The 60,948-nt window shown below is 33.6% G+C and overlaps 4 protein-coding genes across 4 annotated transcripts; 2 read left to right on the plus strand and 2 right to left on the minus strand.

The window, feature by feature from the left end:
- Positions 1–11,187: 11,187 nt before the first annotated feature.
- LOC131602927 (uncharacterized) lies at positions 11,188–19,719 on the plus strand. Its single transcript, XM_058875153.1, has 11 exons — positions 11,188–11,314; positions 12,305–12,454; positions 12,669–12,841; positions 15,147–15,565; positions 16,505–16,583; positions 16,931–17,274; positions 17,463–17,896; positions 17,994–18,159; positions 18,245–18,406; positions 18,488–18,576; positions 19,309–19,719. The coding sequence occupies exons 2-11, from the start codon at positions 12,342–12,344 to the stop codon at positions 19,457–19,459; spliced, it is 2,130 nt and encodes a 709-aa protein (XP_058731136.1). The 5' UTR covers positions 11,188–11,314; positions 12,305–12,341; the 3' UTR covers positions 19,460–19,719.
- A 12,772-nt stretch (positions 19,720–32,491) lies between these two features.
- On the minus strand, positions 32,492–33,757 carry LOC131605657 (uncharacterized). The gene has a single exon (XM_058877990.1). It carries the CDS (start codon positions 33,755–33,757, stop codon positions 32,492–32,494), a length of 1,266 nt encoding a protein of 421 aa, XP_058733973.1.
- Positions 33,758–35,632: 1,875 nt separating this feature from the next.
- On the minus strand, positions 35,633–38,462 carry LOC131602928 (uncharacterized). The gene is made up of 8 exons (XM_058875154.1): positions 38,052–38,462; positions 37,758–37,893; positions 37,411–37,480; positions 37,234–37,327; positions 36,753–36,966; positions 36,398–36,539; positions 36,115–36,285; positions 35,633–36,032 (listed from the first exon to the last, which is right to left on the minus strand). The coding sequence occupies exons 1-8, from the start codon at positions 38,320–38,322 to the stop codon at positions 35,841–35,843; spliced, it is 1,290 nt and encodes a 429-aa protein (XP_058731137.1). The 5' UTR covers positions 38,323–38,462; the 3' UTR covers positions 35,633–35,840.
- A 4,777-nt stretch (positions 38,463–43,239) lies between these two features.
- Positions 43,240–47,923, plus strand: LOC131602929 (polynucleotide 5'-hydroxyl-kinase NOL9). The gene is made up of 8 exons (XM_058875155.1): positions 43,240–43,629; positions 43,824–43,857; positions 44,670–44,839; positions 44,978–45,161; positions 45,275–45,455; positions 45,833–45,932; positions 47,435–47,562; positions 47,658–47,923. The coding sequence occupies exons 1-8, from the start codon at positions 43,368–43,370 to the stop codon at positions 47,709–47,711; spliced, it is 1,113 nt and encodes a 370-aa protein (XP_058731138.1). The 5' UTR covers positions 43,240–43,367; the 3' UTR covers positions 47,712–47,923.
- The last annotated feature ends 13,025 nt before the right edge of the window (positions 47,924–60,948 follow it).

The raw sequence follows: 60,948 nt of genomic DNA on the forward strand, positions 1-60,948 counted from the left end.
GGATTCTTAAAATAACTGCTCCATATTAGTTAATCGATTCCTAGGATGGTTTGCCATGATCGACAGATCTTGAACTTATCCTCCTTTGATCAACATGATCCTGAGGTAATTTGCCCCTAATACGATCAATGATCAATTTTCTCAATCGTTTGAACTTCCTTGATAATGAGTGCTTACTTGCAAATAAAATTATTCATTCAAAAATGATAATTATAATGCAATGCTCGTGCAATTTTTTAAATCAAAATCACTATTGGAATGATGTTGTTGATGTATAACAAATGGATCACTGTTTAAAACACAATATTGATTTAGACATTCAAAGTGAAAGATAATGCAAAGGTATGATACCAAAACAAGTAATCAACAAATCTCTTCAGAGTCAGTTTAAACAACCTTGATGTAGTATGGGTTCAAAATAAACCTAGCTTCAATTAGGTCTTTTGAGGTCTGTAACATGATTTGGCTCACGGTTTTCGAAACAAAGGATATAAGATTAAAAATTTAATTTTAACCCCCTAATGGACGCTACAGGCCGTAGTTGTGCCCAAGAAACCCCTTTTCACAATTTTGATGATATGTAATCCAAATCATACATGCATTCATAATTAAGGAAGTATAACATTCATAACATTTAAGCAAACAACATGTTTCGTGAATTCAACCCACCCGGTCATGCAATAGTCCTAGATTATTTAATTCCAAATTAAAGCCTAAAAAGACACCACCTTTGCTAAAATGGATTTTGAATTTGAAAAAAAAAAGAAGATGTTAATGGTGATTCCTTGAAGACCAATTCCCTTCAACTCTCATTCTTCTTCAAGAAATTCAAGTATCCTTCACATGCAAACAAATCGTCGAGTGAATCAAGCTTCTCCTTTCTTTTTCTCCCTCTCATACTCGCCCTCTCTCTGCTTCTACACAAGAATGAAATGAAAGGAAACATGAGAATTTCCTCTTAGTTTAGGCTTATATATACACTTCCCTTGTGATACTCTTTTGCCCTTGCCACTTGTCATACCCCAATTTTTTACCTTAAGATCCCACTTCATTTGCATTGAATCTAAAAGAATTTGATCATCATCGTCATCATTAATCTCATATAAAGATCATTCATGCATCATTACTAACATCAAATATACAAGAGAAATGTGTTTGCTTGTTTCATAGGGTATGTACGTTGGATCAAGGAGCTCAAACAATCAGGGTTTTATGGCTCACAAAGGGACTCAAGCTTCTCATATGCTCAAGTGATTTCCTTCATCAATATTCAAAACTCAAAAGTGCTTCAATTCAAGAGCATCAACTTTCAAATTTATTTAGTACACAAATTAGGGTTTTGACCTAATTTATTTGAAAGACTGACTTTTGGTCAAGACATGATCTTTGAGCTCAAAAACATTATTCAAAGACCTCAAGTAATTTATTATAGCTCACTAATATCATTAATTTGGTTAGAGGAACTTGATTTATTGATATTGGAAAGGTTGCAATTCAACTGGTAAAAGTCAACTATTCAAGAATCAATGTTGACTTTTGGAACTTTTGGTCAAACATGGACTTTCAAGGTCAAGAATCGTGAAAATATGGTTAATGAAACCATTTGTTCAAGTTTAATCAATAAAATCAATCAAAAGTTTCAAAAGATGGAAATAAGGTTTTGTGAAAATTTTCTAAGTTATGCAAATTTTCATGTTCAAGTACCCAACTTTGAAGACTTGTAACTTCTTTATCAAACCACCATTTTTCATTATCCAAAGATGTACTAGAAGATCTTTTTTCACACCACAACTTTGTCATAGGAGATGGATTCCAAAAAATGCATGGATTCAAAGTTATGAGGTGATCAAATTGGCATTTTAAAGTTGACAAAATTTTCCAACACCTAGAAATTCTTAAAGCTGAATTTTCAAGCAACCAGCATGAAAGTTGAAGTATGCAATCTCACCTTTCCAAAAGTCCAACAACATGAAATTAGCACACTTGAGCAAGGAGAATCGACTTTGTGAAGGTGGCACCATAAAGTTGTTCTTGAGGACCATTTCCATGTCCAACCGAGTTGCAAATCTCAAGCCATAATCGGATATTTACACCATTAATTGAAGCATTATCCAAGTGTTTAAAGGTTTGTCCATCAAAACATTTCATTTTTGCACTAAAGGCACCATTGCCATTCTTGAAAAGCTACTTTAATCACCAAAAAATCTTGCATTGAGCTACCAGGGTGTTTTCTCTAATCACACTCCATCCTAAAGCAAGAAGCAACATCCTAAAACTTAGAAGAGCCCACTACTCTTGTCCATGAATTAAGCATGCTAAGCATTGAAACTAGTATTTTCAAGATAATTTCACCATCAAGCCAACTAAGTTAACTTGAGATTGGTAACTCCAAATGAACCAATTCCTTCACCCACTAATCAAATTTTCTTGCCTATAAATAAAGGCCCCTGCCACTAAAATCAAACACACAAAAATCTCCAAATCACTACCTTACTAAAAAACTCCATTTTCCCACTTTGCAAAAACTTGCAAATTCCGAGTTCCCTTCAAGTTCTTTACAAACTAACCATTTAAACACTTTATATATATCATATAGAAGTTGTAGAAAACTTAAGTTGGCAACTGTAACACCTCCATCACCATCCCTCATTTTTCAATTTTCTTCTTTTTGCAACTTGAAGTGGACAGAAAATTCCAAGCAAACTAAGCATTCAGTTAGCTTCAAGAAGGTCACATTAAGCTTTTTGGATCATTACATTGCACATGGAAGTGGCAGAAGAAGCATTGGACTTTCTCCAATCGGTAAGCTTCTCGAACTTTTGAATTACATCATCTGAGAATCATTTTAAAAATTTCTCGATTCTATTATGTTTGCCTTAATGGGAGGATCAAAACCCCCAATCTATCTGCCATTTATCATTGCTGTAAGCCATTAAAATTTATCATGAGTCAAACTTTTGTTAGCCATAACATCAGCGCTCTGATTGGCTTCACAGAACACGTGAGAAATGGTGATATCTTTCATTATTGATAGACAATGCCGAATTTAACTGTAGACGCCATTCCCTTCCTTTACCTAAACATAATTCTTCTCAATGGCATTGGTAATACTCTTATTGACGATCTGGATTCCTATCTTCGTGTAGCCCTTCATACGCGCGAACTTGATACCCTCTAAGATTTTCCATAATTTCGCAGTAAACACGTTACAGACACAAATATTTTTGGAGAAACCTCCAATCCACGTGCCGTGACAATCTCTGATTAAGCCCCCACACCCTGCTTTACCATTGGGCTTTGCCACTCCATCTACGTTTTATTTAACTAGTCCTTTTTATATATTTTTAAGGCTTTTATGAAATCATTTCGATTGATCTCTTTGCCTAATTGATTACTTGTGCTTATGTGATTATAACATGCTTTGATTGGACTTCACTTGAAGTGGATACCATGATTAAGTTGTTTTTCCACCTAGGTTTAGTGTATATTTTAAATGTGTGAACTTTGTTTTATTACTAAAACCCTAATTTTTACCAAAGGGCTTCTCCTTTGCTTTTGAAATAATGTCTTATTGATCCTTATTTGTTCATCAATACCATGATAGTATCTTGATACTCATACTTGTTTATATTCTTTGGTATTCAAACTTATGTACTTAAAAGATGTTTACATGAACAAATATTTTGTCTTCACCATGTTTATATACTTGATCCATATTAATTGTGATCCATTTGGATTGATGTTTGTCCATCTTTATTTGATTGATCATATCTTGTTAGATCATTTGTATCTAGATGCTTTTATCATATACTTGGTATATACTTTCTTTGTCTTGATATCCATTGTTGATTAACCATATATACATGAGAATATATAACACACACACGCGCGCGCGCGCGCGCACACACACACACACACACACACACACACACACACATATATATATATATATATATATATATATATATATATATATATATATATATATATATATATATATATATATATTTGTCCATATGATCATGCAAATCCATACCCCTACATACTTGATAGATTGATTTTGTTGATGTATATTTTTTCTTTTATTCATAACCCTTATATATTTGAGATTACTTGTATACATTTATACCTTTGTTTATGCTTGACATAATTTGATTGTGTTCATGATACACATGCCATATCTCACATATATTGCTTGAGATGCTTATTATTGGTGTTTGCTTATGCTATGATTGCTTGATTCCTGGTTGACATTGCTTGTCATTAAATCTAAAGGAATGAGATAGTATTGACTAAAATTGTCTAGGTACTCACCTATTTTCCTCTTATTTACTTAATGCTTTGTATTTTAAAACTTAGCACTAGATCCTTGCTTTGCATTTCTAAAACTTAGCACCCCCCTTTTAAATTTTGCTATGTATTTCTAAAGTTTAGCCCTTTTTAAATCATGTTTTCTATTTATAAAACTCAACATCTCCACCATTTGCCTTGCAATTTTAAAGCCTGACTCCTTTTAAAGACCTGCGCTGCATTTTTAAAGCTTAACATTTAAAAAAATCTGCTTTAAATTTTTAAAACTTAGCACCCAAAAATATTTTGTCACTTTGACTATTTTTTTTAGGGGAACTACAAATGCTCTAACTTTCCCATTGCACAAAAAGGAATGTAGGCACTGTTAGATTAATTATTTAATTAATCAAATATGGATTGAAATAATTAATTATTAATTAATTATATTATGGTCAAATGTTATTAAACACTAATTCTTGATGGATTGTTTGATTGGGCTTTGTGTCTGAATGGACCGTGATGGGTTGGACCATTCAGTTAAGCCCAATGAGAGGTCTCTGCCCTCAACCGTTTAGTTATTTAAGCGTTGCCCCATTAGACGATTAACATACTGTGAAAACCCTAAACGACAATGAGGGTAGTAATCCTCTCATACTCATTCTCTTTGATGGTGTCTCAATTCAAAAGGTCTTCCAATTCTAAAAGGTTCTAAAACCGTTCTAATTATTCTTGATTAGTCTGTAATATTACAATATGCTATAATTTGTATCTATAAATTCAATTAAATTTATCAATTGGTATCAGAGCCGGTTAGATACATTTTATAAAGCTATTATTTGTTATTTTATATGAATCCTAATTTTAATGGATTAATAGATCAAGAACGCTAGCAATTTTTAATTCTTGAATTCAAAAGTTTAGTTTGACTAAACCGAACAACGTTCCTACAATGAGGTTTTTGTGATTTGACCTTTCTCAGTATACAATTTATGTGATGATGGATCGAAGCCTTTAAAACCTTTAACTTTCTTTCCCTGTGTCAATTTTTTTACATACATATGGTTTAACTCTGGATCCTAATATAAGTGTCAATTATTAAATTATGGTCCATAAACAATTATTATTAGTGGATCAATCAATGTTACTAACATATAGTAAAATTCTCAAGTTGAGTGTATTTGAAACCGTGCACCCATTTTTAGGTGCCAAATTTGTGTGGAATGTGATTTCAAAAGAAATTAATACATATATCACAGGGGATTAGCTGTTTCATGATATACTTCTTCAATGCTTTATTTTTTTTTTAGGGCTGGGAACTTATAAAATTAATCGCCAATTTATTTTAATTGGGTTTATAATTTAAAATAAATGCATAAATAAATGAAATAAGACGTTGTTCTTATCTTTGTGATTTGGTGAGGAATTTGGAAAAAATAATTTTTGATATTTATCTTGCATTCAATATTATTCGTTGCATGTTTTTTGTACTTGATTATAGGATTTTATCTTAATTCTTATGGGATATCAAGTGAACCTAATAGTGATTGTTTTTTATTTGGAATAAACTAAATATGTGAATAAGGAACACAATTTACTGTTCATTCCAATCCATTGGTCTTCTATATAAGAGATAAATCTGGCTAATGTGATGAGTGGGACTACTTTCTTATCTGTAAGATATATATATTTTCAAATATTATATTCTCAAAAGCATAAGTATAAATTATAATCATATTGATTATTTAATTTATGACACTTTATTATTTTCAATTTTATTATGAACGTGTTATTAAATTTAGTTAATTCTCATGATAATGGTCAAATCTCATATTTCAATTTGTGTGGTTTAAACAAAGATATTTATGCATAAATCAGTTATGTGAAATTTATGTAATTTATTTGGGAGTTTTATTTTTCTTGATGGATATCTTAAAAGTATGTAATATCGTTACACTTCGTTTGCTTGCTGTGGAGAAAATAAATTGCTTTGTGTTGAAAAATTTAGATTCAATATACAACCTTCACCGCCGATATTTTAAGCCTAGATTGATAAATAGTTGTTACGTCTCGCCTATTTTCTAAGATTGAATTACTAAACAAATGTATTTTGTTGTGGCCGAAATGAAAATTAATGGGATGATTTCAAGTTTTGCTGTACCTTGAATGATAATTAATTTGATGGATTCAAAAGTCTTGGAGCGTGATCCAATTTTTAGCTAAATATTTAGCATTAAATATTGTTGTTGTTTGGGCAGTATATTTCTTGACGTTGTGATATATTTCAATCTTTAACTATAATGAGTTATTAAGGGATTGATTTTAATATTATATTATAATTAATAATTTGATATATTATGATCTTGAAATAAATTTCAATGTTATATGTATTCAAATTTTCTTATATAATAAATTCAAAAGATCTAAATGACATAAATATTTTGTTTTGAATTTACAATAATTTTATTATTAAATTACATATTGCTTAATTGTATACCTTCTCATTGGTAAAATATAGTAATAATTATTATAAAGACAATTTAAATAATTTTATCATTGCATTATATTAATTTAAATTATCGTTTTATATTTTGATATAACGATTTATGGTTGATTTATGCATTTTGGATGACACTATAATATTCTGCACGTCGTCAAAATTTGCAAGGATGAAAGTCGCAATCTCTAAGGTTAGTCATAATTTATTTTCAATCTCCTATGACTAATTATATAATTGCATATAAGGAGGAATTGTTTCTAATATTATCCACTCCTTTTTGAAAAATACAAAAAGTGCATTTATATAGAATTATTAATTTTCCAGAATATTTTGAATTAAAAACACCATTAATTTGTATAATTATAACTTCACCTATCATGGATACAATTATACAAAATTTCTTATTATAACTTATAAAATTTTGTTCTAATTTTAGCATAACTTTTAAAAGTAATTCTAAATCCGCGTATTATATCGTGATGAAAAAAAATTAGCAACATTACTGAATCAATTTATACGATATTGATATGATAAATATATTATATTAATTTTTTTATAAATAATTCTAATATTAATAATGTGTGGTGTATATTTCATATTTATCTGACAGTTATATATCTTTTTCTTACTTATGTGTAAATGAAATTGATTTTAATTATATTATAATAAATAAAATTTTTATAAATTTTATTTATGAAATAAAACTATGATTTGTTGCTAATTTATGAATCATTTGAGATGACATTCGGATATCTTATAAATCATCAAAGTTTAATGATTCTTCGGACAAGGATGAATGACATGATAAATGAGATAATCTCTTCGAAATTTTTGAGGTTAGTTGTAATTTGATTATGATTTTAAATATCTTATGACATATTGTATATTTGTATATAAGGAGAAATTTCTTTATATTATTTTGTACTCCTTTGAAAATTATAAAATATTCAATTATACAAATTTTCCTATTTTAAATTTTAAATAAAATATAATCAATCTTAATTTGCATGATTGTAACTCACCTATCGTGGGTACAGTTGTACAAATTTTGTTTACTAAAATAATTAAATTATTTTAATTTTAATTATAATAAATATTATATTTATTATATTTATATCCTATTGGATTTGTTATTATTAATATAATTTATTTTATTCAATATACTTGTGATTTATGATTATGTAAGTTATGATTCGAATATCCTATCGGTATTAGAATTTTGGTGACATAATATTTGTACATTGTTGTTATATTTCCCTTTTTAAGACATGTAATATTTTAATTTTATGAAATCCAATAAATTATTTTAAATATTTTTTATTAAAATGGATTTCAATTCTCTATGTATTATGTAAGTGATTGACATACCCTATCGGTGTGACATTATTTGACATGATCATTGTGTGATAGAGAAAATAGTTAAATATTTGTTTAAAGTTTTTTAAAATTTTTTAGTTAATAATTCAACTATTATTCTCTATCAAGTGGGAGAATTTAACATGTCAATTGTATAGAAATGAGAAATAAATATTATTTATTTAACATAATATTATTTTATGGAGACTTATATTGAGGATAGTGTAGTCTTGTGTTATTGAAGGAAATTTACGACTACTTGTGTTGTATCCTCAAAATATTAATTGAATTAAAGTTTTATATTTTCCGCTGCGTATAACATAATATGTTTCTCAAATGTGTGTAGTTATATACTTATATTTCTAGGATTTGAGTTTTGAGTGAATTATTAAGATGTTGTATATAATCCTATGTTTAAAATTATATGGATTTGATGTCACTCAAATCATGGAAAACCTTTTATATGACCATCATATTGTTTCATGTGAAATTATATCTATAATCATATATTATGTTTATGTGCAAAATATGTGGTTGAGTTTGTAAAACTCTAGTGATGATATATTATACAACCACTTCTCTGTATAATTTTGCACTAAAAATAAAATTAGTATCCCATTGAATAATCAGAGTATTTAATATTAGTGGGCTCTGATAAATGTATATCCATTGTTTTATTTTGGATCAGTGGGAGTGCATGTGTACACAAAATAATATAATCCAAAAAAAAAAAATATTATTATTCTCATATTGTCATATATTCTTTTATGCAATATAAAATATGACATATTCTAAAAGGACTTCAAAATGTACAATAACTCTAAGTCTTATTCTAGTATACTGAGATATATATTATTTTCTTAATCTCAGGAAACATCATAATTGGATGTTTGGGTCGATATTAAAAAGACACAATAATTCCCTAACATGCAATAATATTGTGTAATTCTATCTTCAGTAGTCCACTCTTGTCAGGTCATAATATGAAAGTACAAGTAAATATTCATACTCCTATCGAGTATGATATTGTATTATGAAGGTACTTATGCTTAAATGTAATTACTCTTGTAATAGGATATTCCTATATGTAATTACTATTCGTAGACCTATGTGGATATTCTATGACCTATAATTTAAAACTCATTAGTATAATCACTTCCCAAGACTTATACACATGAGTAAGTCTTATGATATTTTGGGTTAGTGGGAGTTTATTAATAGCATTTTCATATGCTTGGGCCATTGTTTATAACATATTACTTTTAACTTAAATATGTTACTCTAAATTCATCGTTGTTGATTTAAGTTGTGAGTTTTAACTTGTATGATTTGTCTTCCCTATCGGATACAATTTCTGCAGCGTTGAAATTTACTCCTCTTTGGATTGATTAGTGTTTTGACCATTATTGGTATTCTAATATTAGAATCAATATTTTTAATAATTAATTATTGTCATCCAAGTGGGAGATTGTTAGATTAATTATTTAATTAATCAAATATGGATTGAAATAATTAATTATTAATTAATTATATTATGGTCAAATGTTATTAAACACTAATTCTTGATGGATTGTTTGATTGGGCTTTGTGTCTGAATGGACCGTGATGGGTTGGACCATTCAGTTAAGCCCAATGAGAGGTCTCTGCCCTCAACCGTTTAGTTATTTAAGCGTTGCCCCATTAGACGATTAACATACTGTGAAAACCCTAAACGACAATGAGGGTAGTAATCCTCTCATACTCATTCTCTTTGATGGTGTCTCAATTCAAAAGGTCTTCCAATTCTAAAAGGTTCTAAAAGATACACCGTTCTAATTATTCTTGATTAGTCTGTAATATTACAATATGCTATAATTTGTATCTATAGATTCAATTAAATTTATCAGGCACAAGATGCGATGTTTTATCGAACATAATAAAACTATTTTCTCACAATCCCACTCTATTTCACAAACAAGCAATAATAATAATAATAATAATTTTAAGAAGTATATTTTTAAAAAGGTTTCTATAAAATACTACAGATGTGAGAGATGTTAATACCTTCCTCTTGCATAACTAACATCCGAACCCAAGGTCTTTGTTTATTTTATTAGTTTTGATTTTAAAAACTTCTTTGCGTTTTGCTTCATTCTTTCTCCGTTTCCTTTAAAACAAAAAAAGCGCGGTGACACCACTTATACTCAAATCAGGGAGGTTTTCACCGTTACACCACTTACACTAAATTACTAATGAGACACTTACTAGATTTATAAAATTTCGTCAAAATCAAATTTTCCATCATTTTACTTAAAAATAATTTTATGAGAATACTGAAAATTTAGAACATAAATATTCTTGTTTCTTATGCATGTATTTCAATTGTGATTTCTGAATTTGAAATATTCACCCTAATACACACCACTTCTTATTTTTCTCACAATCTTTAAAGAGAAAATGGGTGATGCACTGACAGTGTAAAATATTTTTACACTGTCAACCAATCACCACCCATGTATCCAATTAAACCATTTTTTTATTAAAAAAAAACTTAATGACATGGCATATTTATGATTTTCTATTGGATGACAGTGTAAAATTATTTTACACTGTCAGTGCACTACTTTTTAGCTCATCTTTAAAACTATTTTATCTCATATAAATAAATGAAAATTTAAAGTATTGTTATATAAATTTAAATATTTAATTTTAGAAAATAATTAAAATATAGATTATTGATATAAATCAATAAAATTTAAAATTTTGTAATCATTTTAAAATTACAGTTACTTAATAATTTATATGGCAAATGAATTCTCATTACAAAAATTTCATAAATAAAAAATATAATAATGCCTTGGATTTAGAAGAGGAGGAAAGAAATGTGCAGCAAAATGTGAGAAGACTATACAGCTAAGGTTGAGACTTGAGAGGTTAAGGCCAATGCCATCATCTTAAACTTGCACTTGCACCGAGTACCTTGCACATTTTTTTTATTTAAAAAATATTAAATTATATAAACAATAATAATGAAATTAATTAATTATTAATTAAAACTAGTAATAAAATAGTGTGTTTTTCCCACAGCGAAGGAGGGAGAGAAAAGCGAAAACGTGAGAAACTTCTTCGCTTCAAATACAAAAACCTACTCACGCATTTTCTCTTCACCACGCATTCAACAACTTCTTCACTGTAAGATCCTCTCCCTCTCTCTTCTCTCTCTTATCTCTCTCTCATCTCTTACACACACTCACACACTCTCTACAACGAACACACACTCTTTCCCGCTGTAACTTTTCGTTTATTTTTCAACTTTCACAAACCATTTTCGTTATGGCGGGAACCCTCGTTTTTACGTTCTCGCCGATTTCTTATTTTTCTATACCATTTTCTCCGTTTCGATGTTTTCATGAATGTAGTGCGGCGAATTCCTCCCATTCGCCGCTTATTTATCCGACGCCGCCGGCGGTGTTAGCATATTTTGATGCTAAGTTGTTTACGCGTTCCGAGATCTCCAATAGAGGCACATTTTAGGGTTTCCTTTTGTTCTCTCGTATTGGGGCTTCGTCTCTGGATACTGCGATGTTGGAGGTTTTGTTTTCAATGTAGGGCTTTACTCGGTGCATTTATTGAAGAAATTTAATATTTATAACTGTCTTTTTTCCGTTTTTTTCTTGGTTTTTGGTGTTGGAACTTTGTGTTGAGTTTTTTTGGTATGAACATTAGGTCGCATTTTTAGGTCCTCGCATTGGTCTTATGCTGAATTTTCATTATGGTGTTTTTCAATAATGTCGCAATTGATCTTCCTGTTTTACGATTAATTTTCAATGTTTTTTCTGGGAAATAATTTAGGGTTCCTGCTTCAGAGACACTTAGCTAAATGGTTTAAGTTAAACTGGAAATTCATTTTCTTACCAGTGGTTTTCGTCTATGAATTGTAATTTACACATGTTATGTTTTTTTCTTAGAATAGGCTATTGAGTATTGACTCAGTTGAAGTTAATTTTTTTGTGCTGTGGTAGAAAGTGATTCACATTCGAGCAGCTTCTGTGTTCTGGTTACTTAGAACTTGTTGTTTAGGGACTGTTTATATTTTTTAATTGGGGGTGTATGCTATGGAACTCTTGAGATCATAGTATTTTACGATTTAGAGGTTAATGTTCTGTTGAATTTTCGATGCAGGGTGCATGTCTCTGAAAGGAACTGAGATTCTTTCTCAATGCCTCTTTTAAGGAAGAAGCCCTTTGCCTTGACTGAGCCTCCTCAAGATTTGAAGCCAGAGGAGCATGTTTACCAAGTTCGATTTACAAAAGAAATATTTCGGAATTATTCGTATCCTATATAACCCATCTTTTTTTTTTTGTTAGCATTAGTGTTTTACTGTCAATAACTTGAATATGGTTAGAAATTAGATTACTTTGGGTAATTTAGCAAATTTGGCCACTTATTGCGAAGTCCATGGATGATATTTGATTTTTGCATTTCTTGCATTGTCCTAGAAAGTGAGTGGATTAGATATGGCTGGTCTACCTTAACACAAAAATAGCGATTATTTGAGCCGTTTGAATCTATACCGCCAGAGGGTTTGGGCATGTAAAGTCACTGGAAAAACCGGCTTGACTTATGAAGAGGCTTTGGTGTCAGAACAACGAGCTACTGAAAAATTCCTACAATTTCCCAAAGAATTTATGACTCCTGCTTTAAAGATCATTCAGTACAGTAAGAGCTACTCTTTTTTGAGCTGGATAAATTTATTTTGATGTTATGTTATATTTTATTTTCTTTTGTTCTGCTTGAATATTTATATAGTTGGCTGCAACTGTCGAATTCTGATACTTGATAAATCCAGACTTTATGTGTGGTAGTTAATGTAGACGATCAATATACAGTATATAAATGTCTGTTTCAGAAGACATGGATGGATATGAAATTGCATCTATTAATGGATAACTTATTAGTTTAGTATATGTTTGGTTCTAGGTTGTTAATCTTGGATGGCGGCGCGTCCCCTAAAATGCTATAGCTACATAGAGGGTAACAGAATGACCGCCATTGTGAAGACTAAGCATAAATTCCAATCTAATGCATAAATGCTTAAAAATAGAAAAATACACCGATTTAAAGGAACAATTATACTAAATAATTAGCTTTCACCCCTTATCCCCAAGTGATGCTTCTTAACTTGCGTTTCTCATCCTGTTGAAGGGTGCTCAAAAACAAGGTTGTCAAAATTGGGATCTTGCATAAGACCGGGATTCGGGAGGGGATGGTGAGATCGTAAAATATAAGATCGTAACTAAGATCGGAAGATCCTACTCAATTATTTTTGTAAGGTCGAGAGGGGATAGTAAGATCGCAAAACATAAGATCGTAACAAAAACCGTAAGATACTACTTCAACGAAAAATAATACTACATATTTTAAGTATTTCCTCATGATATTTTTGTTGGCAAGTGTATTCGTGGGAAAATGGATGTTGCCGAACCGAAATTGTTGCACATTTGTATGTATGGTGGTGGCTGATTGTGGCTGGAATTGGCCAATCACACATAAATATTGGTTTTACCATTTTTATTCTCAATTTGACTACGACTCACTGTTTTACTTAAGAACTAGATCGTTGGGGTTGAGTGAGATCGTAAAATCGTAAGATTTTAAGATTTAGATAGTGATTTTGATCACCATGCTCACAAATACTCCCTCTGTTCCTTTTACAAGTGTCGTTTTTTTACTCTGTACAGATTCCAAGGAAGCTAATAAATGTTGTTACTTTTCAAACAACAATTTTCACTAACCTATAATATGCTAAACTATTTATTATATCCATTTGACTTTTTTCTCTTCCTAATAAATAATCATAAATAAATTTTGACAAAAGTAAAATTAATACTACTTTGAATATTGCAAGCGACAGCTAAAAATGAACAAAAATTCATCATGAAAGCAACACTTAAAAAGGAACGAGGGGAGTATAAAAAACAATTGTTTTTCTGCTCGTCTTTATAAGAGTTCCACTACCAACCGGTATCTAGGTCGTCACCAATAGGTTTAAAATAACCGTTGTTGTTGGAAGTTAGTGTTGCACTTGCAAAGACAGAGGATGATGATACCATGGTTATCAAAAGAGAAACAGGGCAAGGCAAATAGAACAGACGTTGTAGTTCTAAACAAAGCAGCCAAAAATAAGTTACCAAAGAAAAAGAGTTAAAGCAGACACTGAGAGAGAGGGAGAAATAACAGAAAAAGAAGAGAAGGGAAACAGAGCAAAAGAGTTTAATACTAACTTCTGAAGAGAAATAGATCAAGGAGAAGAGGTGAAGCAGAACGAAGAAGCAGAAGAGAGCGAAGAATAAGCAGAGGAGAAAAATGAAGAATGCTGAAGAACCAATGGAGAACGACGGAAAATGCAGAAGAACCAATTGAGAACGGTGAAGGCAGAGGAGAACTATGAATCAAAATGAGAAAAAATGGCGAAACAGAAGAAACATAACACATGGGGGTTAAATATTAGGTCACTAAAAGGTTTGGAAAGACAAAATTTACCCTTAAAAATTTAAAATTACATTTCAAAATATTAGGGTTTTTAAATTTCCCCTAAAATGAGAATAGCCACCATCAAGATACTAATTACCCCGCCACCAAACTGTAATTTGCGGCCGCTATGGCACTACCGTTGATATCACTTCACCGCCACCAAACTGTCTAGTTTGGGAAAATATTTTCTATTTTCACTTTTAATTACTAAGTTGCCTCCCTGTTTCCATTTGTTTTGCATTTTCAAAAGATTTGTGCAGTAAACAATGAATACAACTTTTTTTCGTTGTTTCTTGTAAATATTCAAAAACAAGAAACAAACTGAAAATAAGGTGACTAAGTAGATGTTATTTGTCTTTTTGGTTGCATTAAACATTAGTAGAAGAATACTGTGAAGCTGGTCAATTATACAATTACTTTGCTTTTCATCAGAATGCCCATATTATCTTTCACCTGGAATGAGTTGATTAGTTATAATTTGTTATTGCAGGTATGGTTCCTTTGAAGGAACTTGCCGATTCTATTTATGAAAAACTGCAGGAACGTTTGTTTGTTGGTGCGGAACTATATGGGAAAAAAGATGACAATGTATGCCCATGCAGAATATTAAAAGTCATCCAGGAAGGAGTCAACAAATACCGTTATGAGGTAGCTTGGCTTGACAAAACCAAGAATGTAAGTGAAAAAACAGAAATCTGTGCAGAAGATTTGGTCCAAAAGAAGCCGCTTTTTAGTAGAAATATTCTAAAGTCCTTTATCCGAGAATCTACATACCGAAATGCCCCTTGGGTTTTACATGACAAACTGGCACAAAATCATGGCATCTCAACTGATGTTCCTGAGGAGTTAAGAGGAAAGGTTTTTCTCAAAGACGGACTTATAGTTTGCTCCAAGAAAAGAAATAATGAGGTAGATCAAAGGAACATATGCTGTTTTTGTTTCCTTTTATGTTTTCATATGAAATAATAATTTACTTATGGGATATAGTCAATGTTATCTAGATTGCAATTTAAATTGCAAGATTGTTCAAATTTACGAAGTTACTTGCCCCACAATCTGAACCATCAACAAGATTGTGTTTTGAGCAAATTTATATGATTCTGTGTGATCTTGGGCATTTCTGTGCACAAAATCTCTAAATTGTCATTTTTCATGCCAGGTTTTCTATGCAACCATATTGTGTGTTTTTTCCTGCACAGTCTGCACTAACATTTCTGGTTTTTTGCACAACCATTTTTTTTGCTTTCTTCTGCTCTTCATAATTTTTGTTTTCAATAGCAATTAGGAGAAAGAAAAATGCGGGTTTGGTCCGGTCATGTGAGAGAGGATTTTTATCTCTATTTTCTTTCTAATCATTTTTACGGCTGTCTTTTATTCATATTGATTTGGGCTGAGTTTTGGACACGAAGTCCCAGTTATAGATTTAAAAAGAATGAGGAATTAATTTTTAATATCTCTTAAATATATTAATTTATTATGTTATCAATCTTTCTTAAATAATCAATTAAAGTTAAATAATATATGTTCACGTACACGTGCGTGTATGTATATAAACACAACATACACATGCGAATGTGTGTACCTATTTCATTTTCATAAGATCTTACAATCTCGTTACAGTCTTGCTCCCTCCTCCCGATCCAACGTAATTAGTTGGGTAAGATCTCTCAATCTTGGTTGCAATATGACTTTTTGCGATCTTGCTACCCCTTTTCCGGTCTTAAGACAGATCTCGATATCACAACATTGAATATAGTAACAAATGGGATACAATAAATTAGGGTTATGATAAATTAGGGTTTCATTTTTCGAATTTTTATTGTGAGTGAATTTCTTTGTCATGGTCAGGAATCAATGGAGGAAGCTGATAAGCGTAAGAAGAATAAGTTAGACAGGACACTAGTCAATGGTTCTGCACAAGAGAAAGGTATTGTTCATATATAAAGCAATTTTTGGCTTCTTTTGTTTAATAATTTTATAAGTTTTTTTATTAAATTTTAATTTGAAACTTATTTTCCTACTATCATTTCTTTTCTCTTCTCCTATTATATTCGTGTTGTGTATCTAATCAAAAAACATTTTCTATTGTGGCTTTAGATATTTATACCTGCTCGGAAAAATGTTATTTTTTTTAATGAAAGCCTGGTAAAATCTTTTGCAACCCAAGAGTTTTCTTGCCACATAATATTTTTTTGAAAAATATAACTTGACCTCCATTGATGAAAACTTGTGATTAAGTTTTATCTAAAAAAAGGCTGTTCTCAAATTTTCCAGAAAATGGAGAATGCAAGGAGATACCAATAAAATACCCCATTGATGATCTATTGGTGAAACCTAGTCCAGATGACCCTGTTTTCACTGACCGCCCTTCTCCGTCAAGAGACTTCAATGTTCCAGTTCATTGTGTAGGGGATCTCTTAATGGTTTGGGATTTTTGTACTTCTTTTGGTAAACAGTTAAACTTGTGGCCCTATTCTCTGGAAGATTTTGAAAATGCAATCTGCCATAAGGATAGCAATGTGGTTCTCCTTGTGGAATCTCATGCTGCACTTTTTCGAGTTCTCATCAAAGATGATGGTGAATACACTTCAGTGGTTGAGAAACGGAAGTTGAAGAAGGTTACCACCTAACTTATACATAACTCTTTTTGTTAAACTTAGTCTCATCACTTAATAGCTGTTCAGACTTCATGAGATGGCTTTCCAGTTGACTCTTGTTGCTATCTGGTATCCTTTGTGTCCTGCTTAATTTAAGTTGATCCTATCACTGATTTTGATATGACTATCGCATTCATTTTTATTTTCAGATAACAATGGTTAACTGGAGAGAATATTTGTGTGATTTTCTAGAAATGATCAATATTCCTCGATTACGGAACTATGAAGCAATCATAAGGAGGGGACATTATGGCCTTGTAGATGCCAATGCTAAATTAGAGCTCTTATCCGAGTTGGTCAATCGAGTTATTGAAACTGCAGTTTTCAGGGAGAAGTTTGATAAGATTATGGAACAGCGGCATGAACTTGGGGCCTCTAAAAGGGAAGTAGCAATAGAACTTGGTAGAAAGAGAAGAGAAAAAAAAGAGAGGTTGAAAGCTGACTTAGAAAGCAATGGGCATCATTTAGTAGACAGTGCAGATATCCTAACAAACAATAATCACATTATGCAAAATGGACACATGGAAAAGAAAACAAATGGAGAGATAGAATCATCCAGGCAAGACAATTCACTGGGTAGTAGGTAAGATTTTATCAAGGGTACTGTTTATGAGTGCCTATACTCACATTATTATGGTTAGTGCATTTCACCAATTTTCTTCTTGAAATTCAATTTGCAGTGGGATTAAGCATTCAGGTCCTGCTTCAGAAAAGACTCCTAAAAATCTGGATTCAGAGCTGAAAGAACCACCAGAAAATGGAAAAGAAGTATTCAGAAAGAAATTATCAAAACAGTTGAAGGCGGTGGTTAAGGATTCATCAGAGAAGAATAGTATAGAGCGGAGGGTAATACTGCAACTATCTACTTGCTTATCTTGTAGTCTGTTCTTGTAATGAAGTTTTAATTGCCTTTTTATTCATTACTATGCAGAGAGAATACTTTGAACGAGAGATGGAGAAACGAACTATTCGTAGAAGCCCATTAGGTAAAGACCGAGATTACAATAGGTATTGGTGGTTCCGCCGCGATGGAAGGATATTTGTTGAAAGCTGTGACTCTAAGGAGTGGGGATACTACAGCAGCAAGGAAGAGGTACTTAATGAAGATAACCGGCTATATTTGCATTTTGTTTATGTATATTTGTTCTAATTTTCTGTTGGCATGTGGGAATAGCTTGATGCATTGATGGGTTCACTGAATTGCAAGGGCGAGCGGGAAAGGGTGCTGCAAAAACAACTGGAAAAAAATTATACTAACATATGGTGAGTTTGGTTAGCTTTCATGCTGAATGCCTTTATAACAGTTTTATTTGATGCATATGCGTTAGTAGAAGTCTTTGCTTTAATTTTGATAACCTAACATTAAACATAGTGACATACACATGCTTCTCGGGTCATTTATACTTTAAGCAGCTAAAAATAAATGAAATGAAGGAATAAATCTTAGAAACAAAACAATATTATGTGTGGTGATAGGGTTTACACTCAACCTCTGATTGAATGTAGAACCAGCTTAGAAATTCTCATATATGATAAAAACTTATTGAATAGATACCCTAAGTTGTTTTTCCAAACAATGTAGTTGTGTATAGCTGTTATTAAAACTGAGAGCTACTGATACTGTAATTCAGTATTATTTAGATTTTACAAAAACAAAGTTAAAGTTGGATTTTAAATTACATTAATAGTGTGCTAATTTGTTGTAGTTTATTTAACAAAACATTCAAATTAGACAAGCATTTTTTAAACTTTTGGAAGAATTCCCTTCATATTCACTTTATTAATTGTCATTTATATATATATATATATATATATATATATATATATATATATATATATATATATATATATATATATATATATATATATATATATATATATATATATATATATATATATATATATATATATATATATATATATATATATATATATATATATATATATTCCCCTTTGACTTCTGGAGATTTTTACTTTTCTGTTGCATATTTACAGTTCAGAACTGCAGAAAAGATCGAAGGATTTGGCACAGAATATTGCCATAGACGAGGCTGTACTTCGAAGGTCTACTCGTGTTCGAGCTCCACCAAGGGAAAATCCTGCTCATGCTTTCCTCAAATATGTTAACAAGTGGAAAGATGAGTAAGCATCAATGACTGATTGGAATTTTTAAGGGACCGAGTTGGTTCATAGCAAAGAGAGTAATGTAGGTTTTGGATCCATTTTGGATGATAGACAAGCTTGGTTATGCTTGTTTCTGAAATTTTGCATGTCTTGCACCATTCTTCAATAATACTAGTAGAAGCTATTATTTTCTAGGATCGGTAAACCATGTTTGTTTCACTTCAATCATTTGTAAGCCATGCTTTTCATTGGGGCTTAAAATGGCAAATAGCGGTTTACTCATTTTGTTCCAGTGACTAGGGAAGCTCCAATATGAATATAAAGCTTAATTCTTCTGATCGGATTCTGTTTCCATTAGGCAGGAGGATCCCATTAGAGAGGAATGACCTGCTGGATCCAGAGCATGGTCATTGCCAAACTTGAATTTGCTACATTTAGTTCATGGGTGACTGAACTGAACAAGAGTTAATTTTTTTATTAGTCCGTCGGGGTAAGTTTCTTAGTTTGCAAACGCCCTCTATACATATTTGACAAAGTAGGTAAACATAATCCGTTTTAGATTTTCTTTAATGATTTTTAGTGTTGCGTTTTTTTTTAATTTACAAAGAAAAATTAAAAAAATATTAGTTTAATTAGTTATTTTTAAAATGTTATTTTAAATATTTTATTATTTTATTGAATTTTTTTAGATATTAAAATTTTAAAAAGTATTTAATTTTTAAGTTATTTTGAATATTTGTTTTAAAAAAAATATTTTTGGGATATAATTTTTTGAAAATTTTGCAATTTAAGTGGAAAACTAATTTGGGCTCCCGTCCCAATAATAAGAGGGCCTAAAAATTATTATTTTTTGAATAACCAAGTATTGAAAAAAAATACACAGATAACCATGTTCTGAGAAAATTATGCAAATAATTATGTTTTTATTAAGGAGACGTCAAATGACTCATCTTTTTAAAAGTATAAGGGAGGTGTCAAATGGAATGACTCTTAGGTTCCTCTTCTTAAAAGTATAAGGGAGGCGTCAAAGGAGATGACTCTTATGTTGACTTAGCCATCTCAAATGGCGCCTAGATACATTTTATTTTATTTTATTGATTTTTTATATTAAAAGAATAAGTGACAATTACATAACTAAACGACTTCATTAATAATTAAACGATTACATTTTTCCAATTGCATTTGCTCTTGTCTAAGGAGAGATTGGTGGTGGTTGGAGTTTCTTTTTCAAGAATCTCCGAACACACGTGGCTCCGCAACCTGGTATCTGCCTGATCTTCGACAGACATGCTTCTATTGAGAGTACAAACAATAATTCTGCTAATGGTTGACATAACCCCCTTCTACTCATGTCTACTGCGTAAGACATATCGTACAAAATTTCATGCGGGAGATCAAAGACAGAGTTCTTCGGAAAACAATTATGAACGCCATGTATGCATTATTAACACAAACTTCGTTCCAACACTGTCGCAAGGAGATCAGATTGTCAAATCTAGATGCAGGTAGGTGGATTAATAATATTCCAGTGGAGAAATGGACGAGGTCATACGACAATGGACAACAATGGGGCCACATGACAACAAATCTTATTGAATCAATGAATGGTGTCTTCAATGGCATACGCAACCTCCCAGTAACCGCTTTGGTCCAATCAACATATTTTAGGATGACTTCATTGTTTTCAAAAAGAGGTGAAATGTGGAATGCGGTGTTACAATCGGAACAATTAAGGAGTGAAAGCAACATAATATTTATACAGGCAGAAAGTGCCAAAGCACACACTCATCATGTGACAAGATTCGACCGACATAACCACAACTTCATTATCAAAGAGACAATCAACCACAACGAGGGGCTGCCAAGACAAGGGTATAGGGTTATGCTACCATCTCGTTGGTGCGGTTGTGGAAGGTTTCAAGCCTTTCGTATGTCTTGCTCTTATGTCATTGCGGCATGTATGTATGCTCATCAAGATGCATTACTACTTTTATCTCCCATTTACAAGGCATAAACTTTGCTCAACGTATACAACAATGACTTTCCAGTGGTAGCAAAACCGGATTATTGGCATGCGTACAAAGGAGACATAGTTTGACACAATGATCAAATGCGAAGGAATAAAAAGGGTCGTCCCAAAAGCAAGCGTATCAAAACGGAAATGGACTCCCTTGACAAGCTAGAAAGAAAGTGTGGTTTATGCCGTCAGGTCGGACACAACCGAAAAAATTGTCCCACTCGTGCTACTAGTTCGACAGCATAAAAATTGTATTCACATTATCTGCACTTTTTATTATGTTAACAGAATGTTTTTCATTACGAACATTTGTTACAACATATCAAATACAAACAAGACATCAAGTGCCATAAAGACTAAAACAAGCGCACAAACACCAAATAAACCAACAACACATACGCCACATAAAAATAAAAGCAACAACATAGCTAAGAAATTACAACCGTCAAAATAATTTCATCTGATTCGTGCATCAGTGAGATTACGTCTCTGTCTGTTTTGACTTCCTCCAACCAACAACGAGGTTTTCCAGTTGCAAGTGAAGTTGCTGTTCTTCTTATCTAAATCTTTCTAATTTGTTCACCATCTTCGATGTCCCCGTCTAACCATCGCATCAATTCTCTCTTCAAACGCTCTATGGAATGAATGTGCCAAAATTTCATTTTCATCAGAGGTTTGGTGGCCGAGAAAATAACCTACCTGTCTCTTGTTAAAATTATGAGAGATGTCATGACGCAAAATAAGAAGAGAATGAGAAGAGAATGTGAGAAAGTGTGAACAATGTTGGAGATGTAGGTGTTTTATTTATAGAAGACACGAATGCATGTAGGAGCCAAATCAATTGGCGCCTCTTCACAAATTTATAAAGGAGGCGCCATCTTACATGGCTAGTTCAAAAAGTCATGCACAGAGGAGCCATCCCATTTGGCGCCTCCCTTATACTTTTAAGAGGAGGAGCCATCTCATTTGGCGCCTCCTTTATAATTTTTTCTGAAACATGATTATTTGCATAATTTTCTCTGAAACATGGTTATTTGCGTATTTTTTCCCTAATACTTGGTTATTAAAAAAAAACCGTCTAAAAAAATCTATGAATAATAAGCTTTCAAATACATAGACTTTAAAGTTAGAAGACTCTAATATTCAAATAGGACCAAAAGACACAAATAAGAAAAAAAAACTTAATTTTGTAAATAAAAGTAAAAAAATCTGTTAAAAATTTCAAACTAAAACAACTTTTAAAAAAAAAGAAAAAAAAAAGCTTTTTTCAATAAAATAAAATAAAAAATTGTTAAAATATTCCAAAATTAAAAAAACAACTTTTTTAAAAACTATATATGATTGATATATAGGATGAATATTAGTTATGACATGTATTCTCTCTTTGTAAGTATCGTACATATAACATGATACAGTTTTCTATTATCTGAATAAATATTAAGACAAAATGCTAGAGTTTTTAGTTTTGTTCTTTGAGGACTACATTGGGTATTTAGCTGTTGGATCGATGGCTTCTTCTGAACTAGAAAATGAAAATAAGGTTTATGGCAGCGCAACGAGATTAACGGTGGAGCTAGTGGTGATTGTTGAGCGAGGAAGAATCTCATAGCAGTAAAAATTACAACGAAAAGTGAAGTAAAGAAAAAAAGTTACGTAAACATGAAATGTTTTGAAGAAAATAAGACCCTCTTAATAGGGCTTAAAGGCAAAGGTTAGAGCTTGAATCTCTCCTCCTCCATCCTCTTGTACGATTTTAACTCTAGTACTGAATTGTTCTTCAACATTAATTAGGAAGTGTGTCAAAGTGAGCAAAACATTGAATTTCAACTTGATAGGAAAAACTAAGTATAACATTTATATCCACCAGTAGAATTCATAGATGCAGTATTTAATAGTGGGTTAATTGTACGATCCACCCTACCATTAGGGCGAGATTTGGTTTCACCCCCCTTAAGATATTTTTTTAGTAACACACCCTTGTAAAACCTGTAAACCCTTTTCACCACACCCTTTTACCAACACCTGCTGACTGTGTATTATTTAATGCTGACTGTGTATCATTCAAACTGGTCCAGGTGGCAATTGAATTTATAAAATACCATTGTGTGATATAATTCCACTTACATGTTTAGAAACCATTCAGTTTCACCCCCGTAAAACTTAGGTTTCATTTCTATTGCCATGGGTGTGGACAAGACGAACGGAGAAGATGACGCGAAGGCTGGGAACGGCGAAGCAACGGTGGAATCGTCTCAGGTTAGTTCAAAAGAGCATATCTGCAACTTGTTTATAACATGCATGTTTATTTTGTTGTTTTAAATGTTGTGAACAACCTGCAGAGAAACGGAAGGTTTAACGCCGTTATTTGTCACGGTGGAGAGTTCATTCAACGTAGTCATGGTGAAACGATTTACAGGGGTGGTTCATCAACTTTGATTTCTGGGGAACAATTAGATTTGTGGACCCTTAAGCGCATTCAAAACCTAATTTCTGGGTGGGGTTACTTAGAAGGTTCTTACAAAGTGTGGACGAAAATCACTGACATTGATAGCAACTACTTTCAGATTAGGAGTGATGATGATGCGTATGATTTTGGTGCATATTGTTGTGCGATGCAAGTTGATGGGGTACTGTGTGTTGAACACGCTGCATGCATAAGTGTAACTGGGAGCAATCAAAACTTTGTGTCTGAGTTAGAGGAGGATAGTGATGAAGAGATTGTTGAAGGGTTGAACGATAGCGAGGATGAAAGGACGACTGCTATAGCTGATGGTTTTGATGGTATTGATGACACTATACCACTTAGTGAGGGTCCAGTCATAGCAGGGTTGTTAACATATCCAAATAAGAAGAAGTGTGATGATGAAGAGTATGCTAGTGAAGATTTATTGAGCTCTGATCCTGATAACTCTGAAGACGAAAAAGGGCCAAGGTTTGAGAAGTTTAAAAAAGAGGAATTAAATAAGGATTATAAGTTTAAGTGGGGTATGGAGTTCAACTCCCTAGATGACTTTAGGGAAGCTATTCGTGAGTGGACTGTTTTGAATGGGAGGGAAATAAATTTTGTAAAAAATGAGGGGTATAGAGTGAGGGTAGAATGTAAGGCCAAGTGTGGTTTTTTAATGCTTTGTTCAAAGGTGGGCCATAAACACACTTTTGCCATTAAGACTATAAAGGACACCCACACATGTGCTAGGGTTTTGGATAACAAAACTGCCAATTCCAAGTGGGTTGCCAAGGCTGTGGTCAAGAAAATGCAAACTTCTGATAAAGTCCGGATCTGTGACATCATTCAAGACATGAGGCAAAACTATTCGGTTGGCATAACAGTGGCAAGAGCATGGAAGGCTAAGATGATTGCAAAACAAATCATAGAAGGAGATGCAGATAAACAATATGCTGATCTGTGGAGATATGCAGCTGAGTTGCATAGGGTGAACAATGGAAATACTGTGAACTGTTTGTTCATGAATGTTACACAAGGGATAAGTATGCCCTTTGCTATGGATTTGCTGTTAGCCCTATAAATGGACGTGATATGTGGCCCGAGGTTGAAACTGAAGAGCTCTTACCTCCTACATATAAAAAAGGGCCTGGTAGACCAAGAAAGCTAAGAATTAGAGAGACGGGTGAGGAAGGAGCTAGAAGAAGGTTACCAGGGGTTTCATATAGATGTACTAGGTGTGACAAGATTGGACATAACGTAAAGTCATGCAAGAGCAAGAAACAAGATCCTAATGCCTTGAAAAGAAAGGTATGTTAGTATTATCTTTGTATGTTAATCATGTATTCATATATTTTTATCCTTGTATGTTTATTATGTTGTGCAAACTATCTTACAGAAGAAGAAACAACCTTGTGCTGCTACATCTACTCAACCTGGTGCTACAACTGATGGGGATGCTACATCTACTCAACCTGGTGCTACAACTGATGGGGATGCTACATCTGCTCAACATGGTGCTACAGAGACTCAACCTGCTGGTGCAAATGAGGTTACTAATTCTGTTGTCGAAGATTCATTGTTTGGGGATATAAGTGATGCCGTGATTGCAAGTCTACCCGACATAAGTGTACAAACAACAACAACTATAGGCTCAACAAGTAGCATAGACAAAGGCAAGGGGAAGGTGAAGCAAAGCATAGACAAAGGCAAGGGGAAGGTGAAGCAAGAATTCAAACCATTGCGAAAGAGGTGTAGTGAGAGAATTAAAGAGAATTGGTTTAAAAAACCAAAACCATTTACAGGTCCTGGATCTAAACCTGAAGAACCTTTCTGTTTTACAGAAGATGAAGAAGAAGAGCAGGTTCCAAAGAAGCAGGTTCCAAAGAAGCAGGTTCCAAAGGGTACCCCTAAAAAGACTCCAAAGAAGACTGTGAAGAAGAAGTCAATTCAGGATCTCATTAGTTGATTATGTTATGCACAATGATATGCACATCTGTTGGTGCTTTTTATGTTATGACATGCTATGACAGTTGTTAGTGTTTTTTGGATAGTGTTTTGTGCACACCTGTTTGTGCTTTTTGTTAGTCTGTTATGCACACATGTTTGTGCTTTTGGTTAGTCTTTTATGCACACATGTTTGTGCTTTTGGTTAGTCTGTTATGCACACATGTTTGTGCTTTGTTTTAGCAGTTAATTACACTAACTTGTAATGGATACAATCTGTGACATCTATTAATGATAACAATATGCTTTATATAACACAACAAATGTCAAACAATATTTCTTTCCATTCTTTTCAAACTACATAGAACCAACATTCTTTTCAAAGTACATAGAACCAACCTAGATCAAAATGCACAGAACCACCTTGACTCAAAATACATAGATAATTAACCTATTACTGACACCAAAATACACAATGTCATACTTATTGCTTTCATTACATGAAATTATACAATAAACCAACTATCAAACAACACATAAATATAGCAATCTGGAGCTGCAAAGTTTTCCTTTTCTGGGCTTCAAGCTTAATCTTCAATTTCACCACTTTCTTTGTCACTGATTCCAACTGAATTTGAAGTACCTCACACTTCTTCCAACATGGATGAATCACTGTATTGTCTTTCATGGAGTCTCCATTTTCATCATCCCATAAGAACAATTCGCAACTATTGCCAGTCTACAGAACACGATTTGCATAATTACTAACACAAACACACATAAAAAAAACGCAGAACAAATCATTTCCAACATACTTACCCCAGCATTGCGACATTTCCAGAACTTTCGATTCCGGTTTTGAACTGTGTTGGAGACCCACATCTTCATGGGTCTATCACAGCCGCATCTGGGCAACACTTGATGGGACACTGAATCAACACTGCTTCCTCGAGAGCTGCTTCCCACCATGATCAATTGGGTCTACGAATAAGAAGGCTGTAGAAGAACGATTTGGGAATGAAAGTTGCAGAAACACACTGATGAAGAAGAGTATTGGAGCTATGGAGATTTAGGGGCGCCGCATGTAGGAAAAATTGATTTGGGAGAAATATAACCTAGAAACGGTGAAGAAGAAAGCTGAGTTTGAATGATACACAGTCAGCATTAAATAATACACAGTCAGCAGGTGTTGGTAAAAGGGTGTGGTGAAAAGGGTTTACAGGTTTTACAAGGGTGCGTTACTAAAAAAATATCTTAAGGGGGGTGAAACCAAATCTCGCCCTAATGGTAGGGGGGATCGTACAATTAACCCTTTAATAGTAGATCAAAATTAGTAGAATATGTTGAATTAGAATGACAACCAGATAGCCTGTGAGCTTTTCTTAAACAACATGGGCTACAGAAGTCAAGATTAGACTTGTGTTGTAAAGGTACATTGCTCAAAGTTAGAGAAGCTTTAAGAGCCTCACGAGAAGAATGCCATAGTATATTATGCCACATAGTTTATAATGAAGGATCAATAGATGCAACATTACTATTAGTAGTCACTTAAAGATTATTAGAATTATCACACTTGACAAAGTTGACAGCAACAATGGGAGCTTTAGTAAGCATGTAATGATCCAAAGGAGTAGATGCCAACCTTGTTTAGGGAGATCCCTACCGCTGAATCGAGTTATTCCATGTCGAAGGCGTCATAATTGAGTGTCTATGATATCACACACTAGCATTATGACCTGTCTCATAGAGGATCTAACACTACACTTTGAATCGGCCACCAAATCGTCCTCCTCTACCATTATCGAAACTACGATTACCATAATTGGCACAATTGCCATTAAACTGAGGCGTAGTATTAAAACTAGGTCCAAACTAGGATCAAAATTGGATTTAGGTGTGGGGTTAGACATAGATCACATAACTTGAACAAAATTCACATAGACAAGTTTGATTATAACCATAGTCACACAATTCACAATTCGTTTCGGTACGTGGTACGAATTCGGGTACGCGGTACGCAACTCTAAAAAAATCTGGTACGTGAGGGGTATACATAGTCGGTACGTTATTTGGGTTCGTGGTATGTTTATTTGGGTTCGTGGGTTCGTGGTATGAAAAATATAATAATATATAAGTTGTAATTAAAAAAATATTAAGGAAAAAAATTAAATGATACAAGAATAAAAATCACTTGAGTTTCTTCACATTTATACTATTTAATAAGAGTGAATGTGAAGATACTAAACTTTTATAATGTCCCACATCGGTCCACATCGGTCTGTATGTAACTTGTTGAGGGAAAAATAGCTTATAAATAGTAGAGGATTACGATGGCGCTTCTCATTAGAACTTCCCTATGCAAAGTCAAGTGCCTTTGCTTTAACTTGTGGGGCCAAGTGAAACAGTTAAAATATTAATCAAATAAAATAGTTAAAATTTAGTTATGCGTTTTTGGCTAAGTTCTGCTAACCCTGTGGGACCAGTTACAAAAAATTCAAGGGTGGGAAATATTTTTGTTAGGTTCGCTAGGTACGTTTTTTTTTTGATGGTAAAAGAAACTTAGATTACCAAAGAAGCCAAATTGGCAGTACAAACAACTGGTTCCTCAACAGAGGGAATTTCACCAGACCAAGACATAGTACCAAGTCTTTTACCTACATGCACCAAATGGTGTGCATCAGTATTAAACCTTCTATTAAGATAAACAACAACAGGATTCCTAAATTTCGAAAGCATAAGCCTACAATCATTAACGAGTAACTCCAGTGCAGCTGAATAGGAAACTCCATTTATGCAATCAATCACTTCAAGGGCGTCAGATTGGAAGACCACATTTTCTAACTTGTGATCCAAGGCAATATGCATGGCCCACAGGATTCCCATGATTTCTGCTGTAGCAATATCTGCAAAACTAGAAATTCTTTGGCAGGCAGCTGTAAGAACTTTGTCATTAGGATCTTTTATCACACAACCAAGAGAGACAATACCATTATCAAAACATCCAGCATCAGTCTGGACAAACCAGGAAGAATTGGCATTGTTGCCCATGCTGATTTCATTTGGCCTGTTCGATGGTGCTTTATTTACTACCTTCCACTCCAGCACAGATTCCATGGTGATGTGAGCAACTTGTTGGGGGTTTGGCACTGCATTCTTAAACACTAAATTGTTCCTCGCCTGCCATATATTCAAAAAGCCTGTGCAAACAACCTGTGCCAGCCACATATCCTTATTCCTCAAACAGCTAAAGATCCACTCACCTACGTCAATACCAACCGGTGGCCTTATACCCAGAGGAGTAGAGAACAAGGCAGCCTTTGTAAACTCACAGTCTATAAAAAGATGTTGCCTATTTTCAGTGAAACTATGACATAAGGGACAAGTTTGTTCAGTGATGATACCTTTCTTTCGAAGATTACACCTAGTTGGAAGGATGTTTTTGATTAAGCGCCATATGAAATTTTTTGTCTTCTCAGCCATTGGAGCTTTCCACAGCTTTTTCCAGCAGTCTCTATCTAAAGTCGATGAAGGACCTGGGTTTGAGCTAATCTTCTGGTTGCTCAGCATGTTATAGGCAGATTTCACCGAAAACTCTCCATCCTTCTCATAGTGCCATATCAACTTGTCTTCATGTGTGGATCTGGAAAGGGGGATGCTAAGGATATGTCGAACATCACTGTCAATAAACATCTCCTGCACTCGATGTGAATTCCATCTCCCCAAATCAGAATCAATGAGGTCAGAAACTTTACATTGCATATCTGGATTCAGTTGCCATACCATTGGTTTAAAACCATGAATGGACGGCACCCAATTATCCTTCCACACAGAGATTTTGTCCCCATTTCCCACCCTCCATCTTGAGCCTTTTAGTACTACTTCTTTTGCACTAAGGACACTTCTCCAACCATAGCTGGGATTAAAGCCAATGGGAGCCTCATAAATCTTGCACCTCGGGTAGTACCTCCCTTTAAAAAACCTTTCCATAAGAGAGCCATCTTCTTGCATAAGTCTCCAGAATTGTTTTCCTAGGAGACTTGTGTTGAAGTCCTTAATTCCCCTGAAACCTAATCCACCAACACTCTTAGAGTAAGCCATTCGATCCCATTTCATCCAGTGTATCTTCCTTTCTCCTTCTTTCGAGCCCCACCAGAATCTTGCAAGGATGTTTTCAATCTCCTTGCAGCAACTGTCAGGAATCCTATAGCAGCTCATAATGTATGTTGGGATTGACTGAGCAACTGCCTTTATGAGAACTTCCTTACCAGCACGAGAGAGAAATCCTTCCTTCCATCCCTTAACTTTCTTCCATATTCTGTCTATAACCAAAGAGAAAACCTCTTTTTTTTTTCTGCCAAAAACAACAGGGAGACCCAAATATTTTGAATGGCTTCCAACAGCTTTGAAGTTCAGTTTGTTCCGCAAGCAGTCTCGAGTGTGGGCTGGAACATTTGCGCTAAAAGACACTTCAGATTTTTCAAAATTTACCATTTGTCCCGAAGCCTTCTGATACATGTCAATGGATTGAAGAATATGGTCAGCTTCAGCTTCATTTGCTCTAGAGAAAAGAAGGCAATCATCTGCAAAAAAAAGGTGGGTTATAACTGGAGCCTTTCTGGCAACATGTATGCCATGTATATTCGAGGAAGAAGCCTGCGATTTAAGAATGTCAGAAAAAACATCAGCGCAAATAATGAAAAGGAAAGGGGAGAGAGGATCCCCCTGGCGGAGGCCTCTGTCAGGAAGAAATTTCTTGCTTGGTTGCCCATTAAGGAGGATTTGATAAGAAACAGTAGATATGCATCTTCTGATGAGTTGAATTATGTCTTCAGGGAACTTCATAGCTTCCATGGCTCCACACACAAAGTCCCATTCAATCCTATCATATGCTTTGGACATGTCAAGCTTGAGGGCCATTGTTCCTTTCTTTCCTTTCTTTTTGCTCTTCATCCAGTGAAAACATTCCATAGCGATGAGTGCATTGTCAGTAATCAGCCTGCCTTTAACAAATGCACTCTGTTCTTCGCTTATGATGCCTGGCAGAATCTCTTTCAATCTATTTGCTATAGCTTTAGTAACTGACTTCATGATAACATTACATAGACTAATCGGTCTGAATTCCTGAGGAGATGCTGGATTCTTTCGCTTGGGAATAAGGGCAATAAAGGTAGCATTAATGTCCTTAGGATTCAATTGATTGTTGAGAATATCCAGGGCCAACTTGACAACATCCTTACCCACAATGCCCCAAAATTTCTGAAAGAACAATGCTGGCAAACCATCTGGTCCGGGAGCTTTTGTGGGATGCATTTGAAAAATTGCTTCTTTGACTTCATCTTCAGAGAAGGGAGTGCTGATCCATCTCTGTTGGTCTTCATTTAATCTTCCTCGCACATTGCTGCAAGCTGCAGGTATATTAACAGGGTTTGAAGTAGAGAAAATACCTTTGAAATAATCAATGAGAATTCTTTCACAGTGTGCTTGACCCTTCCACCAGCTGCCTCGATGGTCCTTCAGTTTCTTAATTGTGTTGGTGCGCCTTCTTTGATCAGCTTTCTTATGAAAAAACTTAGTGTTTTTGTCGCCATCCTTCAACCACAAAGCTCTGCTCCTCTGCCTCCACATTGTTTCTTCAATTTTAAGCAATCTATTTTTCTGGTTTTCGAGGGATTTACTCTTTTGAATTTCTGTTGGATCAGCAGACCATCTAACATCCTTTTGGAGCAATCCTTCTATTCTTTTAATTTCTTCTGCTACCTTCCCCGTTCTTAGATCCCTAAAAGAGTTCCTGAGTTGTTGCATGCTAGCAATCTTTCGATGAAGGCTCCCATTTGAGGAACTCCATAGACTTCTAACCCATCCTGCACATCTTTCATCTTTTGCCCACACCTCCTCAAATCTGAAGACATTCTTCCTCCTCTTTTGGACCTCCTCCTTCTCTATTGTGATTCTGAGTGCTGCATGGTCAGACCCGTGTCGTGGTAAGTGGAAGACTTTGGTGAGAGGAAAGGATTCAAGGAAAGTTGAGGTAGAGAGGCCTCTATCCAGTCTACATTGGATGTTGTCCGCCCCACCTCTACCATTCGTCCAGGTAAAGGGATACCCCACAAAACCCAAGTCCTGCAAATCACACATCTCGAGCATGTTTCTACTCCATGAGAGCTGAGTTTGAGATCTACTATTGCCTCCAATCTTCTCACCCTGTTGAAGAACATCATTAAAATCCCCAAATAGCAATAACCTCGCTCCCATATTTTGATAAATGTTCCTGACCAGGTCCCAAGTCTCTCTTTTCTGATTTTCATTAGGGAAACCATATACCCCAGCAAAGCACCATGTCTCATCGGAGTCACCATCCCCTTTGTATTCTCCCCCAATATGATTTGAAGAGAAAGACACTATCTGGATGTTTGCCTCCTCCTTCCACAGCAGACAGAGACCACCGGATCTCTCCCTCCCACTTCCAATGCAATCAACAGTCAAGCAATGTTTAAAATTCAGTCTATTTAGAATCCTCTGCATCTCTACATCCTTTAGCCTTGTTTCCATAAGGAAAGCCAAGGAGGGGTTTTCAGTGCGGAGAAGCCGCACCAGAGCACGAACTGCACGGGGGTTCCCCAGACCCCTGCAGTTCCAACTCAACAGATTCATTGTTGTAGGCGGTGTTGGGTATCCAACACCACCTCTGGTAACAAGTTTGTGGTTTCCGGGGCAGCCTCTTCCTGTCTTCTCTTCTTTTCGCCACTCATACAGTCTTCAATAGTACCTTCAGTTATCATGACATCGACAAGTTGTCTCTTCGAACTTTCAATTGCCTTCTCCTTCTGCTTATTACTCATATGTTTCTTGGTGCTCTTCCTTCGTATCCATTTTCTCCTTTGTGGTTCTGATGGTTTTGGGTGTTCGCCTCCTTTCTTCACATCGGTGTTGATCGCCACCGCACCAAAGGATTCTGCTACCACCTCAATGTCCAAGTTTTTCCCACCTTGAGGTGTTATATTATTTCCTTCCGCTCCTGTTTCCTCTTCCAAGCTCTTTTTCTGCTGAACTTCTGCTTCTGCTTCCGCCCCATTGGCAATTTCTTTTGGGCTACATCTACTTTGACTAGTAGAAGATGGGAAGAGAGATCTGCTACAAGTTCCAGAACTCGAATCCCTCTTCCTTTGGTCTTCAGTCATCTTTGGAAGTGGAGAGGCCCTCAGCCACTGACCATACGACAAGTCCTGTTCGTCAAGCTCTTCAAAACCTTCCTCTGTGAGTTCCTCTAATGACTCGCAGTCTTTAAGCTGGTGTCCAAGTCTTCCACACATGAAACAAAAGGTTGGTAACCTCTCATATTTGAAATGAACTCTCTTGTCTTTTTCCTTGAACTTAACCACCGTGCCTCTCTTTAGGGGGTTCTTCAGATCTATTGTCACCTTGATTCGAAGAAAACGCCCCGTCCTACAGGTTTCCCGACCATCCATTTCTTCGAAAACCCCAATAATGTTACCTATTTTCCGCGCCATGGTTTCAGAACGAAGCATCAGAGGGAGTTCATAGATTCGTACCCAAAAAGATCCGTAATGCATCTTGAGCTCAGAGGGTTGTTCCTCCCCGGAGATTCGGTTTAACACAAGTAGGGATCTATCAAAACTCCATGGACCATTCCTCAATATTGTATCTAAATCTCTTTTCGTTGTAAACTTGAAGAGAAATAGATTTTTGCTGAGATCTTGTATGTCTACTGGATTTTTTAGCTTCCACGCATTCAGCATTGTACTCTTGAAAGCTCTTGCATTGAAGTTACTATCAGTCCACAACCTCCCTGCCAAAGTGCGTTGAAACGATTCCTCCTCACAGATTTCATCTTCCGCCGCTATCACCCCTTCTTCCTCCTCCTTCGAAAAAGGAATATCCTTCCACTTTTCCATCAGATCTCGATACCACCCCTGTTGGAGGAGATTTGGAGATACAACCAAAGAAAGAAGCAAGCATCCACCGTAAAGAGGGGATGGAAAGAAAAGAAAAGAACCCCAACAATGGGGAGAAGAACCAGAGACTAACTGGGATCTGAAACGCCGCCTCAAACCCTAGGGAGAAAGGAGGGTGGAGAACACGGTAAGTTTTTTAGAGAGAGAAAGAGTGACTTCTCTCTAGAAAAAACGCGTGGAGAGAGAGAACTGGTTCATTACTGTCTTTAGTGGTTCGCTAGGTACGTTAGTTTTTGCGAATTTTGTAAGAATTTTCGCGAACCGGTTCATAAAAGTACCGCGAACCGTTAGGTGAGGTAGCGAATTATGTGACTATGATTATAACATTTTTCTCCATTCTCTCAAATTTTGATTCATGCAAAAGAAGCATGGACTGAGCTTCAATTACTGGACATATTTATTGTAGCACAATATTGAATTACAGAAGTAAGTGCATTATACATTAGGGTAGGCCAGCAAGAATATCTTCTAATTGATCTCGACGTGAGATCGAATCATCAATAGAATAAAAAATATCAATAATTCTATGAATGCGAGAATTAACATCAAATCGCAGATCAAATCATCAATAGAATAAAAAATATCAATAATTCTTTGAATGCGAGAATTGACATCAAATCGCAGTCGATGCAAAGAAGTATCTGTGAATTTCATTCTAAACTTGATGCAAATGAACACAACAAACAACATGAGGAAACACTACATCAGATAGCGTGGTGAGGAGCCACTTAAAGAGAGGAAAATTTTGTGGCTCCCACGTAAAATATGTTGAAGCACTACGTCGTCAGATAGCATGGCGAGGAGCCACATGAAAAGAAGAAAATCTTGTTGCTTCCTCGTAAAATATGTTGAATTCTCTATATCAATGTTGCGATCTTCTGTAAAAGTTTAGATCTTTTATAATTATGAATTTTTTATAGCTTAATTACACTTTTAATTCTAGTTTATCTCATTAAATTTTGATGCTCACATTTTTAATTTCATAACTTTAGCCACTTAATTTAAAAAATTTCTATAATTGAATTCTATTAAATTCTTATGACGAATTTTGTTAACATAACATTAAATACTCAATACTTTTAATATAATTTGCTATTATGTTTATAATTAAAAAATATTTATTCATCTTATTCTTTGGAATTCATCTTCTCTTAATGTAAAAAAAATTGATACTCAACCTGTATATCAAAAAATTTGTTCTCCTCACCCTAGCCGTCATCACTTTTCTTCTTCTTCTGTATCCCTTAGAGAGGGGTGATTTAGGATCGATTTTGATTCAAAATCACCCCTCCAAATCATTCTTGTTTCTCTATTAGTTAAATAAGTGATTTTCACACATATTGTGTTTTTTTTTTGTGATTTCGTCATTTTAGTGTGTCGTTGTTTGTTTTGATTTCCCGTCTTTGTGCCGTGTATTTTGTTTTTCTGTCTTTGTGCGCAGTGTTCATTTGTTTCAGGTTGACAAATGAGTTTCGATCTAATGCAGATCATATCTATGACTTTGGTGCCATTAACGCTACAGATCTGGATACATGAATATTTCAGAAATTTCAATATAGTCATAGTTATATTCGTAGGCATATGCAATTTGCCGTTTTATGCTATTAACATGGATGCTGTGAGTTTGTTTGCAGATTCATCCTTTTTGTTTTTGGCGATTCTTAATTTGTATTGCAACAATGTACTCTATCGATTGGAATGAATGAATATTTTATTTAGTAAAAAAAAAAAACTTCTCTTAATGTAATTTAATGTCTAATCTGAGGTTCCTTTTATGTTTTTCTGGAAATTTTCTCAGAAATGACATAGGTGAGGTTTAGTTATTGGTGATTTCTTTCTGCAAAATGACACAAGTGTTTTTATTTGAAAATGTCCTTACAATACATTTATTTTATCAGGACAGATAACACATGAGAATAGAAGACACCTATATGTGTTCTCAGGACACCAACTCCTTTGCCACTCTAATATGTGAGACAGAAACTTATTCGTCTTGCACAAAAGCATTGCCTGGAATGCAGAGTTATACTATCTCGATAACAGCTCGACCGACGATTTTTCCTTCGTTGAGATCCTTGAATGCTTTGCCAGACTCCTCAAAAGTGTATTTTTTTGTAACAGCATGGCCAAGGTCAAAGATACCTGTTTCTGCTAATCTAATTAACTTTGGAAGATCTTGTCTAGCCCTGCCTCCATAGGAGCCAATAACTTTTATCTGTTCAAATACAAATTTAATATGCTTAGATGAAAACACATCCACTACCGTACAAATAGACAAAACCAGAACTCGAACTCACCTTTCTGCGAACAAGTCTATTTATATCCACCTCTCCTAAAGAACCAGCTTTGGCCAGTCCAATCATCACTGCTTTTCCTCCATCCTTCACACTTTGTGTGCACTGAGCAAATGTCTGTGGTAATCCCAAGGCTTCAACAGCAACATCAACGCCTTTTCCACCAGTAATTTCCTGTGTCAGATTTGAGCAAACAGTTGAATAAATGGTTTTCGATTGGTGCCATAGTCCATAGTCCTCCTGCACAGCTGAAAGAAACAATGAAATGAAAGAGAAAAGCATTTACAAGTATCTTTTCAATGGGATCTTCCTTTGCCGAATTTATAGTGTGAGTAGCACCGAGTGTCTTTGCTTTCTCTAGCTTGTTATCCTGAACATCAACAGCAATTATATCCGAGGCACCGAATGCTCTAGCTATCTGCAAACAGCTGGAATCGATGATAAAGTTAAAGGGGAAAATAAGTGTGTTTGACTAGAGCCTATTGCTCAGATAAATGACATGATCAAAATAGGATAATAACTGATTCCCACAGGGAAGTCTCACATATTCTATAATTCCCCAAGCTCTTTTTTCATCAAGGGGATATCAACAATTTACATAGTGGCTACCATATGTAAAATATCAGAATTGACTTAATTACCTAGAACCAACACCCCCAGTTCCAATAACAGCAACAGAATCACCCGGACGCACTTCAGCCGCATGAGCCATAGCACCATAAGCAGTAAAAACAGCACATCCTAAAATTGCAGACTCGGTATATGGCATTGAGCTTGGTAATACAGCCAATGCATTTGCTGGCACAACACAGTATTCAGCAAGCCCTCCCATACTATACATGAATACCGGTTTTCCTATAAATTTGTTAATTATTTTCAGTATTCCAAATCCAATAATGAAGAATAATCTTAGGGATAAATACACTTGAAATTTGTATCAGCTGAAAGATGATTTGTGTGCTTTATGATCAGTAATATGTGTATCAAGTAACAAGTAGTCTAGGTGTCTTTGGTGGTGGTGCTTGTAGTTGGCCAAAAAAAGGAAACAGATAAAGAAAAAAAAAAGTTAAATCTATAAACAGTCATTGTAAGGCTTGAAATTATAGGTAAACTAACACTAACCACTACTTCGAAGAAATAGTCGAGTTTCACCATCGTAGAGGGTTCCTTTAGCCCGGTTATAAGCAAAGAAAGCTTCACACAGATCATCATGGCCCTGCATACCACTTGGAGACAACATCAACAACAAAACCATAATTCAGTTGACATATAGTGTCATGAATATTAATACAATGTTACCTTTGAACAATAAGAGCAGTTGCCACAAGGCATGATGAAGGCCCCAACAACCCGAGATCCAACCGGAAGCCTGAAATGAATACAAAAAATCCATGAAGCACAAACACCAGTAATAATTTGAAAAAATGAATAAATTAAATAAACACAAGTGTTGGTGTCAGTTTGGTACACGCTGATACTAATACACTTGTCCTTTTTTTCAGAGGTGTTGGTGCTACTGAGAAAAAAACACAACTCGCCATCTAGAGCAATCATTTTTTCATCAAAAGCAAAACTCATCATAGCATTATCCCACAAAAATGTGATATTTTGACAGTGTTTAATCCTATGAAGAAAAAAAAATTAACCTTTCTATGGTTTTGGAATCGGTGTTTTGTCCATGTTCAACAACTTCCCCAGTAATCTCATGCCCTACAACACAAGGACTTGTAAATGGAATTTCACCTTTCATGACATGAAGATCAGAGTGGCACACTCCACATGCTGCATTCAAAAATCACAACTTCAGACAATCAGATCCAACAATAACAATAACAGTGATGATCATAGATAATAATAATAATAAAAGATATGAAATCAGAATCAGAATCATATGATCCTTAATTTCTATATTTAAAATTGAATAGAATCAATCAAATTACCTTTGGTTTTGATGAGAAGTTCACCGGCTTTAGGGCGAGGAATGTGAAACTCTTCAATGGTGAGAGGTTTGTTAGGTTCCCAATAAACAGCTCCACGCATATAAGACGGCAATCCACCACCACCACCGCCGGCAACGGATTCTGAGTGAAAGGAAACGGTGCTGGAAGGTTCAACGTTGAATAAGTGGTTATTATTGAAAAGCGAAGAAGATAAAAGCGGAAACTTTTTCAAGTTTTGGGTGATGTTTCTACGAACTATTGTTGATGCCATTTCTGAATCTCTGAAAATTCAACTGAATCGCTGAGATGAAAATGAATAACAAAAACAAAATGGATAGTGGAATATGTTGGTATAATAATTATTTATTGGAAAACATAGGGAGATAAGTACGCAGGTATGACTATGATCCGGATATGTTTCTTTTTATATTATAAGAAGAAGAAAAATAAAAGTTGTAGTTATACCAAATCAATCATTAATAGCCTGCAAAGGTCCACATCCAAACGACATGTAATTGGATTTGAATGACATGTAATTGGATTTGAATGACATGTAGTCACTTCTTCTTGCTGCTGAGGTCGATTTCCTAAGTAGTAGAGATTATTTAGTTAGGATTTGATGAAGGTGTGACTACTAATGATGGTGAAGGAAGTTCTGACTATAAATTTTGAAACAATCTTTAGCTTTAATCTATCAATGGAGTGTTCAAGGAAGTGATGATAAGTGTGAGGGTTAAGTTAAAATTGTGTGTAGTTAAGATTGATCTTTAGTCCGCCTTTACATTAAAGTTTTAGGGTTTAAAAGACTTGAGAATTTTATGTTCAGCTATAGTTATTTCATATGATGGATGTCAGAAGATACTTGGAGTATGATTTGACTCTGTTCCTACTTTTTCCTAACTCTGATCATATGTACTTTTAGGGCAAATCTATCTCAAGGTTTTGAAATACTAGAACCTTTTTGGTGGACGTCTCCTTCATGGGGGCCAGTGTTAGAACATCCATATGTCTGCACGATCCAACGCCTTTTGAGTGTTTGGTAAACCTTGATCTTCTAAGATGTTAGGACATGACCATTCTAAAGACTCGAGGTCATTAGATCATCCTTCAAGTGAAAGTGTTTCCAACGATCTCTTAGGGTTGTTGGATAGATCTGGTGATTAAAACAACTAGTCCACTACCAGATGTTGTATATAATGAGAGATGACTGAGTTGAGCCTTGACCTAGACGGAAACAAGAGCCTCTAGGACAGGGTAAGTGGAGTTGATTTGTGGTTTTTTCAGTGCTCTTTGAGTATGGGGGCTTCCTTTACGGACGTGGGTGCGAACGTGACCCCTTTATGTAAAGTTTTAACGATGGTTTGATCCTTAAGTTGGAAGCGTGGATGAAAAGTAAATTGTGGACTCATTGATGTTTATTTTGAACATCTTATAACATACTCGACCTGACATGGTTGAAAGATGAAAGGTTGGCGTATTGTAATCCCTCATGTTACGTGAAAATCGCTATCTTAAGTGTTAAATTATTGGTTGTTGACTATATCGACGACTGTAGAGGGAGTTGTGTTTGAGTAACCTTTTGTTTTTACTAAGAGTTCGACGAGGTCATCGTTTCCAGTCTTCTAAAAATTCTTCCTTTTGAAACTAATGAGTCCAGATGTAACTTAAAGGGTAAAAATACGAGTTTGAAAACTTTTGGGGTTGCGTTTTCTTATTGTTTAATAATGAGGTGTCCTAGTAAGTTACCCTCGACTCTTGGCATTTCTTTATATCTCCATGTAGCTAGTAACCCTGGGCCTATAGGTCATAAGTTTAAGGACACATTATTTCTTAAAGAAATGAGGTGTGAAAATTACATCGTGGAGAGTGATGCTTCTAGTATCGCTATATGGCGTTTCTTCATGGGGTCTCCGCAAATTTTCAAGGGTCATTCGCTCCAGTCATCGGATATGGTCCTATGAATTTGTTGCCAATTAGATTTGATTCGTTGACCTTCTTTCACGTGACCTGTTGGGTTTTATGAAAGGGGTTTTTCGCTTTTGTTTCCATATTTACTTTCTCAACTTTCCTAACCTTTAAATATTTGTAACTTCTTTGATCTCCAAATAACTCTTCAGATGATTTTGTTCCCCCCTCGTTGAGTAATGGCGCCTCCGTATTTGGCGACAATGTTAATGTTGCAGGTGGAGGAAAACCCCTCTAGTGGTAATGCTCTTGGTATTTCCTCCTTGCCTCTTTTTTAATTTTTCACTCTCAAAAGAGAACTCTTAAGTGAAACATTTTCAGGAGAATATCCCTTTATAAAATATCCCATTGAACATACCCATATCTGTAATAAGCCTAATAAACACAACAATAAATTAATTCTTGCCAACAAAAAATATACTTTATTCGTACGAAATAAAAAATCCTATTTAATGTTTTCATCCAACAATAAAAAAATAAAAAAATACTTTATTTTATTTTTATAACTTGTGTTTGGAACAAAAGTTGTTTCATGATTTAAAAAAAACAAAATTTAAGATTTTGTTTGTTCATTCCATATGATTTTGCTTAATCCCATAATTAGTTTTAACATTAAGCAAAATTAAATAAAAAAGTTATTTCGTCCAATACTTTATTATTTTAACAAATCGAATGCAACCTAAATTACAAAGGTCTTTTAGGGTCCGTTTGTTTTGCCTTTTTTAAAAATGATTTTTATAGTGTTACATAATTTTGTGAAAAAAAATCTTACAAAGAATTGTTTTATAAAAGCTTCGAATGAAATTTTTGTTTGAATAGTTATTCTTAAAATGTGATTTTAGGTATTTCATCTATTTATGAAAAAAATAGATATAAAAAAATCACTTAATTTTGAAACTATTACAAATAAATTTTCACGAAAATCATTTTTGAAATACATTTTTTTTAAAATGGTGATTTTGAATAAGTTTTGATCTTCAATAATGTATATTTATGTTATAGAATGTCAAAATTAGTGTTTCATTTTAGAAAAAATAAATATAAAAAAATTTATAATATTTTAAAAAATGGTTTTTGAAAACTTTCTCTCTTGCGCTAAAAATTTGGTAGATCAATAAAAAAAAAAGCATTTTTGTTGGAACTTTTAAAAATTCAGGTAAAACTAACACTAATAAATTCGATATGTTTTATAATTTTTTAGATTTTTCAAAAATCCGATAGTTTGTATCCAATAGACCAATTAAAATGAAGTAACATTATCCGATTTTTTAATTTTTTCTTAGATTTTTCAAAATTTTAAAAAAATCGGTATAAAATTATAATTTGTGTTTAAAAAAATTTATGACTCTGTTTGGCATGTCCTTTTTTGAGTTTATAACTTAAACTACTTTTGGTCCTATTTATAAGAGAAAATTAACTTTTTCGATTTATTGAATAATTAATGTATCTAAATTGTATTATGGATCAAATACATTAATTATTCAATAAATCTAAAAAGTTAACTTTCCCTTATATATAATACTAGAGGGAGTAGCTTATAAGCTCATACAAGAATAAAAGACCTGTTTGGTAACGATATTTTAATCACGGGCTAATAGCTTATTTCACTAGCTTATAGTTTATTTTTCAGACGTTATTTCAAATAGCATTTTAGGGCTTTGGCTAATATGCATAAGGATTTTCCTTATGCACCATGCATAAGCCTACATAAGCCATTGGATCATGTTTTTAATCCAGTATTGAGTATTGAGTATTGATATTGAGTATTGACTATTCAGTATTGAGTGGTGAGTTTTGAGTATTGAGTAATAACAATTGATATTTAGAATTTGATCCAATGATCCAAGGGTCTATAATAATCTATGCACGGTGCATAGATTTTTATCTATGCACGGTAACTGCACCCGCATTTTAGCTTATAGCTTATCATTTTCCTTCCATTTTTATCCTTATTATTTTAACTAAAATCCACTTTTATCCTCTCTAATTTATTTTAATTTAAAATAAAACAATTACATATTAAATATCCTTTATGTCATTTTAATTATTCAACTAGTTGAACCGCTAATTTTGCGAACACTTCAATTAGCTTATCACTTATAAGTCATCAGTCATTTGCCATAAGTTATAAGCTATCAGCCATCAGCCATCAGCCATCAACTAACTTATTAGTCAACCGCTATTTTTATCAAACATAGCCATATATCAGATATTTGAAAAATCATATATAAAAATATATTAATTTATACCGAATTTTTGAAAAAATTGGTTTAAAAACATTGATTTTAAAACAAATTATGATTTTAAAATCAACTAACATTGATTTTTGAAAAAATCTATGCTTATATATATTTTTTAAAAATTTGATAAATATTAAAAAAAAAGTGAAAAATTAAAAAAATTCAAAATTCAATTTTTTAAATTTGGCATATTAATAAAAAATTCCGAAAAAACCATCAATTATGTTTAGAAGTTAATTTTTTTATTTGAAATATTTTAATAAAATTGTACTCCCACCGACCTGAATTATAAGCAAATATTCTCTTTTTAGGTTCATTGAGTAATGAATGTATCTGGTCAATATAAAAGACCAGATACATTCATTTTTCAATGAAACTAAAAAGGGAATATTTACTTATAATAAAGGCCAGAGGGAGTACATCGTAAACTCGTAGTGATGCTAAGACAAAATCTTTTGCTTGTTAAAACTAAACTATGGTTCTGTTTGGTAAAACTAGCTGGTAGCTGACAGCTGATATCTGGTAGCTGATAGCTTATGACTGATAGCTGATAAGCTAACATGAGTGTTTGGTAAGTTAGCTGATAGATACAAAATGACATAAAATATCATTTTAATTAATAAGGGTAATAATATTTTGTTAAAATAGTAAGGGTATAAATGGAAAAAAAAACACAAGCTAAAAGTTACATTTTCAATAGCTATTTCAAATAGCTTTTGAAAAAAAAGTTAAAAACAAGTAAAAAAGTTACAAACTAAAAGATAAAATAGCGTTACCAAACATAATTTTTTCATTAATATGAGCTGAAAAGCTAAAATCAAAACACACCCTATGTAAGCGAGTCCACAACAGCGGGTTACATTACAGAGCAGACCGGTTCAATCTACTTCTAAGCCGGTTTTATAACGTAAGCACCGGTTTATATTTAATTTCGATCCAACCACTTGCTACCCCTTTCATAAAACATAAAACCCGGTGGGTCGAAACCGGGTGAGTCTGATACGAGAAACTCAATTAGGTTGCAGTCGCCCCACATTCCACACTTTTTGAATTCCCACATACTCTTTCGACCAAGAGTAACAACCCGTCTTGAAATTCCTCGGAGAGAGCAATGGCTTCATCCCCTCCACTGGAAATTTACATACCAGAGCAATGGTCCAATGCTGCAAACTCCATTAAATCCGCTTCAACGCCTCCTATCACACTCATATGCGGACCCAAAAACTGTGGCAAAACAACCTTCTCCCGCTACCTTCTTAATGTCCTATTGACCAGATATAAGAGAGTAGCTTACCTTGATACTGATGTTGGCCAACCTGAGTTTACTCCTCCTGCTTTTGTTTCCCTAACCATTGTTAATAAAATCACTCCAGGTAGGGTTCCTTGCTATTCAATACCTAATCTTAATTCATTGATTTTATATTAAGGACTTGTTTGGATTGTCTTATTAGCTTATACACATGTTTATTATAGCTTTTATAAAAGCAATTTAATTTATACAAGTATATACTAAATGGTATTGTTATTGGATATTGACTGAAAATTTTCAATTTTTTAACTGTTTTAGATTTGGCGGTTCCATACCTGAAAACACCAGAGAGGTATGAACTATGAAGTGCTATCTTAGCTCAATAATTCGTGAACTGAATCTGTAATTTTGGTTTTTTATATTTTTTTATGTTGCTTTGAATTTGAAATTTTTGACATGGTTGCTACTTGTTGAGCTGTGAAATGCCAGTAAAGTTAGGCATGTTGTGTTATTTACTTGTTAGTTAGGTTAAGAATTAAGATTGTTGGAATGATTACTACTGGGGTGTATCATATCACATTCACATGCTTTCCTGATTACTCCGAACTTCCGAAGGCAAAGGCTTGTGATATGTGTTTATAAACGGAAGAAGTATTATGTAGGAGGTCTAGGGTCCAATTCCTGTTACTTGTCTTTAAGAATGTTTGTTTTTCAGATTAAGTAGAACGGTCAAAACATTAAATGTATGTTTGGCAACGTGGCGAGTCACTACAAACTCACGTTTAGAGCTTTTTACTCCGTGGTTTTCTGAATCTGGGAATGCTAGCTTCTATCTACCGCGGTGTGACTGAAACTTTTGCCTAATTCCAAACATAGGCTAAATAGCTGAATGTTGAGAATATTATATATTGTGATTTTTTCCATGTGATCTTCTGTACATTGTTATTACATTTCTTGAAGATGCTGTAAGACTCAAATGTCCTAGTTCATTTCGTTGTTATGATTTTTTTTATAAACCGTGAAGTGAGGTGGATGATGCTTATTATTGTTTATAGGATATGTTGGATTCTGTTAAGTGTCTACCATTTCATGTCTTATTTAAATGAACATGTTTACGTGTTATGGAGTTGCTTGATTCATTTTCTGTCGTTTATTTCGTAACAGATCCCTTTTCTTTGGTGATGTTTCTTCTAAGCGAGATCCGTTAACATACTTAAATTACGTATGCTCCATTTATGATTATTATCAAAAGGAGTGTCGCACATTTTATAAGGGAGAAAAATCTTCTAGGATTCAAATGCCTCTTGTAGTGAATACTCCTGGTTGGGTTAAAGGTAAGCTCTTTTCCTTTCAGTTATTAATCGGACATTTTATATTTTTACTGCACAAATATTGCTGCTTTCCCGGGCTACTAGCAATATATCAATTATTATGCTCAGTACTCATTCAGTGGATTTTGTCTTGCATTTCAGGTGTTGGTTATGACGTTTTAGTGGACATGTTAAAATATATTAGTCCCACCCATATAGTTAAGATTGGTATATCCACTGAAAATAAGAATTTACCTGTCGGAAAATTTTGGTTAGATGGGGAACATGATGGAGCAAATACATTGATCGAGATAAATTCTGCTCGTCAGGACTCATTAAATAGATCGTAAGCCCAAATCTCATAAGTTAGCATTTTCAGCAGCTACTGTGGGACTTTTAAAAAAAAATTTAGATACGAATTATTATAGAATAATAAAATATTCCTATTTGTTTCCCCAGGGTGCTTGTTCAGAAGGATGCTAGCCTTTTGCGTGATTTACGAATAATGGCTTATTTCAGACGATGCTTTCCCAGTGATTCAGATATTTCAACAATCAAGGAACTTGCCCATTCCTTGACCTCTCACTGTCCTTATCAAGTTCCCATTGCCAGCATAAAGATTCGACATGTTCATCGAGAGGTTAGTTCTAATGTTACTTATAGTCTCCTGATTATTTCTTATGACACTAGGTAAAAATAAAGTTGACGCTTGTGACTTGATGGTCGCACTTTATCTGTTTAAACAGTTCTTAACTCAAAAGTTCTCAAAAGTTCTGTGTCAAATTATAACCCTTCCTAAGCTCCACAGCTGAGTTTTGTTATCGAGTTACCCTTTATATGCTTGGTTTTGTAGGCATTTCATCCACTTTGAATTTCAAATTTTTTATAAAAAATTTAAATATTGAATATATTACGGTTTTCAATAGAATATTGAATATATAAATTTCAACAATATTTATTTGTTTTTATAGAAAGGTGATCAAAACATTTTATTTGACCTATGAATATCTTTTGTAGGTGCCAAGCTCTGAAATATTCTACAGCCTGAATGCTAGTATTGTTGGCTTAGCAGTTGAATCTGAAGGACCCGAAAATTCACCCTGGTGCCTCGGTCTTGGTTAGTAACTTGGCTGTCTTCCAAAATGTCTCGTCATATGTTATTCTAAAATAAATGTTGATTTCTCAAAAGTTTAAAAGAATAGGAGTTTTCTTTATTCATCCAAAACAGAACACCAATGGGTGAAAGAGTTTAGGGTTTAGGGATTCCATGATGTTTGGAATTCCCTAAGTGACTAACTAATACTCCATACAGATTTAACTCCATGAATAAAGTCTTCATCAGTTACAAAATAAAGGATATAAGTTTTAGGTACAGTACAGACTGTATGTTACAGAAACAAGCATTCAAATGCTCTCCCTCAAGCTGATGAATAAGTATTTATCATTCCAAGCTTGTATACAATATTCTAGAACATGATACTGCTTGGTCCTTTAGGTACTTTAGCAAGTTGACCCTGTGTATTGACATAGGGAGTACAAAGCAGTTCACATTCCAACTTTTCTCTTATATATGTGAGAGCTCAAGGCAAACCAAAAACAACAATCAAGCCTTATCCCATTAAGTGGGGTTAGTTACATGATCAAATTCTGCCATAGTGCTCTGTCCAATATTATATTTCTATCCAATTCGTTAATCTCGAGAACTTCTTTAATACTAGTTTCTTCTGATCTAATCTCCTAACAACAAAACCTACAAATTTTCTCTCTAGATGCCCAAACCACTCAAATTTATTTTCCTTCATCTTTTCTGCTACACTCCAACACACTCTAATATCATAATTTCTAATTTTATCCCGTCTAGTTTGACCACGCATCCAACACAACATCCTTATCTCTGCACTTTATTCACATGTTGATTCTTAACGGTCCAAATTCTGTCTCGTAGAACATGGCTAATCTCACCGTTGTCCGATAAAATTTTCTCTCCAGTTTGAACAGTATTTGTGTCACATAAAATCTCTGAGACCCTCCCCCATTTCAGCCACTCATGTTGAATTCGATGGTTTACCTCCCCTTTTATTTCTTCATTATTTTGGATTACTGATACAAGATATTTCTTCATTATTTTTTAGACCCCCTTTCTGACTTGTGATTGTGTCTAAAAGGATATAATTATATGAATACATTTTGTATCTGTTACAAATAAAAATTCTAACATTATTTACCAAAATAATAATAATAATAATAATCATTCTGACATCATTTTACTAATCCCATGGCAATAGTGTTGTGAACTCGTTGAAGCTACCCCCTATGATGCAACTTTCATGTCTAAAAGGCTTAAATGCCTTGTAAAAAAACTGACATTTGGATTCTAATGAAAATTTAAACAATTTTTTGCAATATCTTAAGTTCTAACATATCTAAAGGGATAGCTTTATAAAGTATCAAACATCCACAAATACAAAAAACTAAAGAATAAAGAATTCATATTCCTTTAGCCTTCTGATTTTTTAATGACAAGTACATAGATCATACAACCATCGGATCTTCTAGTTATGCATTTGGGTAATTGTAAGCATCATTACTGTTAAGCCAACTTAATTTCTTGTGATTCAGGCATCGTGAGGGGTATTGACACAGTCAAAGGTATGCTCTATGTGATAACACCGGTGCCAGTTGATTCTTTGAAAAAAGTCAACCTCTTGCTACAGGGTTATATCCAAATTCCTACATGTTTATTGCAGGTAAGAAGTTGTTATGTTACTAATTCCTTCTTCTCAACATTTACATGTAGAAACAATAACGAATGCATGCATGTAAAAAAACTTTTTTTTTTCAGGTCCAGGGATGCATATCACCGTACATGTCGACGAATGTATTGACTGCAAGCTAGTTATTTTTTCATGAGTTAACAAAGAGAACACCATTACATTAACAACTTAAAACAGGATAGTACCCAATTCTTTAATATTATTATTTTATTATTATTATTAGTAGGGAAGCTAATGAGTGCTATGGGACACTTGTAAAGAGTTTAAAAATGAAAATGAATGTTTGGTTAGAAATACTTGGATTCAATGGATTAGAAATTGAGATGATTGACTTTTTAAGGAATAAAAATATATATATATATATATATATATATATATATATATATATATATATATATATATATATATATATATATATATATATATATATATATATATATATATATATATATATATATATATATATATATATATATATATATATTTTAAAATTTTGATAATGCAGCTTCAAACTTCCCTTACTTTGGTTCTTGTGATCTATTTTTCGATTCTCTTTTCTTCACTGTGACCTCCACCATGACCTCCATGATGTTTGAGTACTCCATGATGTTTGAGTACTTTAGAGTTGTCTTAGAATGAATTGAGGGGAGTTCAAATTTCCAGCATAACATTGGTTTCGAATTTAATACATGAAGATCTAGAGATTTTACAACGGGTTATCTCCAACCTAAAAGAAAGCTTTTATCTAACATGAGTTAACGAATTGATTAGAAATTTTATAAGTTAATTTCAATAATCAAACATAACTTTTCCACATTAAATTCTAGAACCAAACAAATTTTAAGAATGGTTAAATCTCAATAATCAAATTCGATTTTCCAAGAATATCACTTCTTGATAGTAGTAACAATAGCACGACACCAATACAAATTCTTCTTCACAAATAGTTTTCATTCATAATGCAAACTTTTCTTCAGCTTCATGTGAATCATTCTTGCTAGCATTACATTTACGAGCAAAATATCCAAGATTTTGGCAATTGTAGCATTGTACATTATTCTTGTAATTTTTCCTTCTTTCCCATCTTTCTCTATTATTGTCATCTTTGTAATTGTTTAATCCACCACCTCTGTTGCTACTACTTTCAGTCTTTTGAAATGTTGAAATGTTGAATTGTTGAAGTTTTGGAAGCCTCCCTTCCACCATTGTTGTGATACTTTCCTCTACCTCTATTCACGGGTCTGCAAAATAATTTCAACATTTGCTTTGTCAACATTTCTCTCATCCATTTTCTGCTCATGAGCCTCAAGAGAACTTTACAACTCTTATTATATGATGGTTGAAAGATCTTTGGACTCTTGAATAGCAACCACTACGTTATCGAATCTTGATGTTAACGATCTCAAGATTTTACTAACCACATATTGCTAAATGATTGTCTCTCCACAAACTTTCACTTGATTCGCCAATCTTGTGATTTTTGTAGTAAATTCACTTGTGATTTCCTTCTCTTCCATATGAATTAATTTCAGATGCCTCTTGTGAGTTTGTAACCTCAACATCCTTACCTTATCAACTCCTGCATAAATTTTCTCCAAATTTCTCAAGCTTCATTTGAGGATGTGCAGTCACCAACTTTCTCAAAGTTATTAGCATCAATACTTCAATGAATGAGATACACAACTTTGAAATCTTTCGTCTTCTCTTCCTTGTGCGCAATTCTTTGTATGGTCGTTACACCTTCTACAAGTGGATTAACACCATTCTTGATTACTTCAAGAACATCTTGATAACCAAACAACACTTTTGTCTGTATGTACGACTTTTCATAATTCTTCGTATCTAGAATTGAGAGATTTGCAGGGATACGTTCATTGGAGATGTAAAACAATTTCGCACACTGAGTATTCGATTAAAGAACCAAGCTCTTGATGCTAAATGTTGGGACAAAAACCTCAATCACACGATAAAATAATGAATAAGAATACAATGGAGAGAGTGGGAGTTAGAGAGAATTAGGGTGAAAATGGTGGTTATTCATTAACAACTGAACATGTGGTGTATACACAACAATACACAATTTTACAACGAACCTACTAAAAAAAATTCCAACCATATAACCAGTTACATAAAACCTGTAACCGGCTACAAAAAATTATTGACTTTAAAGATATCAAAAATTGGAGGGTGGTAATCGGTTACATCAAACCTACAACTGTTTACAAGTTGCTTCTGTTTGATTTTTTGATGTTGAAAATGATGATAATCGATGATACCCCTACTGTAACCGATTACACCAATTTATATTATAAAGTTTTCACATTAAATTTTTTAGCACATGGATTAGATTGAAAATGAAAGTAAGTTGTTATGACAAGAGGTGGGAGAGGACACTTAATTCACATAAAATGTGATATTCAACTACTCTTCAGACCCTCAATAAATGCATGAAGTATCATAAACTACATGAAATTATATTTATTGAAGTCATTTTTTTCTCATGAATACAAAAATTATAAGAATGTGTCAAATTTTTTATTTTATCATGACCTTTTTTCTTTTTCTTTCCAAAAGACATCTAACTTATTTGGTTTAGGTTTTATCTTCTCACTCTTTCCATCTCTTTAATTTCTTTTTCTTTTATATAGATGTTAATCATATAATTCTCTTTATCATTTCACATTCTACCTAGTTTTCCTTTCTATTTTCCTTATTCTCTTTAGAATTATAATTTTTTAATATTAATTTTTTATTTTTGGAATGAATGAACAAGAGTTAAACATTGAAGTTTCTTTCATTACGTTTTTATATTTACGTATTACACCAAAATTTAAAAATAATAACACCTTTTAAAGATTGCGTATATTGAAATTTGTTTAAAAAAAAATTAAAGATTTTTAAGCCATCGTTTTGAAATGTAAGTATTGACTAATGTACTAATATTAAATAGCATTTATTTTACAAAGGCTTGTGCATGTGTGAAAATATTTTTGAAAAAAGATTGAATAATTCGTTACACAACACTTTTATTTAAGACAACTTTAAAAAAAATGTAATCTAATATTTCCCATTGAATAACACCCAAAATAAAAAAAAGAAAATGTTGTCCTTATTAAAATAAGTTGTGATTCAAATAGACCATTCAACCACCGCATAGAATTCATATCCAAGTTTTATTTACTAAACAATAAAAAAAGTTTAATATAATAAATAAATATATAATATAGAAATAATATTTTGTTTTGTCTTCCTCAACGAAAAAAGTTAAATATTATAAATAAATATATAAATAAAATTATAAATATATTTAATATTATAAATAAATAACCACTTACCAATAATAAAAAAGTTAATTTATATGAAAAATGAAAAACAACAACACATGTTCACACTACATCATTCTTCCCTTACTCACTAAAATCAACCTCCACCCACTCACATACAAATAGCCTCTTCCACCTCTCTATTCTGTTCACAAACTCAATTACTCAGACAATGGTGCTGATTTAAGAAATATAACCTTCAGGGGTGTTATAAATGTTTTAGCACATGGATTAGATTGAAAATGGAAGTAAGTTGTCATGACAAGAGGTGGGAGATGACACTTAATTCACATAAGATATGACATTCAACTACTTTTCGGACCCTAAATAAATACATTAAGTATCATAAACTACGAGAAATTATATTTATTGAAGTCATTTTTTCTCACGAATACAAAAATTATAAGAATGTATCAAATTTTTTATTTTATCATGACCTTTTTTCTTCTTCTTTCCAAACAGACATTTAACTTATTTGGTTTAGGTTTTATCTTCTCACTCTTTCCATCTCTTTAATTTCTTCTTCTTTTATATAGCTGTTAATCATATAATTCTCTTTATCATTTCACATTCTACCTAGTTTTCCTTTCTATTTTCCTTATTCTCTTTAGAATTATAATTTTTTAATATTAATTTTTTATTTTTGGAATGAATGAACAAGAGTTAAACATTGACTTGTATCGTATGTTTGAAGTTTCTTTCATTACATTTTTATATTTACGTATTACACCAAAATTTAAAAATAATAACCCTTTTAATGATTGCGTATATTGAAAGATCTTTAAGCCATCGTTTTGAAATATAAGTATTGATTAATGTATTAATATTAAATAGCATTTATTTTACAAAGGCTTGTACATGTGTGAAAATATTTTTGAAAAATGATTAAATAATTCGTTAGACAACACGTTTATTTAAGACAACTTTAAAAAAAAAATGTTATCTAATATTTCCCATTGAATAACATCCAAAAAAAAAAAAAGAAAATGTTGTCCAATGGTTTTTAAGAAAATTTATTAAATAAGTTGTGACTCAAATGGACCATTCAACCGCCGCGTAGAATTCATATCTAAGTTTTATTTACTAAACAATAAGAAAAGTTGAATATAATAAATAAATATATAATATAAAAACAAGAGAAAATGGGTCATGCGCTGACAGTGTAAAATATTTTTACACTGTCAACCAATCACCACCATGCATCTAATTAAAATATTCTTTTATTTAAAAAATACTTTAATGACATGGCACATTCATGACTCCCTATTGGATGACAGTGTAAAACTATTTTACACTGTCAGTGCACTACCTTTTAACTCTAAAAAGAATATTTTGTTTTGTTTTCCTCAACAAAAGAAGTTAAATATTATAAATAAATATATGAATAAAATTATAAATAAATTTAATATTATAAATAAATAACCAATTACAAATAATAAAAAAACCTAATTTATATGAAAAATGAAAAACAACACAGTGTTCACAATACATGGTTCTTCTCTTACTCACTAAAATCAACCTCCACCCACTCACATGCAAATAGCCTCTTCCACCTCTCTATTTTGTTCACAAACTCAATTACTCTGATAGTGGTGCTGATTTAAGAAATATAACCTTTAGGGGTGTTATAAATGCGAAAGATCAGAGAAAGTTTACCCTAACATTTTAAAATTGGATTCAGATACTTTCCGTTTTTTTTAATCCTAGTTTAATAATTAAGTTTTTAGATAATATTAAAGTATAGGAAGAATTGAATGTTGCATTAGCTGGAGCAATGTATCAACAACACTAGTAAGTAAGGGTGGACAAGTTTATGCGACCCAACTGTAAATCAAAGAAACCGCACGAAAAAATAGACAATTGGACGGATGCGGGTTGATTTACGGGTCAAACGAGTGTAAAACCTAGATTTTTATGAGTTGACATGGACGGATTTGGATTTAGAAAATAAATCCATCGGAAACCACACTGATTCGACATATTAGTACCAGCTAGTTTTAAATAGTACTGGTAGTATTCAATAAATAATTAAGTTTGAACCAATGTTTTAAAAATCGGACTGACCCAAATAGTACTATTTGTATTCAATAAATAATTAAATGTGAATCAATATTTTAAAAATAACACTGAACAATCTGGTTCAACCAGTTGGGCTGGGAACCGGAGGTGACTTTGGTCCGGTTAGCAAAAAATCTGGATTGAACTGCTCAAAACCGTTCGAACCAAAGAACCAGAGATGATTTTGTAAAACCATCCGGTTTAAAGAAATGTCAAACATTGTCCGATTTTAGTAATTTTTGTTATAAAAAAAAATTGAAAATAATTATTATGTTAGCATCATACTTAAAACATTTTTCCTTCCCAAAAAATAAACCCTTCTTTTAACACAAAAAAGTAACACAAATTTATAAGTTATAATACTATGTTATAGTTTTGTTTCTTTAAACTTACCATTATATCGTGGAATTATGTTTATCATTGATATTGTAGAATTAAGTTTTTAATGGATTTTTAAAATATTTATTTTATTAATTTGTGAACATATGATCTGTGACTTATCCATAAAATTTAGCTTTATATTATTAATATCTTTAATAAACGGTTTGACCGTAGGTTTAACCGGTTAAACCAAATGAACGTTAAACCAAAAGTCTTGTTGATTCAACCTCCAGTCCGGTTTTTGAAACATTGATCTGAACCATACTGTTTATTGACTAGAGTTTTGAAGGCTTGTCGAAGCGGTAGAGGGCAAGCAACAAAAAATTTGGAAATATTATTCCAAGAATTTATCGTGTCCATGGAGATTAGTGTTATTGAATTGTCGTTCGAAAATTTCTCGCGTTAATGAGTTGAGTTTGAATGAGTTAAAGTAAAAACGTATGAACAAGAAAATAAATGCATTCCTTGGAGAGGAGAAACTTATCAGACATGAATTTAAACTACTCGTCACAAACTTAAACCTATCGATTAGTTGCATTCAATCTACAATACTCGTCAAACTCATCATGTATCTCTCACATCAATGTTCATCTCTGAAGCATCGACGAGACATATCACAACTCAGGTTATCTCTAACGCAAAGTTGCAAGAACATCTGTATTCTCGCGTCGACGATCTCTCGCGCGAAACTCAAACACGGAAATATTAAGCTTCGATACCTACAGTGAATAATAGATCTAAATCTATCTCTAGAATCTAGAAACTAATAAATATCCATCCTCAATCAAGATTTGTGAGTTATATGTCTATAACAACACAAATCCAAACATAAATGGAAAATGATCAAGGAAGACAACAAATTTGATTTGTAAAGCAAGCTTTATACAACGTCATGAGCGATAAATATACACATGTTCAGAGTAAATATACAAACAAACCCAACAAATAAAGACTACATAGAGAATAGAAAAGGTAAACCGAAATCTCTCGGGTTGTCAACACCGATTGAAGCAAATCCATCTCATAATCATCAAGATGCACGATCCATTGTTGTTTTTTGAGCTTTTCTCATCAAAGAATGAAGTTGATGGTGTTGGGACTCAAAAATACCCAATTCATACATAAAAAAAAATGTGTTTTCCCCTAAATATACAATTATGCCCATCAGATCTCACTTAGCAGTAGTAGAAGCTCGCTAAGCCCAGTATGCTGCAACTTGAAATATTGTTTCGACCATAACTTGAGAACCGTAACTCCGATTTGCGCCCGGTTCAAAGTGTTGGAAAGCTTATTCAATGATCTATCTAACAATGACTAAATGACAAACTAATTGATGATTTTTATCATCCTTATTTTGAGCCTTATTCTTTGATGAATTGTTAAACATTGCATTCTTGAAGCTTAGTCTTTGGCTCTTATTACTCTATGCTCCAATTATGAATGAATACCTACAAAATAAATGAAAAACTATCAAACGATACATAAATGAATCAAAAACTCGATTAAACACAAAGTATACGTATTTATGTAATATACACTAAAACACATATAAATTGAGGGAAAAGAGAAGATAAGAGCCGAAAAACTATATACAAAAATAACTACAATTTGACACTTATCAAACTCTCCCCAACTTAAACTTGTTTGTCCCTTAACAAGAATCAATTAACTCAAGGAAGCAAACGCAAAAATCCAAAAATCACGAATCAACAAGTTTTGAAAAATAGAAATAAATGTATGGCTCAAATGAAAAATGCACAATAAAGTAAATACTTACCACAATCCTACAATGAAAACATATAAAGAAAACAAATCCTAAGTACAAAAATCATGCTAAACATTCTAAAACAATGCAAGTTCACATCATTAATCACACCTAGCAAAATTCATCAATAGATGAAAAATACACAAAGGCGAGGGACTTTGACACTCATCCAACAATATTGCAAACAAAAGACTAAGTTATGCATTCATTCAAAAATCATATTGAAATATAAAGGCAAGAATTACAAAGGTTTTTCAAGGTGTAATGTGGCTTGGTTAACAACAAAGGATAATTCCGAAAGTTAATCGAAACAAACACTAGTCTAAACCTAAGGGAGTGATCAATCCACAAAGTTTCAAGCAACAAAATCTCAATTAAACTTCTTCTTTATCACAAGTTGTCCAACCAAAACATACTACTTAGTTGCACAATTGTTCCATACTTCTTTTTTTCTTTTCTTTTTCAAAACTTTTCTCTTTTTTTTTTTCTTTCCTTTTTCACATTTTTTTCTTTTCTTTTCTTTTCTTTTTTAACCTCATAGTAACAACCAAATAAGTATAAAACATTTCTCTCCCCAACTTGAATTCAACCAACAATCAAAGTGTGGATACTCCATACTTTCTATGGCAAGGTAAAAATTTAAACTAAAAATCATGGTTGAGGGGTCAAGAAAATAAAGATCAAAATTCATGGAAAAGGATAAATAAATACTCATAGACAAGCATCAAATTCAAAAGCAACATGAAGATTGACAAAAAGCTCAAAGGAACTAACAAATAATCACACACTCACAAGGTGAATTGACTATTTAGTTAGGGTGGTTGTGCTCAAAATGAAACACATGTCTTGATCTTTTTCATGCTTTCGTACAATCAACATAAATAAAAGATTAAGCATAATAAAATCAATTTAAAACAAAAATTATGGCATCCATCATATATGAACAATGGAAAGCTTCCTCACATTTGGGATTTGGGAAAGCTTTCTCGCGTTAAACGAGTTTAGATTTGAATGGGTTAAAGTAAAAACGTATGAACAAGAAAATAAATGTATTCTTTGGGGAGGAGAAACTTATCAAGCATGAATTTAAACTACTCGTCATAAACTTAAACCTATCGATCAGTTGCACTTATACTATAATACTCGTCAAACTCATCAGGCATCTCTCACATCAGTGTTCATCTTTGAAACACCAACGAGACATATCACAACTCAGGTTATCTCTAACGCAAAGTTGTGAGAACATCTGTATTCTTGCGTTAGATATCTCTCGCGTAAAACTCAAACACGGAAGCATTAAGCTTCGATACCTACAGTGAATATTAGCTCTAGAATCTAGAAACTAATAAATATCTAACCTCAATCAAGATTTGTGAGATATATGTCTGTAGCACCACAAATCAAAACACAAATGGAAAAACATAAAGGAAGACAACAAGTTTGATTTGTAAAGCAAGCTTTATACAACGTCATGAGCGATAAGTATACATATGTTCAAAGAAAATATACAAAAAAACCCAACAAATGGAAAATACATAGAGAAGAGAAAAGATAAATCAAAATATCTTGGGTTGTAAACATCGATTGAAGCAAATCCACCTCATAATCATCAAGATGCATGATCCATTGTTGTTTTTGAGCTTCTCTCATCCAATAATGAAGGTGATGGTGAGGGACTCAAAAATACCCAACCCATACCTAAAAAAAATGTGTTTTTGCCCTAAATATACAATTCTGCCCAGCAGATCTCGCTTAGCGGTAGCAGAAGCTTGCTAAGCCCGTTCTACTGCAACTTGAAATATTATTTCGGTCATAACTTGAGAACCGTAACTCCGATTTATGCCAGATTTGAAGCATTGGAAAACTTATTAAATGCTTTATCTAACAATGAATAAATGGAAAACTTATTAAACCTTATTTTTAGCCTTATTCTTTGATGAATTGTTAAACATTGCATTCTTGAAGCTTAGCCTTTGTCTCTTATTACTCGATGCTCAAATTATGAATGAATACCTACAAAATAAATGAAAAAATATCAAACGATACATAAATTAACCAAAAACTCGATTAAAACGAAGTATACAGACTTAAGTAATATACACTAAAACACATATAAATTGAGGAAAAAAAAGAAGATAAGTGCTGCAAAACTATATACAAAAATAACAACAAATTGGCACTTATAATTGCTATTTGTTAGATCCATGGTTTTAGGATTGACAATAATTTTGCTAAAAAATGGTTCATGACAGATGTTGAGCAAGATGTCATAATATCTTGATCAAACTGCTACATCATTGTGTGAAGGTTGCGTTAAACACAGATGTTTTGACATGTTGAACTAGAACATCAATGCAAGCATATTATAAATCTTGACTGATTCAATTTGATTTTGTGATATTTCTGTTGGATATATCACCAATTATTTTCGCAGGTCAAGAAGATTTAATCGAGAACAAGTGATTTGATCTCCAATTGTATATAAGTTTCTAAAATTGGATATTGAGAAAATTTAAGGATACCTAGACCTAATGTAATCAAGTCTTTCTCAATTTTTAAAACTAGGGGAAGCTTAGAGTCTTAGGTTTTGAGAGTCTTTTGTGTTTTTAGAGTCTCAGTCTTGAAGCTTTTAAGCATAAAGTTGAGTATTGTTCTTGGTTGAAAGTTTTAAGCAAGACTAAGTGTATTTGTATTTGAAGTGTATTCTTCCTTTTGTCACTGGCTTGTGACTGGTTTTGTCACTGGTTTGTGAATGATTTTGTCACTGGTTTGTGAGTGATTTTGTCACTGGGATTGTGACTTTTTTTGAAACAGTAACTGAAATTGAGACTATTTTATCAATGCGGTGATTAGTTGTGGGAAGTGAGAGGGTAATCTTATATCTAGAGGCTTCTAGGTAGAAGTTGCATAAGCTAGGGATTAGGCGAGAAGTTGTAAATCTGGGACTGTTTAGGCTTTGAACTACTACTATTATAGTGAATTTTCTTCCTGGCTTTGGTAGGTGACGTTGCACCGAACTGAGTTAACAATTGACTGTGTGATTTACCATTCTTCAATTTATTTCTGCATATTTTACAGTCTAGTTTATTGTGCTATGTTCTGATGTTTGAACATCAGCATTGACATGTTTTAAAAGTGAAAGAATTTCAATTGGCATCAAAGCAGACACCCTGTTCTGTTTATTGGGTGACCTCTAAGGAGATAATTTTCTAGTGTTGTATGTCTCTGGGAAAGCTAGAATGATAGCATTATAGAAATCAATGGACAACAGAATCTTAAAGGTTGTCAGGATGGGAGAATCTTTGTGCTAAGGATATTTAAGGGAAGAATGTGAATTGGCTCTTTGTAACTCTGAAGTTGTTAATGTCATAATCAATGGGGTTGATAAACACAGACTGATTATCACATGTGTTGTGCCCAAAGATACTTGAAAAATTCTCAACTCCACTCATAAAGGTACATCCAGTTTTTTTTTGGGAAGAAAAAGTTCATAAGAAAGGCTGATCAAGATGAAGATACTCAAGTTTCTACCCAAGAGATTTGACATGAAAGTGACAGATAGGGGTGGAAATAGGCTGCGCCGAGCTAGGCTTTGCTAAGCCTTAGCCTGATCTGTCAAAAAAATTGAAGCCTAAGCCTGGCCTGTAGCCTGTCGTAGGCTTATTTTTAGGCCTGAGCTTGGCCTTTTCGAAGGTCTAGTTAGCCTACATAAAAGCCTATTCGTTTTAGACATATGTAAATAAGCATTTAAAATAATGTTTAATTAGACTAACTAACTAAAAAAGCAAGAGACTAAAAATTTGTTTGCATTGACTTATTTTAACTTACCTATTAACATTAATTCTGTGAGACTATTTGTTTAAGAGAACTTATGAAAACAATGCTCATCACGTGTTTTCATCTTATTTTCACATGGTCTTTAAGATAATCAAGCTTTATTTATGTATTTTAATTCAAATTACAAAACATAACATAATGATAATAAAAGATTATTCATATTTATTTAAATAGGTCGGCCTGGTAGGCTTAAAATGCTTTGTTTAGGGCCTGAGACCTAACCTTTTTAACTATATAGGCTTATAAAAAAGCCTAGGCCTTCTCTATTTAAAAAAGTGTGTGGCCTGGCCTGAGCCTATACAGGCTAGTCTATAAGCCCCTGTTATCGGCCTGGCCTATTTCCACCCCTAGTGACAGACATCGAAGAAGCCCAAGATGTCGACAACATCAAAGTAGTGGACTTGTTGGGTCACTTCATTTTCTTTTGTGAGCTGTTTCAAAATGACAAATAAAAGAACTAGATCATGACTTTTGTCTCCAACGTAACTCTGTAGGAGTTTGTAACCCGATCTCTAATGAAGGAATATTTTAATGCTATTGTGCATTTCAATCAGGTCCTAGGAAAGTGAATATAAGGTCAAAGCCAAATATAAAGAACATCAGTCACGACATCAGCAAGATCCTTGATGGTCAAAGAAAAGTTGGATCTAAAGTAAAAGTATTCAGTGCAATATATGAAGGATTTGAACTTGCTATGCTAGTGATCTGACCTGATCAGAGTGGATCGTCACGGCAGCTGGATCTGGCTTGATGAACAAGGTGTGGGGGGATACCTGCAAGGTTCTCCGATGCTAAAGTCAGAAGCTATCAGAGAGAATGAGGGTTTAAGAAGTGAAGAATAGATACCTGACCCTCTAGTGGAAGAGGGTATTTATAGCCCCCAGCGCTGGGCCAAGGTTTCCTAATTGGGCCAAATCCAGTTGGAGGCCCACGTGCTAGGAAACTGCCAAAACACCCTCTTCTAGGGCTGAGTCAGCAGGTGACTCACGTTCTGGGAAGAGCGTGGCGTAAGATTCGGAGGAGGTTGGCCGAATCTTTCGCTGACGTGTTACGTGGTCTTCTTGACAAGTCTGTAACGACCACTAAGGAAATGGGCCCAAACGTGTTGGGCCTGCTCGGCTGGGTAGAAGAGCTGGGCCTGCTCGGCCCAGTCCAGAATAGGAGCCCCCCAAGTCGTTAGCCCTGTGGGAGTGACGACTTTCGTTAAGGGTCAGCCGAGCATATGTCTGAACGAGCGTTCGTGGCCAACTTAAGGTCTCCTCGGAGAATGTATGCCCGGCTCGTGGGGAGCGGAGTTGCCGTGGAGAGGCGTTTTGCCGAGGAGGTGGAGACTCTTCTGTTGCATTCTTGATGTTACAATTTGCGTTGTCAGGTCCTTGGTGACAAGTGGCGACTGTCTGGAGCGTTATAATTATTCCGCCGTCTTTTGGGTCAGGCACCTGTCATGTCTTTTGGGTTTCCCAAGGCGTTTTATGGCATCTTTTGCGTTTCCCAGTGATGGGAGCCGCCTTTTGGGAGAGTAATGATGACGCCCCTTCAGCTCTCTAGGCCATTATGGTGCCCTTTCGTTTTCCTCCCTTATATAAAGAGTGAGGAGACCACTCATTATTCACTTAGCTCACAAAATTCTCTCAAGATTCGCCCAAGACTTTCGCCTTCTCTCTTGCGTTCCTCTTCTGCTTCCTTGATCCAAGTAAGTATTTTTGACTCTTTCTTTGTATTTTACTCGTAGATTTAGCTTATTTAGCTTTGAATATGCCGAGCGGGTGAGAAATAACGCATGATTTGTATGAGTTTGCCGAGAATAGGTTAGTGTTGATGAGAAAAACGGTTGTGTGAGTCGAGTAGGTTATGAGTGAGGCGACCATCTTATGGTAGTGATCTATGCGTTCCACGAGGATCGAATTTGTGAGACGACCAAGTCAGGAGATTGATCTATGAATCTCTCGGGGAGAGAATGTGTGAGGCGAGCAGGTTAGGAGAGTGGTCTCGAAG

The sequence above is a fragment of the Vicia villosa genome, linkage group LG5 (assembly GCF_029867415.1).
Source record: "Vicia villosa cultivar HV-30 ecotype Madison, WI linkage group LG5, Vvil1.0, whole genome shotgun sequence".
In the NCBI taxonomy this organism is placed as follows: domain Eukaryota; kingdom Viridiplantae; phylum Streptophyta; class Magnoliopsida; order Fabales; family Fabaceae; genus Vicia; species Vicia villosa.

What these genes read in the sequence shown, in the direction of transcription:
- LOC131602927 (XM_058875153.1), top strand. Translation starts at nt 12,342, where the DNA reads ATGCCTCTTTTAAGGAAGAAGCCCTTTGCCTTGACTGAGCCTCCTCAA. An exon ending in ACTACAGCAGCAAGGAAGAG is followed by an intron (nt 18,407 to 18,487) that starts GTACTTAATGAA and finishes ATGTGGGAATAG; the next exon opens with CTTGATGCATTGATGGGTTC. An exon ending in AAAAATTATACTAACATATG is followed by an intron (nt 18,577 to 19,308) that starts GTGAGTTTGGTT and finishes GCATATTTACAG; the next exon opens with TTCAGAACTGCAGAAAAGAT.
- LOC131605657 (XM_058877990.1), bottom strand. Translation starts at nt 33,757, where the DNA reads ATGGAAAAGTGGAAGGATATTCCTTTTTCGAAGGAGGAGGAAGAAGGG.
- LOC131602928 (XM_058875154.1), bottom strand. Translation starts at nt 38,322, where the DNA reads ATGGCATCAACAATAGTTCGTAGAAACATCACCCAAAACTTGAAAAAG. An exon ending in ACTGGGGGTGTTGGTTCTAG is followed by an intron (nt 36,540 to 36,752) that starts GTAATTAAGTCA and finishes CATCGATTCCAG; the next exon opens with CTGTTTGCAGATAGCTAGAG. An exon ending in ATCCCATTGAAAAGATACTT is followed by an intron (nt 36,286 to 36,397) that starts GTAAATGCTTTT and finishes AATCTGACACAG; the next exon opens with GAAATTACTGGTGGAAAAGG.
- LOC131602929 (XM_058875155.1), top strand. Translation starts at nt 43,368, where the DNA reads ATGGCTTCATCCCCTCCACTGGAAATTTACATACCAGAGCAATGGTCC. An exon ending in TGTTAATAAAATCACTCCAG is followed by an intron (nt 43,630 to 43,823) that starts GTAGGGTTCCTT and finishes TAACTGTTTTAG; the next exon opens with ATTTGGCGGTTCCATACCTG. An exon ending in TTCCTACATGTTTATTGCAG is followed by an intron (nt 47,563 to 47,657) that starts GTAAGAAGTTGT and finishes TTTTTTTTTCAG; the next exon opens with GTCCAGGGATGCATATCACC.